The following is a 71,641-nucleotide window of genomic DNA, read 5'->3' as shown; positions in this document are numbered from 1 at the left end:
GTTTCTTTGTATGAAATTAAATTAGAATGTATGAGTTAATGTCAAATAAGAAATGTTCCGAGATACTTTGTTAAATTAAAACTTGTTAAGTGTTAAAACTGAAATCCTTCCTCGTTTCCCTAACTAGTACCACCCTAACGTTAGTTTAAGTTATCAATAAGTTTAGATTTTGTCAACGAAGTGAGCTGGATGCCTATGTTAGAATCAAGGTAAGAGGTAAGCCATGAAAATCGTTGCAATGGTCAAGTGAAATTGTTAATTATTGACGAAATATCAATGGTTGGTGCGGTTTTTAACCGAGTTAACTCGAGAATGCAAGAGTTAATGGGTTGCCCAGATTATTTTGGTGGTGTCTCTGTACTTTTAGTTGGAGATTTTAACCAACTTAGACCCGTCCGGGATCATTTCGCTTTTCAAAGTCAAAGTGATAGTGACAATCCATATGCGTCTTTAATTGGTAACCCAATATGGGAGGAATTCCAATTTAGTGAGCTTGAAGAAATTATGAGGCAAAAAGATGATAAGAGGTTTGCGGAAGCTTTGAATAGAATGTCTGTGGGAACTATGAATCAGGATGATATTGACTTATTTGTAAGTTTAGAAGTAAATAGAGAGCGTGTACCGCCAAAAGAAGCGATACATCTTTTCCCTACTAACGTTGAAGTCAACCAATTTAACCAAGAGACGCTTTTAAAAATGAGTACGGAAAAGAGTATTTCAATTTCAGTAGATGTTGTAAATGGTGATCTTAGTAGCGAAGTTAAAAGTAACATTCTTTCCCAAGTTCAAACGCTAGCAACGTCTGATACATATGGTCTTCCTAAAGAACTAACACTCGCTTGTGGCGCGAGATATATGATGACTAAAAATGTAGATACGTCTGATGGACTTACAAATGGTGCGACAGGTTGGTTAAGAAAGATAGAGTACGGTACTAAAAGGCTCGGGGAACAAATTCCGTTCAGGGTTTGGATTGAGTTTGCTGATGCTAATGTTGGGAAGTTGTTGAGACAAAAGTGTCTTGGATTGTACGAGCAGAATAACAATAACAGGACTTGGACTCCTGTCGAGAAGGTTATTAAGGCATTTAGTAGAAAATGGAGGCAAAATAATGTTTCAGTCTCTAGGAGACAGTTTCCTTTGGTCATTTCCGAGGCTATTACGATACACAAGAGTCAAAGCGATACATACTCGTCCGTAGTAGTGCATTGTAATCCTAGAAAGAAATTAGAAAGAACTCACTTATGTTGCTTGTAGTAGGGCAAGAAACGCCTCCGGTTTGTATATTGAGGGTTCCAAATGCTCCTAAAAACAATAAAGTAGAATTGGAACTTCAAAGATTGCGAGATACGAAGAGTATTGTATTACCGTTCTTGAACGAACAAGTTTACATTTATGTTCATAATGCGCAGTCCTTAAACGCACATTTGGAAGATATTTTAGCAGACAGTACCGTAATAAGTAATGCCCAGTTATTATGCTTTGTTGAAACGTGGAAGAAGGAAACCGATGAGTTTCGTGTGCCATCCTTTAAGGAAGTGGGCGGTATTTATCTGCCAAGAACGGCACGTAGAATTGCTTTTGGTTCTTCCATTTATTTTAAAGATACACCCGAAAATGTAGTTAACGATTTGGAAAATAGGGTTTTGCGAAGCGATAGACCTTTCATTAATTCGCATGTGGAACGCTGTTGGTTAGATGTTTCCATTGAAAATGAACCGATGAGTGTTGTGTTGTTATACAAATCGCTCGGAGCGAGTTTGAAATTAGTGTTTGAGGATTTTAATCCTTTATTCGATATTAGATATGATGCCTCTGTTCCAACAGTTGTTGTGGGAGATTTTAATATAAATTTTTTAAAAAGTAAAACGGCACTGAAGATGTTTTTTGATTCCTTTGACATAACTCTTCTCCCTGGTCTTGAAGAGAAGGTTTCAACTGACTATCATTGCCAGTTGGATTTAGCCTTCGGAAACAAACTTTTTCGAGACAGATTCGAAGCGTCTTACAGGGAATGTTATTATTCGTGCCACAAGGGTATATGTTTTACCAGAAAAACTATATTTTAAAGCTTGACTATTAGACCTCTATTTGAATTCATATTGCAAATTTCCTGTGTGAAATAACAAAATCTGTGTAAATTCAAATGGCGTTGTTCTTATATGGAATAAAGAAATCTGTGCAAATTCAAAATACATTATTCATGTGTGGAATAAAGAATTGTGTGCAAATTTAAACTGCATTATTCCTGTGTGAAAGAAAGAAATCTGTGCAAACTGCAAATTCAAATTGCAATATTCCTGTGTGGAATAAAGAATTCTGCGTGAATTCAAATTGCAGAATTCCTGTGCGGAATGAAGTATTATGTGTGAATTCAGATTGCAATATTGCTGTGTGGAATAAATAATTCTGCGTGAATTCAAATTGCAGTATTCCTGTGCGGAATGAAGTATTATGTGTGAATTCAGATTGCAATATTGCTGTGTGGAGTAAAGAATTCTGTGTGAATTCAAATTGCAATATTTCTGTGTGGAGTAAAGAATTCTGTGTGAATTCAAATTGCAATATTCCTGTGTGGAGTAAAGAATTCTGTGTGAATCCAAATTGCAATATTCCTGTGTGGAGTAAAGAATTCTGTGTGAATTCAAATTGCAATATTCCTGTGTGGAGTAAAGAATTCTGTGTGAATTCAAATTGCAATATTCCTGTGTGGAATAACAAAATCTTACTGGGGGATTCATGTGTGGAATAACAAAATCTTACTGTGGGTTTGGGGCCGTTCACAAATTATTTAACAATAACAGGGTTGGAGGGGGTTTGAATCAATGTTGCTAATTGTTACCTTGGGAGGTGGGAAGGTCATGGGAAATTTTACGTAACAAATTATATTTTGACACAAAAACCTAATAGCATAATTAAAGATAGTCAAAATTTATGATGAAAGACATTCCCATTGAGGATTACTAGTACAACTTCCACTATGTTCTTATGAATTAGAGGAAAAATGGACGAGTTTCAAAATGTTAGTATATATTCTAGCATACAAGAGGTCGAAACAGTTAGTTACGTAATTAAGGGAGAGTTCTCGATTGTTCCTCTTGTTCCGAGGGGGAGATGTAATGTAAGATTGATATTAAACATTAGGGTTCAGAAGTGATTGTTACGTTGTAGGCCATTCCTTTAATTGCTTGTAAGGAAACCAACGCGCAGGGGCGGGGGTTTCCTTCCGACTTGCCAAGTGGCAACGCCTGATGGAGCCCGAGTTAACTACACGCGGGAGGCTTGCTAACTCGCACTGCCTCTAGTGGTGCTTTTTGACGCACCCTTACGCCCTGTTAAGTTCTCTTTACCCATGTCAATAATGAAATGGTCTGTTACTGTATCAGTGAACGTTGTTGTCTATCAAGATCTGTTGTCTAGATATATGTAAATATCAGGATTTTGTAATAATTGGGGATTTTACTCTTAGTGGATTCAAAACTGATGTGCGGAATAAAGAAAACTGTGTGAATACAAATTTCAATATTCCTGTAACGCAATAGGTGTAAATTCAGATTAAAATATTCCTGTGTGGAATAAATAAATGTCATTGGGCCTGCTCGCAAATTACGTTAGAAGAACAGGGTTTCATCAAAAGTGTATATATATAAACAAAAAGTACACTTCATTAACAATTCCCTTCCATTGACTGTAGACTACATGTAAACTGAGAAGCAAACTGCAATTCGCTTAACCGATTACATGAACTAACCAATCAGGGAAATTATAGAAAGTAGTAGATGATGCTGGCTATCCTAACGTTCATTTTTGGTACTAGAGCTAGCATCTGTTACTTTATGAGCCTATTCACGGCTTGTTCCCTGTGCAGAGGGGGTCAACACTATTCTGAGATAAAGGAGGACTCCTCATATTACATGGCACGAGCAATTTTCAACGAAGTGTACTTTTTGTTTCTATTCCATGTACTTTGGGTTTTATCAATGAATACATTTCCAATGAGTTTTACTAATACAATTTCCACTATGTTCACATTATTTAGAGGGAAATAGACGAGATAGATTTAAAGTAGCGAAATTCTAGTATACAAAAGGGTCAATTCTGTTCGTTACGTAATTAAGGGGGAGAACTCTCCCGCTTGTTACTTTTTGATTCGGGGAGGGGGAGGGGGAGGGGAGAGTTAATGTAAATTTGCTATAAAAATGTTTCAGGTCCGTTTTTTGGTTTCCTGGCGATACCTACTTTGAGTCCTGTATCATTTAACGTTGTTGTTGTCTATCAAGTTCTGTTGTCTAGGTGTATGTATATGTCAAGATTTTGAAATAATTGAGAATTTCTGATCAAGGGTTAAAGGATTAAAAAAGGACAAATTGCGTTTAATTGTCACATTTCTTACTGCTTTAGTCAATGTGTTTACAATGTTGAAGCATTCGACTCGCGGGAGAGTTCGAATGACGCAAGTAACATAGTTTCTTGTTCTTCACATATATTCAAGAAGCTCGTTTGCGCAAACTGAAATGCAAAACTGCTCCAAAAAAACGTTCGCTGCCATTTCCCAAACGATCCTGTTTAGTAAGTCTTGGTGGAAAACTGAGCTTCGGGCAAAAACACTGGATGTGTGGCTTGAAGTGACGTTCGCTGCCATTTCACAAACGATCCCGTTTAGTAAGTCTTAGTGGAAAACTGAGCTTCGGGCAAAGTCACTGGATGTGTAGAGCAAAGTAACGTTAACTTCCATTTCCCAAACGATTTGCTTTCTTGAAGGAAAATTGTCAGATTTTCGAACACATAATTATCAAATAGAAGCAACATTGGTGTAATTGTAAAATCTGCTAGGTATTTTGTCTTCATGAATGTGTGTCAATTCTGAAATATTTCCATGATACATCGACTTTTGCAGTAAATTACTTGTGACTCCCTTATACGATATGACAGTGTCTTTAATCCGTTAACGCAGGGTCAGAAATTCGTAATTATTTCAAGCCCAAGACTCACACTAGAGAACAGTACTTATCAGACAGCAACAATAATCGGGCTTTATAATAAACAAACTTTATTATTGGTTTCTTTAAAATATGCGTTTTAGTTACGTAATTACAACTTAGTTATATAATTTTCGATGTTGGAAATTTGTCTTAGTTATATAATTTTCGATGTTGGAAATTTGTCTTAGTTATATAATTATTGATACTAAAAAATATAACTTTGTTACTAAATTGCTGATGTTGAGAATTTATGACTGTTACTTAATTATTGATGTTGAGAATTTATGACTCTGTTACTTAATTATTGATGTTGAGAATTTATGACTCTGTTACTTAATTATTGATGTTGAGAATTTATGACTCTGTTACTTAATTATTGATGTTGAGAATTTATGACTCTGTTACTTAATTATTGATGTTGAGAATTTATGACTCTGTTACTTAATTATTGATGTTGAGAATTTATGACTCTGTTACTTAATTATTGATGTTGAGAATTAATGACTCTGTTACTTAATTATTGATGTTGAGAATTTATGACTTTGTTACTTAATTATTGAGGTTGATAATTTGACTTTGTTACGTGGTTAAGCGTTGAACGCTATTTATGAGGATCAGTTTGCTAACCTAATACGAAAAAAATATGAATATTAATAAATATAAATTAAAATTCACGCAAATGCGCTGTTCTTTTCCATTGCTGCGATTCGAAAAGACTTTGTAGATGACTGTATAGACACGTAGGCCCATGTATGCTTAAAGCCAGGTAGAACACTGGCTTGCTCAATTCCTTGTTTTCATTTGGTTAATAAATATTAGTAACATGTTTAAAGTAGCATCCTTTACCTTAGCGGCGGTGCGCGTTCAGCACCAACGAGTAGAAAAGAGGGTTGCAAATAAATAAAGAAAGAGTTAAATAGCACTATGAGTTTATCTGTGTGTGTGCGTCCGTCCGTTGTTTAGTGCACCACGTTAGCAGTTCGCCTTCTGTAGATATGTAAAGAAATCCTATAAAACCTTTAAATTTACTTTTGTCCTAATATAAAATGATTATAGGGATTTTGTTTTTGTAATTTCTAAGAATTCACGTAGTTTTGTAACAATAAAGCTCTGTTTCATTTTGATATTCCAAAAACAATTTTTATATTTTTATTTGAAATGGCTGTTTATATATTACTTAAGATATACTACAACTGTAGATGGCATAAACCTTGCTTTAGAGATTAGAAAATAAAGCTAAGGCATATCCTGCTTGGATGAAAAATGTCGTCTGCTTTACTGTATATGCGCTTTGCCTTCAATACTGCTTTAATAATTCGTAAATTTTAACATAAAAAAGACAAATAATTTCCTAATTAATTCTCCTCTTGACTCGGAGAGGTAATATTTTGGTTTTCCCAACTTGTTACCTCTCCGAGTGACGTATGTCACGGAGAGGTTCTAATTTCGACGTGTCTGTCTGTCAGTCTGTTGTTATTGACTTACACCCCAGGGGACCGCGTTCGCAGTTTTCAAATCGGAGCAAACGTTTTCCCAAATTCCGGACCGCATTTACAGTTCCCGGAAATTTGGAAAATTGTATTCCACTTACAATGGCTATTATCTATTGCCTATCTAACACCACTATCCTCAGGCCATTTGTCCATCCCACTTGGTCACCAGTCTGTACACACTGGCTTCCACACACCACCAATTATGGTCTTTGTCCATCTCACATGGACAGCAGTCACACCACTATCTTCTGGTTTTGTCCATCCCACATGGACACCAGTCTGTACACCTGGCTTCTACTCCATCATCATCCTTGAGGTTAAGACATAAGCGGCGATCGGCCAGGGTTACGAGAAACGTCTGGCCTCCCTAAGGTGGGGCTTCCACCAAAGGTTCACGCAATTGCGCTGTTCTTATCCATAGCTGCGATTCGAATTCCTTATATACTACCTATTTGAGTAAGGCGAAAAAACAGTCGTATCCTTCAATTCAAACGTAAATATTAGTCAAGTCTCTCAAGAATGTTTAATTGTTCTTTTTTTAAAACGATGTAACGTTCAATAAGGCGAATAACTAACGAAGAAAATATTTTATATGAATTATATTTATTTTATTATTTAAGATAATCTTGTTTCTCAAATCAAATTTAATACGGAAAGAGTTCAAAAGCAGTCTATGTTTTTGTCTGTGTGTGTCCGTCCGATGTTACACTAGTGCGCTGCGTTTGCAGTTATTTTCGTTTTGATGTGTAAAGAAATCCTACAGAACCTTAATATTCACTTTTTCCATTATATAAAGTGAATATGAGGAAATATGTTTCGTAATTACGATGCATTTAGTACTTTTGTAGCTTTAAAGCTCTGTTTCATTTTGATATTCCAAGGATATTTTTTAGTATTATTACTTGAAATGGCTGTTTATATATTACTTAAGCTATACTATATCTGTATATAGAATAATCCTTGGTTTAGTGATTTCATAAAGAAAGCTAAGACCTGCAATGTGTCGGGTAAATCAAGTAGTATCCGCATTAGGCTTAGTGATCCAAAGAGTAAATAATTGAGACCAGAGGTGAGGTAAACTTTGGGTTTTGATTTTCGTGTCTGAAATGAAGGGACATTAACGGTTCAGAGTGAGCCGAAAGTTAATTACACGCTTAAATAATCAGGTTTAGATTTTATAATAGAAGAAACCATCATGGTTGCAATTATTTCAGTAAAAGGTCAAACCGTTATCGGGTTATAGCTTCGAAGTTTTCATTGTTGTGATGGTGAGCATTGACTTTCAATGCGTGTTACCACAAGTAAGTATTGGTGATTTTTATCGTTAGGACTCATGTTGGCAAACTAAGAATATCGTTGAGGTGAAACGAGACAGTAGTATTTATACAGCAAACCAGTTGTGAATGTAGCTATGAGAATATAGGGTAAACTGCTAAAGCGTAGACAATTCCGCCTTTACAAACACATAAAGGTTATATCTCTCGAAAAATTATATACTTCATTTCCTGTTCTTTTCCCCATTGACTGATTTCCGCGTGTCCAAGATTTTATTTATTGGATGTAAAATGTCGTCTGCTTTACTGTATATTCGCAATGCTTGGAATACAGCTTCAATAATTCATAAATTTTAACTTCAAATAGAGAAATAAATTTATGTCTAGGTAAATAACTTTGTAGTAGTAGACCTCTTGACTCGGAGAGGAAAATTTTGGTTTGCCCAACTTGTTAATTAATGAATTCTAATTTTTGTAATTTAACTAATTAAGATAGTACGTCAAAAAATTACTTTTGGGTCAGATGTCAGCCTAACCTTATAGCGCGCTTAAACCTATTTCCTCATTTCGTTCTCGTTGACAACTAAAAGGGCCTAGGTTTGTGGGTGCTAACAAGTTCCGTTGACAAATTTCAAATGTTGGGTTTCTTGCTGATTTTCCTAATTTCTTAGCAGTAGACGCTAACAAATTACTTTGGTATTTCATCCGAGCTTGAGCGCCTTTACATGTATTTTCTAATTAACTGTAGCACCCTTAATAAGAAATACGTCGTTATCAGGTCGAATTTTCGTCTAGAAAAGTAATTCAGGTAAATTATTACAGTTAATAGAGGTTTTTATATCATTTAAAGTAAGCTTTTCGACGTTCTTTACGGCCAATGCTTAAGTTTTAGTTTGTCTATGTAATATAGTGTTTATAGTGTCTTTCCTTTTAAAGATTATAACAAAGCTTATTTCCAGCACTGTTTTGGATTGGAATTACAAAAATACGCAGTCCAGTGTGGGAAATAAGGATTTTTTTTAAACTGGACCTGTGGCCAATAGAGCCTAGGTATTTTAATTAAAAAACTGGCCACGGTGCCACCTACCACTTTTAGCCTCAAAAATCAGGCTTTCGTAATTTAGGGCCAAATTATCTATTCTGGACGATATTTGCTAGGGCGTAGGCTTAGTAGGTTACTTTTTATAGTTATGGGTATTTAAAAATATTGGAGTCTTAAATTAAGAACTATAAGTCTTTATTGAGTAATGCTAAATTGAAAAATTCGGCCCGTAGGGAGGGAGTTGACACTCCATTGTTATCTTCCCATAGACCCAAATACAGTCAAAGGCAGCAGGCTGCCTTTCCCTAGAGACCAGACCCAAACAAGACTACAGAGAGATTATCTTCCCTTTAGCCATGCTTTAGCAGAGTCTAGCTAACTGCAAAAATCACTTCATCTACAGATTCTACACTGTGTAGAGCGTAGACAGACTATAAGCCTTTTCTTTATGCTCTTTAAGATTTTATGGGGTTGAGGTGGGGGTGTTCGATTCTTATTAGAGGAGTTAAAGTATAAGACAAACACCTATCTCTTTTTTCACTAATGATTCATCCTCGTAAACGCTAGACTAGATGTTAGAATGCAGTCAGTTGTGGGGAGTTAAGGCCTTTTTAGCGGAAACGAGGGGCTTATAAAATTTCTGAATCAAAAGTGACCGCGTTTGTTGGTATATGTCAAGTGTGAGTCAAAATAGATTCTAATCCAATTTTTAATATTCAACATAATATTCAATCTTGTTCATAAATTTTCGCACACTTTTATAGGGGTCAAAATAAAGAAATTAAACAAAAAAAATCAAACTTATATCTAAGGGAGGTTTGTACTTTATAACCTCTATGGAATGTCTCCTTTAAGTTTCAAATTTAAATTTTAGGGGTGTTTGGGTTAAAATCGTGCAGTTATGCACTAAACAAGTTGGGAAAACCAAAATATTACCTCTCCGAGTCAAGAGGTCTACTACTACAAACTTATTTACCTAGATATGGAATTATTTCTCTTTTTTGAAGTAAAAATTTACGAAATATTGAAAAAGTATTCCAAGCATAGCGAATATACAGAAAAGCAGACGACATTTTACATCCAATAAGGATAAATCAATGGGGAAAAGAACAGGAAATGAAGTCTACGCTTCAGCTGTTTACCGTATATTCTGATAGCTACATTCACAACTGGTTTGCAGTGTAAACACTATCGTCTCGTCTCACCTCAACAATATTCTTGGTTTGCCAACATGAATGTTAACATTAAATAACACCAGAGCTAAATTGTAGCTAGACGCACTAATAGTCAATGCCCACCATAATGAGAATAAAAAGTCTGTAGCTACTACCTATTTACCATTAGCCCTTTTACTAGTCTAATTGCCACCATGATCTTTTCTTCTATCATAAAATCTTAACCTGATTATTTAAGAGTGTAATTAACTTTCGGCTCACTCTGAACCGTTAATGTCTCTTCATTTCAGACACGAAAATCAAAGCCCAAAGTTTACTTCACCTCAGGTCTCAATTATTTACTCGTTGTTTCACTAAGCCTATTGCGGATAATACTGGACATACCCGCCGGAGTTTAGGTCTTAGTTTTCTTCGTGAAATCACTAAATCAAGGATTATTCTATATACAGATGTAGTATAGCTTAAGTAATATATAAACAGCCATTTCAAATAACAATATTAAAAAAAATCTTTGGAATATCAAAATGAAACAGAGCTTTAAAGCTACAAATGTACTAAATACTTCATAATTACGAAAAATACTTCCACATATTCACTTTATATTATAGAAAAAGGGAATATTAAGGTTCTGTATGATTTCTTAACATATCAACACAAGGCTAACTGCTAACGCGACGCACTAGTGTAACAATGGACGGACACACACAGACAAAAACATAGACTGCTTTTTTACTCTTTCCGTATTAATTTTGAGCTGAGAAACCAGATTATCTTAAATATTAAAATAAATATAATTAATATTAAATATTTTCTTCGTTAGTTGTTCGCCTTATTGAGCGTTACATCGTTTTGATAAAGAACAATTAAACATTCTTCAGAGACTTGACTAATATTGGCGTTTGAAATGAAGCATACGCCGGTTGCTTTGCCTTACTCAAATAGGTAGTATATAAGGGTGTCGAACTACAGTTAAAAGCAAGAACAACCGCAATTGCGAAAACCTTTGGTGGACAACCCACCATAGGGAGGCTAGACGTTTCTCGTAACCCTAGCTGATCGCCACGAATGCCTTAAACCAAACGATGACAATGGAGTTAGAAGCCAATGAGACAGATTGGTGTCTATGTGGAATAGACGGAAGACCAGTAGATGGTGGTGTTTAGAAGCCAGTATGTACAGACTGGTGTCCAAGTGGGATGGACAAAGACCAGAAGATGGTGGTGATTAGAAGCCAGTATGTACAGACTGGTGTCCAAGTGTAATGGACGAAGACCAGAAGGTGGTGGTGATTAGATGCCAGTATGTACAGACAGGTGTCCATGTGGAATGGACAAAGACTAAAAGATGGTGGTGATTAGAAGCCAGTAAGTACAGACTGGTGTCCGTGTGGAATGGACAAAGACCAGAAGATGGTGGTGTGAAAACTCAAGTAGAGGAGCCATTTCTATGACTGTGAAAGCAGTTCGGAAATGGCGAACACGTTTGCTCCGATTTGGAAACTGCGAACGCGGTCACGTGGGTGTAACAACAGACACACACACACACACCCACACACCCCTACGGGCACACGATTGACACTTGGGGACCGGTAAGGAGTGATTGACATCTGAGGACCCAATTAACTATAGTTCATTAACGAGTCGGGGAAAAGACTAGTATAGGACTCAATATCGAAATACTAGAACAACATTTTTTCGCTTTGTTTTGTCTAACGAGGCTTAAGTCATTGAATAGTTATCTCTACATTGTCAAAATATATAACCATCCGCTAATCCTAGGTTTCAAATCATTATTTACAAAGAATATATAAGTTCTATGTTAAAATTTATTCTCTGATGCATACCACTAACCCGATAACGATTATCCCTTTCACTGATCTAATTGCTACCATGATGCTTTCTTCTATTGTAAAATCTAAATCTGATTATTTAAACGTGTATTTAACTTTCGGCTTACTCTGAACCGTTAATGTCCCTTCATTACAGACAAAATAATCAAAACCCAAAGTTTACTGCACCTCAGGTCTCAATTATTTACTCTTTGTCTCACTAAGCCTATTGCGTATCAGACTTGATTTACCCGACAGAATCCAGGCCTTAGCTTTCGTCTTGAAATAACTAAACCAAGGATTATTCTATATACAGATGTAGTATAGCTTAAGTAATATAAAAACAGCCATTTCAAATAATAATATTAAAAAACATCCTTGGAATATCAAAATGAAACAGAGCTTTAAAGCTACAAAAGTACTAAATGCATCGTAATTACGAAAAAGATTTCCACATATTCACTTTATATTATGGAAAAAGTGAATATTAAGGTTCTGTAGGATTTCTTAACACATCAAAACAAAGCGAACTGCTAACGCGGCGCACTAGTGTGACAACGGACAGACACACACAGACAAAAAAATAGACTGCTTTTAAACTCTTTCCGTATTAATTTTGAATTGAGAAAAGAGATTATCTTAAATATTAAAATAAATATAATTAATATTTAATATTTTCTTCGCTAGTTGTTCGCCTTATTGAGCGTTACATCGTTTTAAAAGAGAATAATTAAGCAATCTTGAGAAATTTGACTAATATTGGCGTTTGAAATGAAGCATACGCCGGTTGCTTCACCTTACTCAAATAGGTAGTATATAAAGGATTCGAATCGCAGCTGTAGATAAGAACATCGCAATTGCGTGAACCTTGGAGGAAGACCCCTCCATTGGAAGGCTAGACGTTTCTCGTAACCCTAGCCGATCGCCGCGTATGTCTTAACCTTAAGGATGATGGTGGTGTTAGAAGCCAGGTGTACAGACTGGTGTCCATGTGGTATGGACAAAAACAAAGACCGGAAGATGGTGGTGTTAGAAGCCAGGTGTACAGACTGGTGTCCATGTGGAATGGACAAAGACGAGAAGGTGATGGTGTTTAGTAGCCAGTAAGTACAGACTAGTGTCCATGTGGGATGGACAAAAACAAAGACGAGAAGGTGGTGGTGTTTAGAAGCCAGTAAGTACAGACTGGTGTCTATGTGAAATGGGCGAAAGACTAGAAGATGGTGGTGTTTAGAAGCCAGTAAGTTCAGACTGGTGTCCATGTGGGGTGGACAAATGAACAGAGTTGTTTGACAGGCAATGGAGTAATAGCCTGTAAGTTGAATACAATTTCCGGGACTGTAAATGCGGTCTGGAAATTGAATACACGTTTGCTCCGATTTGCAAACTGCGAACGCGGTCACGTGGGTGTAACAACAGACAGACAGACAGACACACAGACACACAGACACGTCGAAATTAGAACCTCTCCGTGACATACGTCACTCGGAGAGGTAAAAAAAATAATGTTCAAAAAATAGAATGTTAAGATTTTTAAAATGAATCAATCCGTCAACCATAATCAGGGTTCTTTAACAATAGTTTCAAGCCAGTTAATCAATAGTTTCAAGTTTTTTAATTTCTTACGCCAAGTAGCTCCTCTTCCATATTCTTCATAGGGGTTCAGGATCTTTTTTTTTCTTCTTTCTCGATTTAAGGGTTTTTCTTCAGGATTTTTTTCTCTCGCGATTTAATAATTCGCGCGCTCTCTTCTTCTAGGGGTTAAAATATTCAACTTGATGAAAAATAAAGGTATCAAATGAATAAAAATAAAAACATCGAATAAAATTAAAGGTTTCGATTTAAAAAATAATCTCCGTCCGTTTAGAGATTTCTTGAGGGTGAGCCGACAGGGTCTCGTTTAGACAGTTCAGGTATCGACTGACTATGGGACAGGAGGGACTTCGTATATATAACTTCTAGTTTCTCGCAAGGATTTCTGGGACAATGACGTTTGTTGATTGACTTCGGTTTGGCGAATAGTGGACCATATTTATGACGTAGCCGGGCGTATTCTGTAACCATCTTAACTCAGAAATCAAATTAAATTTTTGATTAATCTTTAAATTAACAACGAAACACCTTAAATTAACACTATAAAGATAATACTAGCCCTTTAAACTTAAATCTATCCCTTTAAAAAACTGAAAAGAAATTCTTGAATACAAAAGAAAAGAAACTAGCCCCTCAATGTTGACACAGAACGTTCTAGAACTATCCTATACCCCTATTTCCATAGTGCAAAATGAAATACCTAGCAACTAAAACTCTTTCCAAGAACCCAGAGAAATGTCACGCTGATTTAGACCCCAAGCAACAAGACCTTGAGTCACTATCCTGGTACCTGGCCTGAGAAACTTCTAGAACTTTTTTTTAACCCTTAAACTGACCAATCCGTTTTGGGTCCCAGATTTAAAAGCTTTGCCTATTCGTTGATAACATGTATCCGCCCGGCTACGTCATAAATATGGTCCACTATTCGCCAAACCGAAGTCAATCAACAAACGTCATTGTCCCAGAAATCCTTGCGAGAAACTAGAAGTTATATATACGAAGTCCCTCCTGTCCCACCCTCAGTCGATTCCTGAACTGCTTAACGAAACCCTGTCGGCTCACCCTTAAGAAACCCTTAGAAGTCCGGAGTACTATTTTATATCGGAGATATTTTTTATTCATTTTGATACCTTTATTTTTCATCAATTTGAATCACTAAGTTTTGGAAGAGAATCGGAGATATTTTTTATTCATTTTGATACCTTTATTTTTCGTCAATTTGAATCCCTAATTTTTCGGAAAAGAAACTCGGAGATATTTTTTTTTAAACCCCTGAGTTGAAGAAGAGAAGGAGCGCGAGTGCGCGAAATATTAAAAGAAAAATAATAATTAACCCTTAAATCGTGTAACCTGAAAAAAGATCCTGAAGTAAAACCGTTAAATCGAGAAAGAAAAGAAAAAACATAATTAAACCCTTAAATCGCGTAACAAGAAAGAAGAAAAAAGAACCCTTAACCCTTAAGAAGAATATGGAAGAGGAGCAACTTGTCGTAAGAAATTAAAAACTTGAAACTATTTTGATAAACTGACTTGAAACTATGGTTAAAGAACTGAGATTATGGTTAACGGATTGATTCAATTTTTAAAATCTTAATTTTCTATTTTTGAACATTATTATTTTAGTGCATAACTGTACGATTTTAACCCAAACACCCCTAAAATTTAAATTTGAAACTTAAAGGAGACATTCCATAGAGGTTATAAATTGCAAACCTCCCTTTTTATTTTTGTTTAATTTTTTATTTTGACCCCTATAAAAGTGTGTGAAAATTTATGAATAAGATTGAATATTATGTTGAATATTAAAATTTGGATTAGAACCTATTTTGACTCTCAATTGACACATACCATCAAAAACGCGGTCACTTTTGATTCAGAAATTTTATGAGCCCCTCGTTCCCGTTAAAAGGCCTTAACTCTCCACAACTGACTGCATTCTAACATCTTGTCTAGCGTTAGCGAGGTTGAATCATAAGTGAAAAGAGGTAGGTGTTTGTCTTGCATCTTCTTAACCCCTCTCGTAAGACGTCGAACACCCAACCCCACCCCCATAAACAATAAATGAAGAAAGGCGAATTAAAAAGAAAAGGCTTATAATTCATGTTAACAGCGAATGGGCAAAACTTTTTGTTTTGGGACCAAATACGGATTGGTCAGTTAAAGGGTTAAAAAAAATGTTCTAGAAGTTTCTCGGGCCAGGTACCAGGATAGTGACTCAAGGTCTTGTTGCTTGGTGGTCTAAATAAGCGTAGTATTTCTCTGGTTCCTTGGAAAAAGTTTTCGTTGCTAGGTATTTCATTTTGCACTGTGGATACTGTGGTATAGGATAGTTCTAGAAAGTTCGTTGTCAATTTTGATGGGCTATTTCCTCTTTCATTGTAGTTATTTTTAGAAACCGTGAATTTCTTTTCAGTTTGTTTTAAAGGGATAGGTTTAAGTTTAAAGGGCTAATATTATCTTTATAGGGGTAATTTAAGGCACTTCGTTATTAATTTAAAGGTTTAATCGGAAATTTAATTTGATTTTCGTGTCAAGATGGTTATATATCCCCACCTCTTCTGAAAAGTTCGTCCCCGAACTTGGCATATTTATCTTACCATCACGTTAAATTTTTTTTTTTTTCGACGCATAGGGGTTTTAGTACTTGAAGACTTAATCAACTTATTTCCATTCAAAAACCGCTCAGTGGGATAAAAAGTAGGGGTGTTATGTTTCAATTCTTCTTTGTCTTGTTCATCCTCCGTAAGGGAATTTTCATTCATTCTCTTCTCTTCGATAAAGAAGTTTTGCAATTCTTGTTTTTTCTCTGTATCCAGATCTATATCTTCTGGCATGCTTATGTCATTGGTCAGGGTCATAGTAGTAGGGGTTGCTCTTGGGTTTTGAATAAATGGAAACACCCAGTATTGTCCATTTATTGTGCAAGTGATACTATTATCCTCGTAGTTCAGTTTTGCTCCTACATCTGTCATCCAATCAGATCCCAATATAATCGAAAAGTTTGCTTTCTCAATTATGTAAAATTCAATTTCCATAGGGGGACCCATTTCATCATTTAATTGTACAGGAAGTTTAATTGGGCCTTCAGCTTTAAGAGGACTGTTAGGGGAAGCTGAAAAGAATTCTCTTGTTTTCAGACGGGTAAAATCCATTTCTGGGTAGACTTGTTCAGCGACATTTTTGACCATAAATGATTTACATGCTCCAGTGTCTAGGATTGCAGCATAATTGCTATTGGGTAATTGTAGGGGTATACTTCCAGTTCTTGGGACGAAATTACGTATCACGTTAATTGAGTTTTCATGTTGTGGAACAGTTATCTCAACCGTTCTTTTAGGAGTGGTTTTTTGTTCTTCATTTCTTTCTCTTGATTGATAGTTTTGTTTTTGGGGACAATCTCGAGCCATATGATCCGTAGAATTACATACAAAGCATTTAGGCCTAGCTGATGGAAGATACGATTCAAGGGGTAAGGTTACTTCTTGCGGTCTACTTCTTTTATTTGGGCAGTTATAAACAAAATGTGCATATTCCTTGCAATAGTTGCAAAATTTGTTTATTAAGGGGTTTCGGGGTTCGTTTGTTCCTTGATTTCTAGGGTGTAAAACTCCCATCACTGGTTGAAGTTGCTTCACTAGCTCAAGAAGTTCATCAACTGTGGTACAAGTTTTCAAGTTCAATAGTGCTTCATATTCGGGCATTAATCCAAAAATTATATGATCTAATCGATCTTGCTCGGAGGGGATAGAGGGTAATTCATCATAAATATTTATCATATCCTGAACATAATCTTCAGGGCTCTCATTGGGTCTTTGCCTTCTTGTTTGAATTTTTCTCTTGACTATTTTGGAATAACCATCTCCCAAATATTTTTCTTTAAACTTATTCTCAAAGTCATTCCAAGTATGAAAATGATTCATATTCTTCCAATACCATTTCTTAGCTTGCCCTTCGAATGCTAGGGGTATATGAGTCAATAATTCTTGAAGTGTTACGCCTGTTATCATCCCATAATCGTACGCGCTATATAGGAATTCTATAGGGTTTGATTCTCCATTAAATCTTGCCGTAAATTGAGGAATTGGTAAAGTTCTATTTCTCTGGGTTGAATACTGTAATTTATCTCCTCTAGGAATTAAGGTAATATCAGGAATATTTGATATCTCTTGTTCTTTTTCGTATACCGGAAATATAGGACTTTTCAACTTGTCTTGGAAGGTATTCTGACTTAGTATAGGTTCGTTTCTTGGAAAAAGTTCCTCTCTCTCTGGTCTCAAGGTAACGTTTGTAGGGGGGTTGAAAAATTATTTACTCGTGTCGTATAGGGGTCTTCCGAACGTTTTTCTTCGTAAATATTGGAGGGGAGGGATACTTTCTTTCCTCTTTCTTTTTGGTTATAAGGGGTAGATGTAAATATGGGGTCTAACCTCTCTTCCTCTTTTTTAGTCTTTTCGATTCTTCTAAGGATTTCTTCTCTATCAATAACATTTTCTTCGGGTGATTTTGGTATATCATTTATATGGGTACGTTTCGTATTTATTTGATGGGTATCAGATTCCGAACTCGAACTCGAACTTGAGTTACATCTCAAAGATTGGGGAGGGGAACCTCCATGGGTTTCTAATGAATCTCTATAACTCTTATTGAGTGTCTCTAGCGTTTCTTTAAACAGTTGTTGTGATTCAGCATTTTGCTGTAATAGTTTTAATATAATTTCATCTTTAAGATTAGGGGTAACTAAATTTTTTCTTTGAATCCAACTAACCAAGACATACAATAATTTTATCAAGGGTAGAATTACTTTGTCATACGACAATATGATTATCAAGATAATCAAAACGTATATAATAAGATCCGATGTGTCAATTTTGACTCATGGTGATTGTTCGATTATTTTAGTACTTTCTTAATATAGGGGTTTTTAATAATTGAACCAATCTTGACTATCTTTAAGACATGTCAGAATCCATCATATCGATAAGATTCCGAAGTATCGTATCCTGCCGACTGCGCCAATTTATAAGCCGTTTCTTTATGCTCTTTAAGATTTTATGGGGTTGAAGTGGGGTGTTCGATTCTTATTAGAGGGGTTAAAGTATAAGACAAACACCTATCTCTTTTTTCACTAATGATTCATCCTCGCAAACGCTAGACTAGATGTTAGAATGCAGTCAGTTGTGGGGAGTTAAGGCCTTTTTAGCGGAAACGAGGGGCTTATAAAATTTCTAAATCAAAAGTGACCGCGTTTGTTGGTATATGTCAAGTGAGAGTCAAAATAGATTCTAATCCAATTTTTAATATTCAACATAATATTCAATCTTGTTCATAAATTTTCACACACTTTTATAGTGGTCAAAATAAAGAAATTAAACAAAAAAAAATCAAACTTATATCTAAGGGAGGTTTGTACTTTATAACCTCTATGGAATGTCTCCTTAAGTTTCAAATTTAAATTTTAGGGGTGTTTGGGTTAAAATCGTGCAGTTATGCACTAAAAAAATAATGTTCCAAAAATAGAATGTTAAGATTTTTAAAATGAATCAATCCGTCAACCATAATCCAAGTTCTTTAACAATAGTTTCAAGCCAGTTAATCAATAGTTTCAAGTTTTTTAATTTCTTACGCCAAGTAGCTCCTCTTCCATATTCTTCATAGGGGTTCAGGATCTTTTTTTTTTTTTCTTCTTCTTTCTCGATTTAAGGGTTTTTCTTCAGGATCTTTTTTTTCTCTTTCGCGTTTTAAGGGTTAATTATATTTTTTTTCTCTCGCGATTTAATAATTCGCGCGCTCTCTTCTTCTAGGGGTTAAAATATTCAACTTGATGAAAAATAAAGGTATCAAATGAATAAAAATAAAAACACCGAATAAAAATAAAGGTTTCGATTTAAAAAATAATCTCCGTCCGTTTAGAGATTTCTTGAGGGTGAGCCGACAGGGTCTCGTTTAGACAGTTCAGGTATCGACTGACTATGGGACAGGAGGGACTTCGTATATATAACTTCTAGTTTCTCGCAAGGATTTCTGGGACAATGACGTTTGTTGATTGACTTCGGTTTGGCGAATAGTGGACCATATTTATGACGTAGCCGGGCGTATTCATGTTAACAGCGAGTGGGCAAAACTTTTTGTTTTGGGACCAAATACGGATTGGTCAGTTAAAGGGTTAAAAAAAATGTTCTAGAAGTTTCTCGGGCCAGGTACCAGGATAGTGACTCAAGGTCTTGTTGCTTGGTGGTCTAAATAAGCGTAGTATTTCTCTGGTTTCTTGGAAAAAGGTTTCGTTGCTAGGTATTTCATTTTGCACTGTGGATACTGTGGTATAGGATAGTTCTAGAAAGTTCGTTGTCAATTTTGATGGGCTATTTCCTCTTTCATTGTAGTTATTTTTAGAAACCGTGAATTTCTTTTCAGTTTGTTTTAAAGGGATAGGTTTAAGATTAAAGGGCTATCTTTATAGGGGTAATTTAAGGCACTTCGTTATTAATTTAAAGGTTTAATCGGAAATTTAATTTGATTTTCGTGTCAAGATGGTTATAAGACATACGAAAACCATCCATAATCCCACTCCCACATACACATTTCAGGCCAAGCAAGCAAACACCATAGAAGCAAAGACGAGACAATTTTAGGGATTAACATAGTATTTATTTAATGATCCAAAATCTTGAGGGGGAAAACTTTGAATTAATTAAGTGGCCACCAGGGCCAGTAGACCCCTAAACGTTTAATTTTTAAACTGGCCCAGGTAATTTTTAAACTGGCTATTGGCCTGTGAAAGTGCCTTATTTCCCACTCTGACGCAGTCTGCTTCGATTCATGCTACAAATCCTAACCCTAGAGCCTAGGTTTTACGCTACGTATTCATCATGACTGTTTTTTTGCTGGCGCTCCAAGTTTAAGTAAAAAATGGCATATCTATCCAAATTATTATGGTTTAGAAGTCAACGGTTTTCACCCTGTGAAGAATTCAACTTCAAAATATTACAGGTAAGATGACAAAATGTTCAATGTGTTTTCCCTACGGCACTTAAAAGAGTCATGTTAACGTTAGCGCAGTTAATTCAACATTCTCATTTGAGGACAGGTATACACGGTTTCATTATTTGTTAATCTCACTAAAATGCTACTAATTGTGAAGGTGTGTGGTATAATTCCTGAAACTAAACCAATGTAGAGGACCAGATTATTCGTTAAAACAATTTTGATCCTATTGAATCAGTCATACTGTGATGTTACGTTATCATTTTATAAACTATTTGTTACCAACAGTGGATTGTTTAATTCATAAGTAACAGTGGCACTGGTTAATCCAGGAGGACAGTGTCGTTATATAATTTAATTAAGTGAAATAATTTTCAGGTTTACATCACAGATTCTCTCAACGTAACCACGTTAGAAACGGAGGGTTACGTTGTTTGCTATTTCCACAGTCCACATTGCCGTTTGTTTATTGGTTTAAATTGCTATGAATTGTATAGGTATTTGATTTAATTACTGGTATTCAAGCGAAACTATAGAATAGCATCGTTCATTAACATATTGTATAGATAATCTTTACCTTACCACAAACCTAGCACAGGATATGATAAAAATTGAACGCAATGTGTTGGAAATAACCAAAAACTCCTCTAAACATTAGAATTAAGGTGAATTAATTGTTAAAAGTCATTTTATAAGCTTAATGAGCACTGACGACAAGTTAATTTCAACGTAATTAAGTATAATTAACGTGAAATTAAACCCCAAATATGCATTTTTTGGATGAAAACTCAGATAACTCTTGATTAAGATTGTATCTACCCAAGCCGTTAGTAAAGCCCCATGTTTTCTCTTTCACACTTAAGTTAATTTAAACTATCTTTAAAGTACATTAATTGCCGCAAAATTCAAAAGTTTAGGGTACCATAATGATGAATATATGGCAAAAATATTAAACTGCACTAAACATTGCAATTTGGGTAAAAAATTCAAATAAATTTTAAGCTTAATCCACTCTCACGAACCACGCTCAAATTAAGATTAAAACCTCACAAGTTTTTCGTACAGCCACAGTAGTTTCCTATTTCACTTTCAAATTAAATTAAAATATATCAAAAGCGCATACATTAAAATTTTAGGGTAATTGCAATTAAAGTTAATATTTTATTGAAACTTGTATTATAAACTAAATCCACACTAGATAAACAAGATAAGCCGTTAAATTAAACTCAATCAAGTATAATTAATGTGAAAGATTCGTGTTTTGGGTAAATTCATGGATACCTTATAATTAAACTAACAAATTAAAATTAAAACTACACTTATCTTTCACCCAGCCTCCACTTTCCTGTTTAATTCTTACGATTAATTAAATTGTCATTTAAAAGCATTTTTCCCCATTTTGAAAAGAGAGCCATTGAAAAGGAGCGATATTTAAAAGTTTTGGGGCAAAATAGTGATTATTCCGCAAGAGTCAAACAGTCACGCCTCTAAAGTTTGCAGTTAGGGAGAATTTCTTGTTCAAACTCGTATAACAAACTGAAATAACACTAGTAAAAGAAGATAAGCCGTTAACTTCAACCAACTTAATAACCATATTTAACGTGAAATTAATCGAAAACAATAGGTTTTTTGGGTAACTATAGATAACCCTGAACTGAAATAATAAAATAAGATCAAACTACGCGAGTTGTTCTTTCAGCCTAAATGTTTTCCTATTTAACACTAAAATTATTTACATTATCACTATAATACATTAATAGGCTCCAAATACAAAATTTTAGGGTAAGGAATGTGTCAAAATGAAACTTTTCCATTTAAATTTTAATATATCATTAACACAGTTCGCAAAATCACCATCAACAATTTAATCTGGCAACATTCAATGTAATAATGTTGCCAATAAAACAAGGGCGTCCCCTGCCATAACTAAGCCACATCGCTAGCCATCTCTCGCTATCCCTAATTCAATAAATTTTCTTCTTCTGAAATATCACCTAGCATACCAGTCAAGTGGGGGGAGCAACAGAAAATTTTAAAGCACAGTCTTGCGATTATTCTTGGAATTTGGGCCTCAAATTACAACCTCTAATCTGTTTGGTACACATCAACGTCAACGTAAATGTTCAATGTGATTACCATTGTGGTGCAGGCACTCTTCATCTGCCCATGTCTTGCAATAACTTTTCAAGCAACGAACTCATGACGCAGGAAGTCCAATTAAATGCCTTCAGAGATTTTCTTATCAAGAAAAAGGGTCCGATAATTTGGTTTCCAAGAATGCCCTCCCAAAAATGGTCGTTATGAAGGTTTACCATCCCTAAATAGCCTCGTTAGAGAACAGTAGGCTCTCGAAGTTGGGGACGCAAGCTAGATGGGGTGTATCTTTTCCCCCCCTTGCTTTGGCTTCCCGCTCGCGTTTTTAACTTCACACACGCTAGCTTGGGTCCTCATCGATGCGGAGTATCACACCTCCTCGGTGGTGAGAGCTGGTTAACCACTACGTTGTGTGGGCTAAGCGGATACGCGCCCTTCCCAAGCCAAGGTGTTGAGGCATCGTGCCGAGGGCTGCATGGTACTGGGGAAGTAAAACTTCGGTATCGCTAACGATCCCCTCGGGGCACCGGGCGACACCCCGTTGTATCTAGCCTTCCACCCGGGTGGGGGACTACCGGGTGGTGACCTTTTACTTGCCCCCTTACTCGTGGGATTCCCATGGATAAATTAAATCAAAACAACTCTAACACTACCAAACCTACGGTGCAGGGGTCTGCTCAAGGCAGAACCCACACTGATACCACTTCACAAGGGCTTGTATCCAGCGATACTCGTGACGATTTATCGGTGCGTGTGTCTGGCAAGCCCTCGAAAAGTACCTTGCGTCGTCGTCTCAAACGACGGATTGCTCGGCAAAAGGTCAAATCGGGGTCTGAAACGGTCTCCACCGCCGCTGGGGGTGCGATGGCTCGTGACAACCCAATGAAGAGGCCCAGAGCGGAGGATTCGACTCCCTCACCAAGTACCTCGCAGGCGGCGTCGAAAAAGGCTAAGTCCTATAGTGACGCCGCCAGCTCAGAAAAGATGGCCATTGTCAAAAAAGGCTATCCGACGGCGGTCATCACGGAGGAAGACGTGGGCCCAATTCAGAAGGCGATTCTAAGGGCGCTGGATGGGATACCTTCGGGGAGCCCTCTACCGCGCCTTGCGAACTTTAGCCTGACGACCGGGGCCCTAGTATACTCCTGTGAGGATTCGTTCACTGGGCAATGGTTGAAGGACAACTTAGCCTACTCGGTGGTGGGGGATGCGGTGCTCTCAGTAATGAGAGCTAGCGAACTCCCTAAGCCGTTTAAGGTAATGTTCCGCACCAAGGACCAGATCACCAAGGAGCCGGCGGTGCAGTTTCGGCGCCTAAAGGTCCTTAATGCAGGTTTTGCCACTGAACGCTGGAAATGTATCCGGACGTACGTGGACAGGGCCGTACGGTACTGGGTACTGCTAATTGATGGCTCCTCATTGGAAGCCATTAAGAATGCTGGTTTCGTGGGCTATACTGGAGTGGACAAGGGTTCCTTCAAACTCCTTCAGAACACGGAAACCACTAAAACCACTGTAGCCGAGTCTGCGGCGGGGGGTGGGACTAGCGAGATGGGGGATCTCGCGGAGGAGCTCTCTGGTGTCGCTCTAGGCACAGAGGGGGAGGGGGGGGTGGCTCATTCGGAAGTCTGTTCTTCCATGGATGAGTCCACCCTACTGGAAGAATCGGATGGGACCCTTCGGGGTTCAGCCGATGAGCGTCCTAGTGGTCCTGGTGAGGGGGAGGATCTTGGGACTGGGAGCTCGCCTGTCGGGGGGGAGGTGCCATTAGCCCTCTCGGGACCGATGAGGTGTAGCTAGGTCCCTTCTGAACCCCTCTCTTAGGGACCATGGGGACGCTACGTGCAATTCAAATCAACTTGCACCACAGTAAGGCGGCCTCTGCGGTACTCTGCAGGAGGTTTGCTATAGAGGGTCTTGATCTGGCCCTCATACAAGAACCGTGGATTTGCCATGGCAAAATCCTCGGTCTTGACGCGGCGGGGTCACTATTCTATGACCAAACTGCTGCTAGACCTAGGGCGTGTATTTTGGTTCGGAGGGATCTTTGTTGTATCTCTCTACCGCTGTACACTTCCCAGGACACGGCGGCCGTGAATCTAGTCCTGGCCACTGGGCATGCCAAGTTGACTATCACGGCTGCCTCCGCATACTTTGCCCACGACGCGGACTCTCTCCCGACAATTGAGGTGATCAATTTGGTCAATCAATGTGAAAAGAGAGGGGACAAGCTAATCATTGGCTGCGATGCCAATGCTCATCACATCACGTGGGGCAGCTCTGACTGCAACAAGAGGGGTGATGATTTACTAGAATATTTAGTTGGTTGTAAACTCTATATTCTTAATCAAAACAATGAACCTACTTTTGTTACTTCTAATAGAAGGGAGGTCATTGACCTCACGCTAGCCACAGAAAACCTCGTGTCTTCCGTGTCTAACTGGCATGTGTCAAATGAACCGTCTCTGTCGGATCATAGGCACATCTGCTTTACTGTCGCGATTACTTCTGTCCCGGCGGGGACGGAGATACGCAACCCAAAACGGACTAATTGGGCCGGCTATAGGGAAGACCTAATCCTACGCTACGGAGGGGGTCACACTCTTAAACTTACTTCACCTAAGGATCTTGATCGGGCTGCTGGTGATTTACAGTGCTCCATCATGGAGTCGTTCCACCGGAACTGCCCACTTAAGACCGTCAACCGCTCGAGGCTTGTCCCTTGGTGGAACGCGGATCTCAGCCGGCTTCGTAAATACACGCGCAGGCTCTTTAACAAAGCCAAGCGCACGGGTGACTGGGCTGGATACAGGCAGTCCCTTAACGCCTACAACAGGGCCATTAGAGCTGCTAAGAAGGACTCCTGGCGGACCTTCTGTGAGCAAATCTCCAATGTCCCTGCCACGGCTAGGGTCATGAAGATTCTAGCGCACGACAGCACACATCGACTTAATGCTATTAAGCTACGGGAGGGTGTGTACACTAAATCTGGGGCTGAGACTCTCAAGCATATGCTGGAGGTCCATTTTCCTGATTCTACTTTTATTAATCCAACAAACCCTGACTCTCTCTACCCTGTCTTGTACAGGGCTAAGAGGGAAGACTGGCTTGTAGCCAGACAGGTTGTCACGATTCCCAAGCTTCGGTGGGCTGTCAACTGTTTTGAGCCCTACAAGTCTCCGGGACCCGATGGGGTCTTCCCTCTGCTTTTGCAGGAGGGCTTAGACCACATCGCCTCTCCGCTATGCAAGATCTACAGACTTTGCATTGCTCTCGGTCACATACCTCGTGACTGGAAACGCTCTAGGGTCATCTTTATTCCCAAGCCCGGGAAGGCTTCCTATCTCGAGGCGAAAGCATTTAGACCCATATGCCTGACCTCCTTCTTCCTCAAAATTCTGGAGAAGTTGGTGGACAGGTACATCAGAGACGAGGTACTTTCGGTAACTCCTCTCTCTTCTTCACAATTTGCCTACCAAAAAGGCAAATCCACTGAGACGGCCCTTCACGGCCTTACGAATTGCCTGGATAGGGCATTCGAGTTTCAGGAAATTTCACTGGCTGTCTTCCTCGATATCGAGGGGGCCTTTGACAAGGTCTCTAGCTCGGTTATTACTGAAGCTGTTGAGAGATTTGGCATCAGCGCCACTCTTGGCCGCTGGATCAAGTCCATGCTTACTGACCGCGAGGTGTCGGCGTCCCTCCTTGGGGACTCTCTAGGGGTGACTACCAGCAGGGGCTGCCCTCAGGGTGGAGTGCTATCCCCCCTGTTGTGGTGCCTGGTGGTGGACGAGCTCCTGGGGAGGCTCGGGGGTGCTGGGGGCTGTTGCTGCTTCGGGTATGCGGACGATGTAGCGATAGTCTTTACGGGGAAGTTCCCGGATACTGTTACCGCGCTTATGAGATCTGCTCTCTCTAGCGTGGAGCAATGGTGTCAGGCGGTTAACCTCACCGTTAATCCTGATAAAACTGTCCTTGTTCCTTTTACGAGGAAGAATACTAAGGATCTGTTCAATGATATCTCTTTCTTTGGCCAGGTCCTGACAAAGTCCTCCGAGGTGAAATACCTGGGGGTGACTTTTTATTGTAGACTCACATGGAAGCCGCATCTTGATCGGTGTATTAAGAAGGCCAAGATGCTCTTCTGGAGGACCAGGAGCTCTGTCGGCCAGACTTGGGGCCTCAACCCCAAGGCTGTACACTGGCTCTATACTGGGATCATCAGACCCATACTATCTTACGGGGCACTTGTCTGGTGGACAAGGGTCCGGCTTAAGACGGTGCAGGCTGCCCTGCGCAAGCTTCAAAGGCTTGCCTGCATTGGTGTTACGGGGGCCATGAGATCGACCCCAACTGCTTCCCTGGAGGTGCTCCTCGACATGCTTCCTCTTCATCTCTTCATTGAGGAGGAGGCTGTCATGGGAGCCTACAGGCTCAACATTATTGGCTGTTGGGTTCCAAGACTTTGGGATTACAGCCATACGAAGCTCTTTCGGGAGTACGCCGCACTTGAGCCGTCGCTTACGATGTGCTCTGACAAAACCGTCACCAGTTTTGATTTCACTAAGCCATTCAGTATCCACTTCCCCAGTCGGGCAGAGTGGACTAACCTGCTGCCTCTTGGCACTGGGGGTGAAACCATTTGGTTCACCGATGGCTCCAAGACTGATTCCGGCGCTGGCGCCGGCTATTACTGTCAAACCACAAGGGTCGGCTTTTCTGCTTGCCTGGGCACCTTCGCTAGTGTGTTCCAGGCTGAAATTGCCGCGATCTGTTATTGCGCAGATTACTGTATTAACAAAGGGTATACCGGACGGACTGTGAGAATTTATTCTGACAGTCAGGCTGCCCTGAACGCTCTGAACCAGTGTCAGATTTCTTCTCAACTGGTGCGTAGCTGCCTCGACCTGCTAGCGCGACTGGCATCCTGCAACAGGGTTCTGCTGTACTGGGTGCCAGGGCATAGCGGATATTATGGCAATGAGCAAGCCGATAGATTTGCGAAAAGGGGTGCGGAGGCCAAGCTCTTGGGGCCGGAGCCGGCCGTCCCCATCCCCTACAGGCACGTCAAACGGTGTCTGCATGACAGGTTGACTGTCATACAAAATCAGCTCTGGCACAGCATGGAGGGCCAGAGACAGACAAAGTTGTTTGTCGATGGTCCCTGCAGGTCTCGTGCTAGGGACCTAATTTCGCTCGGCAGATGGGATATTAGGCTGGCCACCGGTCTTTTGACCGGGCATTGCCGGCTTAATAGGCACCTCCATCTGATGGGTTTTGCCGACGACCCTCTCTGTAGGTCGTGTCAGGAGATGGAAGAAACATCCGCCCACGTACTTTGCGAGTGCGACTACTTCGCCTCGCTTAGATTAGAATATTTTGATTCACACACCCTGGAACCCTCGAGGGTCTCCTCTCTCACGGTGGAGCGAATTCTTAGCTACGCTGCAGCTACAGGCCTATTCAAGGCCTGATTACGAGGATGCACAATATGCCTTTGGCATCGGTGCTAGGGCGCGTACCCTCCTCATCAACAATAATAATAATAGAGAACAGTACCTTTCTAAAAATAATGGATCGGCTTCAACTAGTTCACGCAAAGGTTTTGCCGTCTTTGGTAATCCTCGTAAACATCATGCTCAATTTGCCCTGGTTTGAATATACTGGCATTTTGCTAAGAGACGAGACTAATTAAATTCGATCCTAACTGCTACGTAACGACGATTTCTTTTAACTACGGCCTTTTTTCTCGGTTCCACAGACAACTCGGACCTTCTTCAAAGTTATTCCCAAAGAAACCTTTATGTTTTCCTTATTTTGTCCAAAGTTTAAGGTTAGGGGTGTTTAAAAATTGGCCAACTATTATTACAATGGTTTTTTTACAGTATTTGTGCCTTTTTAACAGACGAATTGTTACAATTGTAACACCACAGACCTTGTATTTCTAATGGGACCAGCAATACCACAACACTGATCCGAAAAACCAAGATGGTAATTGTTTGGACCTATCGGGTCAGGACATTGGAGGACCAAACATACCGTGGTGTCACGTGTCGAACGTTAAAGCGACCTTCACCACTATACACACCACGACCTGCTCAAGCTGGCAATCTTTGAAAATTATAATTATAGTGTGACACGAACGGAAAACGTGAGTGAGTACCCCCAGGATGCGCAACCTTTAACAGTGGTAAAACTAAATACCCATTAAAAGAAGTACTGTACAGATAATCACAGTCTGTCATCGGCAAACCGAACCAGGTGGGAAGAAGAACTTCGAATTGCAGATCATATAGGTAAATGCTAAAAAGAAGAGGAGAGGCCCCCCTGTAGGATCCCACAATTGACTGAATGTGTCACTAAAGTTATCGATCCATTGCACTTGACGACATTGCGACGACTGTTCAAGTAATCACAAAGCCAATCAAGTAGTTTGCCGTGAATTCCTAATATAAATAAGAGTAAAAAACATTGGGGAACCCTGTCAAACGCTTTGGCCAGGTCTAAGAGGATCATGTCGACCTGACCTCGAGTCTCAACCACAGGGCTAATGGTAAACGGGTAGTAGATACGGAGTTTTCATTCATTTTATGTTGCGCGTCTATCAATGCGTCTAGGCACAAGTCAGCTTTGGTGTTATTTAACGTTAACAATCATGTTGGAAAACTAAGAATATTGTTGAGGTGAGACGAGACGATAGTATTTACACCGCAAACCAGTTGTGAATGTAGCTATGAGTATATAGGGTAAACAGCTGAAGCGTATACAATTGGGCTTTTACAAACACATAAAGGTTATATCTCTCCAAAATTTATACACTTCATTTCCTGTTCTTTTCCCCATTGACTGATTTCCATGTGTCAAAGATTTATCCTTATTGGATGTAAAATGTCGTCTGCTTTACTGTATATTCGCTATGCTTGGAATAGTGCTTCAATAATTCTTAACTTTTTCTTCAAAAAAGAGAAATAATTCCATATCAAGGTAAATAAGTTTGTAGTAGTAGTCCTCCTCTTGACTCGGAGAGGTTATATTTTGGTTTTTCCAACTTGTATTGACCAGTCCTTGCAGACTTCTACCTTTAATAATACACTTCTACTTGAAAATGGCTCAATAGAATTCTTCTATGGGAGGGTATTGGAATTGTCTATACAAGATGAGCAAGCTGATGTGTCTTACTCCAGATTTGTGACATTTTTCACGTTTTGGGGGCCCTTACCTCCGAAACTAAATGTTGTAGACTGCATGTTCTTTGAAACTTTACACTCAGTTTTACCACAAGAACATAGGTTTTAATTTATGACATGCATATCAGAAACACCCTGTATTTATATGAACGCTTTTTTCAAATTTAAAAATAAGGAAATTCGAGAATTAAGGTTTTTGTTGACGACATTTGAATTTGCTTCTGGACTATCGTGTAATAAACATGATTAACACGTGACTGTCATCAAGAACATCCCACGAGTAATGAGGCAAGTAAAAGGTCACCACCCGGTAGTCCTCATCCCGGGTGGAAGGATAATTACATCGGGGGGAGGGGATCGTCCGAGATACCGTAGATTAATTTCCCCGGTACCACACAGCCATCAGCACGATACCTGCACACCTTGGCTTGGGAAGGGCGCGTATCAACTCAGCCCACAAAACGCAGTGGTTAGCCAGCTCTCACCACCGAGGAGGTGTGATACAACGCACTGTTGAAGACCCAAGCTGGCGATCGTGCAAGCGAAAAGAAAGGCAGAGCAGCAAAGCAAGGGGGGAATGTAAGCGCGCCATCCAGCTTGCGTTCCCAACTTCAAGAGCCATGGTGGTGATTAGAAGCCAGTGTGTACAGACTGCTGTTCATGTGGGATGGACAATGACCAGAAGATGGTGGTGTTTGGAAGCCAGTGTGTACAGACTGGTGTCCATGTGGGATGGAGAAAGATTAGAGGCTGGTGGTGTTAGACAGGCAATGGAGTAATAGCCTGTAAGTGGAATACAATTTCCGGGAACTGTAAATGCGGTCCGGAAATTGAGAACACGTTTACTCCGATTTGTAAACTGCGAACTCGGTCACGTGGGGTGTAACAACAGACAGACAGACACACAGACAGATACGTCGAAATTAGAACCTCTCCGTGACATACGTCACTCGGAGAGGTAAAAAAAGCCACAACCAATCGAAAAACCTTCTTGTACATTAAAGTCAGTTTTTTTTTTTTTGAAATAAATTCACGCAGAGCCATTTTTAACTATAAATGTTCTTAATTTCTTGGAAACGTAACGTTTCTTGCCCCAAAAAACAAAAACGATCGTATATATACAGGGTGTTTCAGAAAAGCATGCCGTAGATTAAAGGGTGTGTTATTGGATGAAACTTATTAGAAAATGTCAAAGAATATGAATCTTGCCTACATCATGTAGTTGGGCTCGCGAACATGACTCGTAAAATAAAGAAGAATTGTGAGATAAAGGTTAAACAACGCTCTTACTATTGAATCTGTTTAATACTTCTAAAAGAGATGAGCAAGTCTTGATGTCTTACTCCACATGTGTGACTTTTTCCTTGTTTTACGGTTAAATGATTGGGTTCCCACATCTCCGTAGCTTAATGTTGTACACCCTAATTATAATTGGCATTTTACATTTAGTGTGACCTAAAGAAAACCCCTTTTGATTTATTGCAGACTTATCAGAAACACTCTGTATATTTCATTCGTTGATATCTGACTAATTCATATAGCTAGTATTTGAGCTACTTGAAAGCTACTACAAAATGCACATTGAAACCTTTCATTTCAGGTAGTTTCAATATATTTTTATAGCAGCTTACACTCTGTAAAAACGTTAGTGAACCGTTAAAGCTTCTAATTACAAACGAGAGTAATTAAAATATTGTTGCATGGACCCAATCAACAATTTAATCTCCTCTGGAAATAGGTCAGATGTATTATTTCATTCAATGATATCTAACTCGTTCATATAGATAGTATTTGAGCTACTTGAAGACCACCACAAAATTCACATTGAAACCTTACATTTTAGGTAGTTTCGATATCTTTTTATTGCAGCTCAAACTCTATGATAGCATATGTGAAACAGTCAACGTTTAATCTTCAGTCTTCTAATTACAAAGGAGAGTAATGAAAATTTCGTTGCATGGACCCAATCAACGATTTAATCACCTCTGGGAAAAGGGGAGACTCTCTAATTACAAAGGAGAGTAATGAAAATGTTGTTGCATGGACCCAATCAACGATTTAATCTCCTCTGGAAATAGGTGAGATGTATTATTTCATTCAATGATATCTAACTCGTTCATATAGATAGTATTTGAGCTACTTGAAGACCACCGCAAAATTCACATTGAAACCTTACATTTTAGGTAGTTTCGATATCTTTTTACTGCAGCTGAAACTCTATGAAAGCATAAGTGAAACAGTCAACGTTTAATCTTCAGGCTTCTAATTACAAGGACAGTAATGAAAATGTTGTTGCATGGACCCAATCAACGATTTAATCACCTCTGGATAAAGGGGAGATGTTTTTGTTTAACTTATAAAAGCAAAGAGAGGGACAATAAGGCAATAGAAATTCCTTTAGGCTGCAGCATATATCTTGAACCTTAAAATCACTCCGCGTCTAACTAAGCTCATTTTACCGTGTATAACTTGATTAATCTTCACTCGACCATTATTTTTGCAAGATTAGAAAAATGTTTCGAGTGTTGACTCATATCGGTACAATTTTAATCTTCGGATAAATTAGTCAGTGGAAATTTCCGTCAGAAGCGGTTTGCGCTCTTACTTTCCGAAGCATATTTGACCATCGTCACCAATAATTGGTAATATATTAGAGATAATTCTTGGGTGTTTACAAGGTATCTAAGATAGACGTTCTACGGTAGTGTCAAAATGCCCTTTTGCAAATATAATGTAATAATTGACATGGCAGAACAGTGGCGTAGCCAGAGGGGGGCGGAGGGGCGGCCCGCCCCGGGCATCATGGCGAGAGGGGCATCATTCTACCATTTTCTACGGTCCGTTTATTATTTCGGAAACTAGAGGGGTCACTGGTTCCAAAGACTAGTTTAAAAAATATCCTTATTTCCTAGACTGCCAGCGTGGGAAATAAGGCGGTGGCACAGGGCAAATGACCAGTTTAAAAATTGCCCGGACCAGTTTAAAAATTAAATCGGAGGGGGGTCAGTGGTCCACTGGACCACTAACAAAATTCAAGGGTAACCGGAGTTCGGACATTATATCAACTATTTTAATTATCCACTTCTTTAGTTTAGCAGACGACGCGCCCTGGTCAATGGTCATTCACCAGTTTATTTATCATCAAAATCCCTGGCTACGCCTCTGTGGCAGACTGGATCCTAGGTGATCATTAAAGCGATCGTAGTGGCCAATACCTGATACAATAGGTCTAGTTTTGTAGAGAGGATTATCACTACCCGCTTATTTAACTGAATATGCAACTATTCGCATTTATTGATAAGCAACTGCAGGGCAGTGCAGGCGTTTAAATTAAAATACTGAATTATTCCAGCGTCATCAAAAGTTTTATTAATTTCTAGGTTGCCGTGTAATCACTATTTCTCGTTATGCCATAGAGGATTATAAAAAAAGACTTGGTTTAGACCTAGGCAATAAATACAAACGACATGAGTGAAGTTTATCAATGGAATTATCTTTAATTATTTTTGTTAATTGAATTCTTAATCACTATATAAGTCAATCAACTTATTTTACGGTTAATCGATTTATTCAATCTAAATTAATGGAAAAAATTACATATTAAGGCTTTTTCAAGAACTATTACTTTTTCCGAAACAGTTTATCATGAAATTATTCTGTAGGGAGTATGTGTTGAGAAATCAATATTGAATATTTTAAACATTCTATACTGACTTTGTAAAAAGTGCAAGCTATTTATGACATAATTCGGAAGGAAAATGTAATTTGTTTTAATGGAAGATGCAAAACCTTCAACATCAGTCTTCTCAGCAAATTATAACCAACGTAAGCTTTTGGTAGTGCAAACTTTAAAATTTCACAAGCTAGAAACAATTAAAACTATGTCCGTCAAAATGCTTACAAGTTAGTGAGCATCGACACAAAATTCTTTCAAAATAATTAATTTCATGACGAAATAAAAAGATTAACAGTAAAATCAGTTGATTGGATTTAGTTCTCCTTAAGGATTCAACTAATAAAAATTATAAAGAAAATTGCAATTGATAAACCTCACTCACATCGTTTGTTTTTTCGGACTTTGTTCAAACCAAGACTTTTTATAATCTATGTCACTTCAGTGTTATTACCTCTCCGAGTGACGTATGTCACGGAGAGGTTCTAATTTCGACGTATCTGTGTGTCTGTGTGTCTGTCTGTCTGTCTGTCTGTCCGTTGTTACACCCACGTGACCGCGTTCGCAGTTTGCAAATCGGAGCAAACGTGTATTCCAGACCGCATTTACAGTCCCGGAAATTGTATTCCACTTACAGGCTATTACTCCATTGCCTGTCTAACAACTCTGTTCATTTGTCCACCCCACATGGACACCAGTCTGAACTTACTGGCTTCTAAACACCACCACCTTCTCGTCTTTGTCCATTCCACATGGATACCAGTCTGCACACCTGGCTTCTAACACCACTATCTCCTTGGCCATTGTTTTTGTCTATCCCACATGGACACCAGTCTGTACACCTGGCTTCTAACACCACCATCTTCTTGGCCTTTGTTTTTGTCCATCCCACATGGACACCAGTCTGTACACCTGGCTTCTAACACCACCATCTTCTTGGCCTTTGTTTTTGTCCATCCCACATGGACACCAGTCTGTACACCTGGCTTCTAACACCACCATCTTCTGGTCTTTGTTTTTGTCCATCCCACATGGACACCAGTCTGTACACCTGGCTTCTAACACCACCATCTTCTGGTCTTTGTTTATGTCCATCCCACATGGACCCCAGTCTGTACACCTGGCTTCTAACACCACCATCTTCTGGTCTTTGTTTTTGTCCATCCCACATGAACACCAGTCTGTACACCTGGCTTCTAACACCACCATCATCCTTAAGGTTAAGACATACGCGGCGATCGGCAAGGGTTACGAGAAACGTCTAGCCTTCCAATGGAGGGGTCTTCCTCCAAGGTTCACGCAATTGCGATGTTCTTATCTACAGCTGTGATTCGAATCCTTTATATACTACCTATTTGTGTAAGGCGAAGCAACAGGAGGATGCTTCATTTCAAAAATCAATAATAGTTAAGTCTCTCAAGTTTGTTTAATTATTCTTTTTTAAAACGATGTAACGCTCAATAAGGCGAACAACTAAGGAAGAAAATATTAAATATTAATTATATTTATTTTAATATTTAAGATAATCTCTTTTTTCAATTCAAAATCAATTCAGAAAGAGTTAAAAAGCAGTCTAATTTTTTTGTCTGTGTGTGTCTGTCCGTTGTCACACTAGTGCGCCGAGTTAGCAGTTCGCTTTGTTTTGATGTGTTAAGAAATCCTACAGAACCTTAATATTCACTTTTTCCATAATATAAAGTGAATATGTGGAAATCTTTTTCGTAATTACGATGCATTTAGTACTTTTGTAGCTTTAAAGCTCTGTTTCGTTTAGATATTCCAAGGATGTTTTTTAATATTATTATTTGAAATGGATGTTTATATATTACTTAAGCTATACTACATCTGTTTATAGGATAATCCTTTCTAAAGTGATTACAAGAAGAACGCTACTTTATTGGTCAAATGAACTTTTATTTGTAAATAGGTTTAGTGAACCAAAAAGTAAACGCTTGGGTTTGGTTTTCGTTTCTGTAATGCAGAGACATTAACGGTTCAGAGTGAGCCGAAAGTTAAATACACTTTTAAATAGTTTGGCTTAGATTTTGTAATCATAGTGGAAATTTGGGCCGCGTTCATCAGAGCTCAGCGCTGTTAGCAGTGTCCTACAGAACGGGATTTTGTTTTTGAATTGTGACATCACGGTGCTCAGCACTGAGCCAGCGCGGTCTTCAAAGAAAATAGTCGGGTTTTTGGATAACGTGACGTAAAACGCGTAGTTCTCAGCTAGGCGAAAAAAACATTTAATTGGCGTGAAACCAATTATTATTCGTTTTTTCGTGTTTTCATGCTTTTTATGGTGCGCATTTACTTCCAGTGTGTGTAGCCACAAATTAATTTTGGTGTTATGTAAAGTTAACAGTCATGTTGACACACTAAGAAAATCGTTGAGGTGAAACGAGAGGATAGTGTTTACATGGCAACCCTGTTGTGAATATGGCTTTGAACATAGAGGGCATACAGTTGAGGAGTAGAAAATTGGGCCTTTACAAACACATAAAGGTAATATCCCTCCAAAGTTTTATCTCTTCATTTCCCGTTTTTCCCCATCGGATGATCTTAATGTGTACAAGTATATCCTTATTGGATGTTAAATGTCGTCTGATTTACAGTATATTTGCTATGCTTTGTATACTGCTTTAATATTTCATAAATTTTAACTTCAGTATTTGTTCATAAAAAAAAAGAAACATTTCCATATCTGGGTAAATGAGTTTGTAAGTAGTCCTCTTGACTCGGAGAGGTAATATTTTGGTTTTCCCAACTTGTTTTAATTTTGTTGAGAAAGTGATGTGTGTTATAACCCTTTCCAAAATGGAATGTGCTATAATCTATTTAGACGATAAAATCATACCTCCAATCAGCTTATGTAAATTCCCTCTTAGAAGATCATGATGTGCATTGATTATAGCTAAAAGAAAGACAACCTCATCCTAGCCTTGCGTAACATAAAATTAATCCCTACCGAATCCAAACCTAACCTAACCTTATCTATCACAACGTAAATCAAATGGGTGTTAGGTTGCCGTTTTATACCTTGCATTATCTATACATATTCTTGATTATTGTACACAATTTGCCCGAAAATATTGAACTTACAGTTTTGGAGTTCATAGGAGTCTACAATAAATCCGAGATTATGTTCTGATAGTAGGGTATAAATTGTACGATGAGAATGGCCATATGTAAATTTGGTGTAGCTAACTTTTCACAGCTACTATTTGAAATATATTACCGATTAGACGGTAATTTTACTTTGCCTAAAAAATGAATCGCTAATTTCACATGTCTTTAGAGCGACACAATTTTTTTCTCGTCGTTTTTGCAAAACATATAATTAACAAGATAATTTCTTCCTAGCAATTTTAACGGAACTGAAATGGATAACATGTTTCTTTATTCAACCCGATCGGTAAGTGGTCTACCAATCCAGGATCGCTTATTGTGCTTTAATACTAAAAAGAATGTTCAAAATAGTTAAGTCATAGAAAGGGGTGTGCAGGGGACTGCAGGAAGTGATTCTAAGGATGTTAAAACTAAATCTTAAACAATGATATATTTTAATCTATGTAATAGAACTTTAACCTAAAAACTGTAAAAAAGTATATCTCAAAGCTTGTTTTAAAAACTAGATAATTAACCATATGTATTGAACCTTTGCCCTCTCTCTCCTGCCCAAAATTGTTTAAATAGGGAAGACAGAAAGGGCAGAGGCGTGATTAGTTTTGAATTCGTAGACGTGTAGAGACAAAGCTCCTTTTGTTTAAACGATACGCTATACAGCGCGATGTCTATTTACCATTTTATCATTAAATAAAATTAGTTATTGTTATAACTCGAGTTTTCAATCAACCGTCGGTCTATTTCGCACATAAAGATTTAAGTTAATTATACGAACCACGTAGCGGTATATTTTTCAGTCTAAATCGTAAGCTCTCCCCTCAAAAACCCGTAGCCCATTCTACATTTTGGTGCCGAAACCCGGGAACAATAACCTTTAAATCAAATTCGGAATAAATCAGTCGGTATACTCGCGAATAGTAACTAGCATAATGGCAACAGAAAATGGTTTAAATCAGTCCGGTACAACCGCTCGCATACTTATTCGGAAAAGAGGAAAAGTTCGCGGCAATACAACTCGCGTTTTGAATTCCACCGAGAACGAACTACAGCGGGAAGAACCAGACATCGAAATACTTGAAGTCAACCTTGACCAACTCACAAGGTTCGAGAAAGCGTTGAACACGTTAAACAACCAAATTGGAGCGTTTATCACCGAAGAGGATGACCTTGAATCCGAATGTGAAATCGCCGAAAACTACAATTCAGAGATCACCGCGGCAAAAGGAAGAATTCAACGCAAACTAGAATCTTCAAGAACAGCAGCTCTAAGGGAGGTCAACGGGAACCGCACGGATATCCCACCATTAATGAACCCTCATTACACGGCGTTACAAGCGAGGAACGTACCTAACGTTCGTCTCCCCAAACTGGAGATCCGAAAATTCGACGGAACCATCGCCGCCTGGCAGACCTTCTGGACCCAGTACGAGACAGCTATTCATAACAACGAGAATCTCCACGATTCAGATAAGTTCAACTATCTTATATCCTACCTTGAGGGAAACGCTGCTACAGCGATAAGAGGCCTAAACTCGAACAATTATGAATACGCCATAACTACCTTAAAGAATAGATTTGGGGAAAGAGGAGCAATTGTTAGTACACACTTAAAAAACTTCTTCGACCTACCACCTATTAAAAATTCTAACGACGTATCGGGACTACGAAAATTTTATGACTTCTGCGAAACCCAAATAAGAAGCCTAAAATCCATGAATGTCGACATTAACCAAGACAGTATAATTCTGAGTTGCCTTATTTACAAGCGTCTCCCAAGCGACATAGCTCTTGGATTTTCACGTCTTTTCGAATCAGAGGCTGATTGGAAAGTTCACCTTCTCCTCGAATACCTATTAAAGGAGATCACCAGTAGATAACGTGCACACGCCATCCTACACGCTGATGAAAAGACTCCGACTAAACCACTTTACAAAGCCTTCGAAAGGAACAGTTTCCCCCGGAATGACCACCGGCCAAAATCGTTTCCTTCCAGCACCGCTAGTCTCACAACGGGTACAGTGGAACGTCTCGTTTGCCTCTTTTGCGACTCGCATGCACACTCCACGACGAACTGCCCCAAATCCACGGAAGAGAGGAAAGAAATTTTGGCAAACTTGATACGTTGTTTCATATGTCTAAAGGAAGGTCACCAAGCTTGAGACTGTAGATCCAAGTATCAGAAATGCAGAAACTGTTCCAGGAAACATCACAAGGTTTTATGCGACAGAAAGGAGTTGAGGGAAGCCCAGAATGTCAACACGGAACCTAAAACCCGTTCCGAGACGACAGCAGACATGACTTCCGGAATGCAAGGAATCAATGGCAACCTAGTCCTACTTCAAACTGCTAAAGCACTCATTTCCAGCCCCTCTGGAGACACAACAATGAAGATCAGATGTCTTTTGGACAACGGTGCTCAACGCACCTACATTCAAGAAGATATATAAAAAACCTCCAACTTCCGGTCATTGGATTCGAAGAATTAGACAGGTACCACTTTTCAAGCGATAAACCCACGCGAGTAAAAAGGAACAAGGTACGACTTACACTAATGAACGTCCAATTTCCAGCGAAAACTATTACTCTCGAAGCGCTTGAAATTCCTCACATTAGCGGAAATGTCTTTCCGGCTCCTGACGAGAATACCGTTCAACTAATGACCGAAAAGGGACTCATGATTGCCAACGCTCCAATGGGAAATCCACGTGCCAAAAACAGTACCGCCATTGAACTCCTAATTGGATCTGACTATTACTGGGAAATTGTCACCACGAAGATTTTCCGTCTCTCTGATACGCTTGTGGCCATGGAGACCGTCTTTGGATGGACAGTGAACGGACCGACCAAGGTCAAATCCAGCGCCGTTGGTATCAATACTGTTGCTGTCATGTTCTCTTCTTCGCTGGATGCCAATGAAGAAAGCACACTGTCCGAGAAAATCCAAGCCTTTTGGAACCTTGATTCCATTGGGATCAGAGAGGACGGAACCAAACCTAATTTGGAAGACGATCAAGTTTTAAAAGACTTCGAGAAAACCATTGTAATCAAAGAAGGGAGATACCAAGTCTCCTTCCCATGGAATGAAAACAAACCACAACTAAAGGACAATCTCGGAGTAGCCTCGAAGAGAACTGAAAATCTAATCAACCGTCTCAAAGCCAATCCCATAAGATTCCAAGAATATCACAATGTAATCCTCAATCAAATTGAAGCCAAGGTGGTAGAAGAAGTTGATCCCATTCAAGATAAACCAAGCGACGTCATTTACTACCTGCCGCATCGAGAGATTATCCGAGAAGACCATGAATCAACTCGTATCAGAGTCGTTCAAGACGCATCTTCGCGAGCAAAAGGAGCCCTCTCACTGAACAACTGCCTCGAATCGGGACCCAACTTAAACCCCGAGCTCTTTGATGTATTAATCCGGTTTCGTGAATATCGAATAGTATTCACCAGCGACATTGAAAAAGCATTCTTGCAAATTTCCATTCAAGAAGACGATCGTAACGCTATCCGTTTCCTGTGGGTTCAAGGCGACACCGAGCCCCAGCCTGCCAAATCTCAACACTACCGTATCACCCGCGTCCCGTTTGGCGTTACCTGCAGTCCATTTCTTCTGGCCGCCACCGTACGTCACCACTTAAGGAAATTCGAAGAAACACACCCTAAAGCTTGTCACACCATAAACCAGCAACTATACGTTGACGACTTGCTATCAGGGGGACAAGAAGTACTTGATGCTTTCCAGCTTTCACGTGATACTAAGGAAATACTCAGCCAAGCCTCGATGAATCTAAGGAAATGGAAAACAAACTCCGCCGAGCTTCAAAAATTATGGATCGAATCCGGAATTACCACCGAAGACGAGCAAAACCAGGCTACCCCAAACTCCAAAGTTCTTGAACTCATATGGAACTACAAACAAGACTGCATTATTTATTATCTAACTTCACTCTTGCAGTTTCTAGTATCACGAGACAACACTAAACGCTGGGTTTTGAAAACCGTCACAAGAATATTCGACCCTTGTAATGTTCTGTTGTCGGTTTAATAATGAGTCATGATTAAACAGGAACATATTTAATAATACTTGAATGATAGTTAGTAAGAAAGATACATGGTAATTAATATACAGTCTGATCGCAAGCCTCGCCTGGAGAGGTCTGTCGATAAAGTCCCTAGTCCCCAATCTCGTCCCCTTAGCGCCCCCTAACGGCTACAGCTCACAATGTTTATATGCTTCACTACCTTCTCCCCCTTTTTTTTTGGTGTTGGCGCAAGCGTGGCGCAACGAAGGTGTGTGAGTAGAAACTAGCGTGGAGCAGAATCGTAGTCCAAAAGCTTGGGTGGTGGACGTGTGTTACGCTTCGGACGGTCCGGTAGGATGGGGGTTGGTATGGTGCTATCTCGCTGAGATGGCACACGCGGTGGTGAATGGGTGAGGTGGCTTCCTGCTGTAGGAACTGGTCTGGCAATAGGTGTTGCCAAAATTGGTCTCGCAGGCGTACCGGCTTGACTGCGAACGGCTAAAGGAGTTGGTCCAGGTATGGAGATCGGCTCGAGAGAAAATTCCTCGGAGGTTTCATCGGCGGGTGGCGCTGCATGAGTGTCATGCCCTCTGGGACGCAGTTGGTTGGAATAGTGCTTCAATAATTCTTAACTTTTTCTTCAAAAAAGAGAAATAATTCCATATCAAGGTAAATAAGTTTGTAGTAGTAGTCCTCCTCTTGACTCGGAGAGGTTATATTTTGGTTTTTCCAACTTGTATTGACCAGTCCTTGCAGACTTCTACCTTTAATAATACACTTCTACTTGAAAATGGCTCAATAGAATTCTTCTATGGGAGGGTATTGGAATTGTCTATACAAGATGAGCAAGCTGATGTGTCTTACTCCAGATTTGTGACATTTTTCACGTTTTGGGGGCCCTTACCTCCGAAACTAAATGTTGTAGACTGCATGTTCTTTGAAACTTTACACTCAGTTTTACCACAAGAACATAGGTTTTAATTTATGACATGCATATCAGAAACACCCTGTATTTATATGAACGCTTTTTTCAAATTTAAAAATAAGGAAATTCGAGAATTAAGGTTTTTGTTGACGACATTTGAATTTGCTTCTGGACTATCGTGTAATAAACATGATTAACACGTGACTGTCATCAAGAACATCCCACGAGTAATGAGGCAAGTAAAAGGTCACCACCCGGTAGTCCTCATCCCGGGTGGAAGGATAATTACATCGGGGGGAGGGGATCGTCCGAGATACCGTAGATTAATTTCCCCGGTACCACACAGCCATCAGCACGATACCTGCACACCTTGGCTTGGGAAGGGCGCGTATCAACTCAGCCCACAAAACGCAGTGGTTAGCCAGCTCTCACCACCGAGGAGGTGTGATACAACGCACTGTTGAAGACCCAAGCTGGCGATCGTGCAAGCGAAAAGAAAGGCAGAGCAGCAAAGCAAGGGGGGAATGTAAGCGCGCCATCCAGCTTGCGTTCCCAACTTCAAGAGCCATGGTGGTGATTAGAAGCCAGTGTGTACAGACTGCTGTTCATGTGGGATGGACAATGACCAGAAGATGGTGGTGTTTGGAAGCCAGTGTGTACAGACTGGTGTCCATGTGGGATGGAGAAAGATTAGAGGCTGGTGGTGTTAGACAGGCAATGGAGTAATAGCCTGTAAGTGGAATACAATTTCCGGGAACTGTAAATGCGGTCCGGAAATTGAGAACACGTTTACTCCGATTTGTAAACTGCGAACTCGGTCACGTGGGGTGTAACAACAGACAGACAGATACGTCGAAATTAGAACCTCTCCGTGACATACGTCACTCGGAGAGGTAAAAAAAGCCACAACCAATCGAAAAACCTTCTTGTACATTAAAGTCAGTTTTTTTTTTTTTTTTGAAATAAATTCACGCAGAGCCATTTTTAACTATAAATGTTCTTAATTTCTTGGAAACGTAACGTTTCTTGCCCCAAAAAACAAAAACGATCGTATATATACAGGGTGTTTCAGAAAAGCATGCCGTAGATTAAAGGGTGTGTTATTGGATGAAACTTATTAGAAAATGTCAAAGAATATGAATCTTGCCTACATCATGTAGTTGGGCTCGCGAACATGACTCGTAAAATAAAGAAGAATTGTGAGATAAAGGTTAAACAACGCTCTTACTATTGAATCTGTTTAATACTTCTAAAAGAGATGAGCAAGTCTTGATGTCTTACTCCACATGTGTGACTTTTTCCTTGTTTTACGGTTAAATGATTGGGTTCCCACATCTCCGTAGCTTAATGTTGTACACCCTAATTATAATTGGCATTTTACATTTAGTGTGACCTAAAGAAAACCCCTTTTGATTTATTGCAGACTTATCAGAAACACTCTGTATATTTCATTCGTTGATATCTGACTAATTCATATAGCTAGTATTTGAGCTACTTGAAAGCTACTACAAAATGCACATTGAAACCTTTCATTTCAGGTAGTTTCAATATATTTTTATAGCAGCTTACACTCTGTAAAAACGTTAGTGAACCGTTAAAGCTTCTAATTACAAAGGAGAGTAATTAAAATATTGTTGCATGGACCCAATCAACAATTTAATCTCCTCTGGAAATAGGTCAGATGTATTATTTCATTCAATGATATCTAACTCGTTCATATAGATAGTATTTGAGCTACTTGAAGACCACCACAAAATTCACATTGAAACCTTACATTTTAGGTAGTTTCGATATCTTTTTATTGCAGCTCAAACTCTATGATAGCATATGTGAAACAGTCAACGTTTAATCTTCAGTCTTCTAAGTACAAAGGAGAGTAATGAAAATTTCGTTGCATGGACCCAATCAACGATTTAATCACCTCTGGGAAAAGGGGAGACTCTCTAATTACAAAGGAGAGTAATGAAAATGTTGTTGCATGGACCCAATCAACGATTTAATCTCCTCTGGAAATAGGTGAGATGTATTATTTCATTCAATGATATCTAACTCGTTCATATAGATAGTATTTGAGCTACTTGAAGACCACCGCAAAATTCACATTGAAACCTTACATTTTAGGTAGTTTCGATATCTTTTTACTGCAGCTGAAACTCTATGAAAGCATAAGTGAAACAGTCAACGTTTAATCTTCAGGCTTCTAATTACAAGGACAGTAATGAAAATGTTGTTGCATGGACCCAATCAACGATTTAATCACCTCTGGATAAAGGGGAGATGTTTTTGTTTAACTTATAAAAGCAAAGAGAGGGACAATAAGGCAATAGAAATTCCTTTAGGCTGCAGCATATATCTTGAACCTTAAAATCACTCCGCGTCTAACTAAGCTCATTTTACCGTGTATAACTTGATTAATCTTCACTCGACCATTATTTTTGCAAGATTAGAAAAATGTTTCGAGTGTTGACTCATATCGGTACAATTTTAATCTTCGGATAAATTAGTCAGTGGAAATTTCCGTCAGAAGCGGTTTGCGCTCTTACTTTCCGAAGCATATTTGACCATCGTCACCAATAATTGGTAATATATTAGAGATAATTCTTGGGTGTTTACAAGGTATCTAAGATAGACGTTCTACGGTAGTGTCAAAATGCCCTTTTGCAAATATAATGTAATAATTGACATGGCAGAACAGTGGCGTAGCCAGAGGGGGGCGGAGGGGCGGCCCGCCCCGGGCATCATGGCGAGAGGGGCATCATTCTACCATTTTCTACGGTCCGTTTATTATTTCGGAAACTAGAGGGGTCACTGGTTCCAAAGACTAGTTTAAAAAATATCCTTATTTCCTAGACTGCCAGCGTGGGAAATAAGGCGGTGGCACAGGGCAAATGACCAGTTTAAAAATTGCCCGGACCAGTTTAAAAATTAAATCGGAGGGGGGTCAGTGGTCCACTGGACCACTAACAAAATTCAAGGGTAACCGGAGTTCGGACATTATATCAACTATTTTAATTATCCACTTCTTTAGTTTAGCAGACGACGCGCCCTGGTCAATGGTCATTCACCAGTTTATTTATCATCAAAATCCCTGGCTACGCCTCTGTGGCAGACTGGATCCTAGGTGATCATTAAAGCGATCGTAGTGGCCAATACCTGATACAATAGGTCTAGTTTTGTAGAGAGGATTATCACTACCCGCTTATTTAACTGAATATGCAACTATTCGCATTTATTGATAAGCAACTGCAGGGCAGTGCAGGCGTTTAAATTAAAATACTGAATTATTCCAGCGTCATCAAAAGTTTTATTAATTTCTAGGTTGCCGTGTAATCACTATTTCTCGTTATGCCATAGAGGATTATAAAAAAAGACTTGGTTTAGACCTAGGCAATAAATACAAACGACATGAGTGAAGTTTATCAATGGAATTATCTTTAATTATTTTTGTTAATTGAATTCTTAATCACTATTTAAGTCAATCAACTTATTTTACGGTTAATCGATTTATTCAATCTAAATTAATGGAAAAAATTACATATTAAGGCTTTTTCAAGAACTATTACTTTTTCCGAAACAGTTTATCATGAAATTATTCTGTAGGGAGTATGTGTTGAGAAATCAATATTGAATATTTTAAACATTCTATACTGACTTTGTAAAAAGTGCAAGCTATTTATGACATAATTCGGAAGGAAAATGTAATTTGTTTTAATGGAAGATGCAAAACCTTCAACATCAGTCTTCTCAGCAAATTATAACCAACGTAAGCTTTTGGTAGTGCAAACTTTAAAATTTCACAAGCCAGAAACAATTAAAACTATGTCCGTCAAAATGCTTACAAGTTAGTGAGCATCGACACAAAATTCTTTCAAAATAATTAATTTCATGACGAAATAAAAAGATTAACAGTAAAATCAGTTGATTGGATTTAGTTCTCCTTAAGGATTCAACTAATAAAAATTATAAAGAAAATTGCAATTGATAAACCTCACTCACATCGTTTGTTTTTTCGGACTTTGTTCAAACCAAGACTTTTTATAATCTATGTCACTTCAGTGTTATTACCTCTCCGAGTGACGTATGTCACGGAGAGGTTCTAATTTCGACGTTTCTGTGTGTCTGTGTGTCTGTCTGTCTGTCTGTCTGTCCGTTGTTACACCCACGTGACCGCGTTCGCAGTTTGCAAATCGGAGCAAACGTGTATTCCAGACCGCATTTACAGTCCCGGAAATTGTATTCCACTTACAGGCTATTACTCCATTGCCTGTCTAACAACTCTGTTCATTTGTCCACCCCACATGGACACCAGTCTGAACTTACTGGCTTCTAAACACCACCACCTTCTCGTCTTTGTCCATTCCACATGGATACCAGTCTGCACACCTGGCTTCTAACACCACCATCTCCTTGGCCATTGTTTTTGTCTATCCCACATGGACACCAGTCTGTACACCTGGCTTCTAACACCACCATCTTCTTGGCCTTTGTTTTTGTCCATCCCACATGGACACCAGTCTGTACACCTGGCTTCTAACACCACCATCTTCTTGGCCTTTGTTTTTGTCCATCCCACATGGACACCAGTCTGTACACCTGGCTTCTAACACCACCATCTTCTGGTCTTTGTTTTTGTCCATCCCACATGGACCCCAGTCTGTACACCTGGCTTCTAACACCACCATCTTCTGGTCTTTGTTTTTGTCCATCCCACATGAACACCAGTCTGTACACCTGGCTTCTAACACCACCATCATCCTTAAGGTTAAGACATACGCGGCGATCGGCAAGGGTTACGAGAAACGTCTAGCCTTCCAATGGAGGGGTCTTCCTCCAAGGTTCACGCAATTGCGATGTTCTTATCTACAGCTGTGATTCGAATCCTTTATATACTACCTATTTGTGTAAGGCGAAGCAACAGGAGGATGCTTCATTTCAAAAATCAATAATAGTTAAGTCTCTCAAGTTTGTTTAATTATTCTTTTTTAAAACGATGTAACGCTCAATAAGGCGAACAACTAAGGAAGAAAATATTAAATATTAATTATATTTATTTTAATATTTAAGATAATCTCTTTTCTCAATTCAAAATCAATTCAGAAAGAGTTAAAAAGCAGTCTAATTTTTTTGTCTGTGTGTGTCTGTCCGTTGTCACACTAGTGCGCCGAGTTAGCAGTTCGCTTTGTTTTGATGTGTTAAGAAATCCTACAGAACCTTAATATTCACTTTTTCCATAATATAAAGTGAATATGTGGAAATCTTTTTCGTAATTACGATGCATTTAGTACTTTTGTAGCTTTAAAGCTCTGTTTCGTTTAGATATTCCAAGGATGTTTTTTAATATTATTATTTGAAATGGATGTTTATATATTACTTAAGCTATACTACATCTGTTTATAGGATAATCCTTTCTAAAGTGATTACAAGAAGAACGCTACTTTATTGGTCAAATGAACTTTTATTTGTAAATAGGTTTAGTGAACCAAAAAGTAAACGCTTGGGTTTGGTTTTCGTTTCTGTAATGCAGAGACATTAACGGTTCAGAGTGAGCCGAAAGTTAAATACACTTTTAAATAGTTTGGCTTAGATTTTGTAATCATAGTGGAAATTTGGGCCGCGTTCATCAGAGCTCAGCGCTGTTAGCAGTGTCCTACAGAACGGGATTTTGTTTTTGAATTGTGACATCACGGTGCTCAGCACTGAGCCAGCGCGGTCTTCAAAGAAAATAGTCGGGTTTTTGGATAACGTGACGTAAAACGCGTAGTTCTCAGCTAGGCGAAAAAAACATTTAATTGGCGTGAAACCAATTATTATTCGTTTTTTCGTGTTTTCATGCTTTTTATGGTGCGCATTTACTTCCAGTGTGTGTAGCCACAAATTAATTTTGGTGTTATGTAAAGTTAACAGTCATGTTGACACACTAAGAAAATCGTTGAGGTGAAACGAGAGGATAGTGTTTACATGGCAACCCTGTTGTGAATATGGCTTTGAACATAGAGGGCATACAGTTGAGGAGTAGAAAATTGGGCCTTTACAAACACATAAAGGTAATATCCCTCCAAAGTTTTATCTCTTCATTTCCCGTTTTTCCCCCATCGGATGATCTTAATGTGTACAAGTATATCCTTATTGGATGTTAAATGTCGTCTGATTTACAGTATATTTGCTATGCTTTGTATACTGCTTTAATATTTCATAAATTTTAACTTCAGTATTTGTTCATAAAAAAAAAAGAAACATTTCCATATCTGGGTAAATGAGTTTGTAAGTAGTCCTCTTGACTCGGAGAGGTAATATTTTGGTTTTCCCAACTTGTTTTAATTTTGTTGAGAAAGTGATGTGTGTTATAACCCTTTCCAAAATGGAATGTGCTATAATCTATTTAGACGATAAAATCATACCTCCAATCAGCTTATGTAAATTCCCTCTTAGAAGATCATGATGTGCATTGATTATAGCTAAAAGAAAGACAACCTCATCCTAGCCTTGCGTAACATAAAATTAATCCCTACCGAATCCAAACCTAACCTAACCTTATCTATCACAACGTAAATCAAATGGGTGTTAGGTTGCCGTTTTATACCTTGCATTATCTATACATATTCTTGATTATTGTACACAATTTGCCCGAAAATATTGAACTTACAGTTTTGGAGTTCATAGGAGTCTACAATAAATCCGAGATTATGTTCTGATAGTAGGGTATAAATTGTACGATGAGAATGGCCATATGTAAATTTGGTGTAGCTAACTTTTCACAGCTACTATTTGAAATATATTACCGATTAGACGGTAATTTTACTTTGCCTAAAAAATGAATCGGTAATTTCACATGTCTTTAGAGCGACACAATTTTTTTCTCGTCGTTTTTGCAAAACATATAATTAACAAGATAATTTCTTCCTAGCAATTTTAACGGAACTGAAATGGATAACATGTTTCTTTATTCAACCCGATCGGTAAGTGGTCTACCAATCCAGGATCGCTTATTGTGCTTTAATACTAAAAAAATGTTCAAAATAGTTAAGTCATAGAAAGGGGTGTGCAGGGGACTGCAGGAAGTGATTCTAAGGATGTTAAAACTAAATCTTAAACAATGATATATTTTAATCTATGTAATAGAACTTTAACCTAAAAACTGTAAAAAAGTATATCTCAAAGCTTGTTTTAAAAACTAGATAATTAACCATATGTATTGAACCTTTGCCCTCTCTCTCCTGCCCAAAATTGTTTAAATAGGGAAGACAGAAAGGGCAGAGGCGTGATTAGTTTTGAATTCGTAGACGTGTAGAGACAAAGCTCCTTTTGTTTAAACGATACGCTATACAGCGCGATGTCTATTTACCATTTTATCATTAAATAAAATTAGTTATTGTTATAACTCGAGTTTTCAATCAACCGTCGGTCTATTTCGCACATAAAGATTTAAGTTAATTATACGAACCACGTAGCGGTATATTTTTCAGTCTAAATCGTAAGCTCTCCCCTCAAAAACCCGTAGCCCATTCTACATTTTGGTGCCGAAACCCGGGAACAATAACCTTTAAATCAAATTCGGAATAAATCAGTCGGTATACTCGCGAATAGTAACTAGCATAATGGCAACAGAAAATGGTTTAAATCAGTCCGGTACAACCGCTCGCATACTTATTCGGAAAAGAGGAAAAGTTCGCGGCAATACAACTCGCGTTTTGAATTCCACCGAGAACGAACTACAGCGGGAAGAACCAGACATCGAAATACTTGAAGTCAACCTTGACCAACTCACAAGGTTCGAGAAAGCGTTGAACACGTTAAACAACCAAATTGGAGCGTTTATCACCGAAGAGGATGACCTTGAATCCGAATGTGAAATCGCCGAAAACTACAATTCAGAGATCACCGCGGCAAAAGGAAGAATTCAACGCAAACTAGAATCTTCAAGAACAGCAGCTCTAAGGGAGGTCAACGGGAACCGCACGGATATCCCACCATTAATGAACCCTCATTACACGGCGTTACAAGCGAGGAACGTACCTAACGTTCGTCTCCCCAAACTGGAGATCCGAAAATTCGACGGAACCATCGCCGCCTGGCAGACCTTCTGGACCCAGTACGAGACAGCTATTCATAACAACGAGAATCTCCACGATTCAGATAAGTTCAACTATCTTATATCCTACCTTGAGGGAAACGCTGCTACAGCGATAAGAGGCCTAAACTCGAACAATTATGAATACGCCATAACTACCTTAAAGAATAGATTTGGGGAAAGAGGAGCAATTGTTAGTACACACTTAAAAAACTTCTTCGACCTACCACCTATTAAAAATTCTAACGACGTATCGGGACTACGAAAATTTTATGACTTCTGCGAAACCCAAATAAGAAGCCTAAAATCCATGAATGTCGACATTAACCAAGACAGTATAATTCTGAGTTGCCTTATTTACAAGCGTCTCCCAAGCGACATAGCTCTTGGATTTTCACGTCTTTTCGAATCAGAGGCTGATTGGAAAGTTCACCTTCTCCTCGAATACCTATTAAAGGAGATCACCAGTAGATAACGTGCACACGCCATCCTACACGCTGATGAAAAGACTCCGACTAAACCACTTTACAAAGCCTTCGAAAGGAACAGTTTCCCCCGGAATGACCACCGGCCAAAATCGTTTCCTTCCAGCACCGCTAGTCTCACAACGGGTACAGTGGAACGTCTCGTTTGCCTCTTTTGCGACTCGCATGCACACTCCACGACGAACTGCCCCAAATCCACGGAAGAGAGGAAAGAAATTTTGGCAAACTTGATACGTTGTTTCATATGTCTAAAGGAAGGTCACCAAGCTTGAGACTGTAGATCCAAGTATCAGAAATGCAGAAACTGTTCCAGGAAACATCACAAGGTTTTATGCGACAGAAAGGAGTTGAGGGAAGCCCAGAATGTCAACACGGAACCTAAAACCCGTTCCGAGACGACAGCAGACATGACTTCCGGAATGCAAGGAATCAATGGCAACCTAGTCCTACTTCAAACTGCTAAAGCACTCATTTCCAGCCCCTCTGGAGACACAACAATGAAGATCAGATGTCTTTTGGACAACGGTGCTCAACGCACCTACATTCAAGAAGATATATAAAAAACCTCCAACTTCCGGTCATTGGATTCGAAGAATTAGACAGCTACCACTTTTCAAGCGATAAACCCACGCGAGTAAAAAGGAACAAGGTACGACTTACACTAATGAACGTCCAATTTCCAGCGAAAACTATTACTCTCGAAGCGCTTGAAATTCCTCACATTAGCGGAAATGTCTTTCCGGCTCCTGACGAGAATACCGTTCAACTAATGACCGAAAAGGGACTCATGATTGCCAACGCTCCAATGGGAAATCCACGTGCCAAAAACAGTACCGCCATTGAACTCCTAATTGGATCTGACTATTACTGGGAAATTGTCACCACGAAGATTTTCCGTCTCTCTGATACGCTTGTGGCCATGGAGACCGTCTTTGGATGGACAGTGAACGGACCGACCAAGGTCAAATCCAGCGCCGTTGGTATCAATACTGTTGCTGTCATGTTCTCTTCTTCGCTGGATGCCAATGAAGAAAGCACACTGTCCGAGAAAATCCAAGCCTTTTGGAACCTTGATTCCATTGGGATCAGAGAGGACGGAACCAAACCTAATTTGGAAGACGATCAAGTTTTAAAAGACTTCGAGAAAACCATTGTAATCAAAGAAGGGAGATACCAAGTCTCCTTCCCATGGAATGAAAACAAACCACAACTAAAGGACAATCTCGGAGTAGCCTCGAAGAGAACTGAAAATCTAATCAACCGTCTCAAAGCCAATCCCATAAGATTCCAAGAATATCACAATGTAATCCTCAATCAAATTGAAGCCAAGGTGGTAGAAGAAGTTGATCCCATTCAAGATAAACCAAGCGACGTCATTTACTACCTGCCGCATCGAGAGATTATCCGAGAAGACCATGAATCAACTCGTATCAGAGTCGTTCAAGACGCATCTTCGCGAGCAAAAGGAGCCCTCTCACTGAACAACTGCCTCGAATCGGGACCCAACTTAAACCCCGAGCTCTTTGATGTATTAATCCGGTTTCGTGAATATCGAATAGTATTCACCAGCGACATTGAAAAAGCATTCTTGCAAATTTCCATTCAAGAAGACGATCGTAACGCTATCCGTTTCCTGTGGGTTCAAGGCGACACCGAGCCCCAGCCTGCCAAATCTCAACACTACCGTATCACCCGCGTCCCGTTTGGCGTTACCTGCAGTCCATTTCTTCTGGCCGCCACCGTACGTCACCACTTAAGGAAATTCGAAGAAACACACCCTAAAGCTTGTCACACCATAAACCAGCAACTATACGTTGACGACTTGCTATCAGGGGGACAAGAAGTACTTGATGCTTTCCAGCTTTCACGTGATACTAAGGAAATACTCAGCCAAGCCTCGATGAATCTAAGGAAATGGAAAACAAACTCCGCCGAGCTTCAAAAATTATGGATCGAATCCGGAATTACCACCGAAGACGAGCAAAACCAGGCTACCCCAAACTCCAAAGTTCTTGAACTCATATGGAACTACAAACAAGACTGCATTATTTATTATCTAACTTCACTCTTGCAGTTTCTAGTATCACGAGACAACACTAAACGCTGGGTTTTGAAAACCGTCACAAGAATATTCGACCCTTGTAATGTTCTGTTGTCGGTTTAATAATGAGTCATGATTAAACAGGAACATATTTAATAATACTTGAATGATAGTTAGTAAGAAAGATACATGGTAATTAATATACAGTCTGATCGCAAGCCTCGCCTGGAGAGGTCTGTCGATAAAGTCCCTAGTCCCCAATCTCGTCCCCTTAGCGCCCCCTAACGGCTACAGCTCACAATGTTTATATGCTTCACTACCTTCTCCCCCTTTTTTTGGTGTTGGCGCAAGCGTGGCGCAACGAAGGTGTGTGAGTAGAAACTAGCGTGGAGCAGAATCGTAGTCCAAAAGCTTGGCTGGTGGACGTGTGTTACGCTTCGGACGGTCCGGTAGGATGGGGGTTGGTATGGTGCTATCTCGCTGAGATGGCACACGCGGTGGTGAATGGGTGAGGTGGCTTCCTGCTGTAGGAACTGGTCTGGCAATAGGTGTTGCCAAAATTGGTCTCGCAGGCGTACCGGCTTGACTGCGAACGGCTAAAGGAGTTGGTCCAGGTATGGAGATCGGCTCGAGAGAAAATTCCTCGGAGGTTTCATCGGCGGGTGGCGCTGCATGAGTGTCATGCCCTCTGGGACGCAGTTGGTTGGCATGTTTGCGTTCGTAACCTTTGGGCGTCTGTACCTTGAACATTATTCGTCCTAACGGTTCGAGAATAGTACCTGGAAGCCATTTATGCCCCATGCCATGATTGCGGGAATAAATCAAATCTCCCGACTTGTACGTTTTCTTCTGGTTGTCTTCAACCTTTTGTACTTTAGGGTTGTGCTGGGGATGACATAGGTCAATCCTAGTTAAGAGGTTTCGGCCCAAAATGAGCTCGGCGGGCGACTTGCCCGATGCGGTAGGAGTCCGTCGATAGTTGATGAGGAAGCGTGATGTCTAGCTCCATCCATTTCGAATAAGCATCAACAGTGAGCAATATATACTGACTGTCTATTGGGCCCGCGAAATCGACGTGGACCCGCGACCATGGTTTGGATTCACGAGGTCATGGTGTGTGTGTTGCTCGTGGCATGGCGGCGTGCGTCTGACAACTATGACATGACTGAACCTGTCGGGTTATGTCATTATCTATGTACGGCCACCATATACGAGACCTTGCCACGGCTTTCATCTTAACGATCCCGTCGTGAGATCCATGCAATTCTTCTAGCATTGCTTGTCGATATTTTTCCGGGATGATGACGCGATTGCCCATTAGCAGTATATGCTCTATGTTTGATAGCTCTTCTCGACGGCGATGATACACGTGGAGTGCTTCAGGTAATTTTTGCGCTGGCGGCCATCCTTTGGTTAAGTAGTGGCTAATCTTCTGAAGATTCTGATCCTCGACCGTGGCTTTACTTAAGTCGGCTAAACTGACTGGCATGTCTGCGATGGACGTGAGCGCGAAAACGTATTCCGCGGGTAGAGGTGTATGTACGGTTTCCTTTGTAGGAAGCGGCAACCTACTCATCGCATCGGCATTAGCGTTTAATGTTCCCTTTTTGTATTTTATCTCGTACGTATACGCCGATAAAATTATGGCCCACCTCTGAATTTTTTCAGCGGCCATCGCTGGGATTGCTTTGTTCGAAGCGAGGAGCGATACTAGAGGCTGGTGATCCGTAATCAGAGAAAATTTTCTGCCATAAAGATAATCTTTATACTTCGTAACACCAAATACCAAGGCCAACGCCTCCTTCTCCAATTGCGAGTAATTTTCTTCAGCCTTAGTGAGGCTTCGAGACGCAAACGAGATCGGGCGCTCTATGCCATGCTCAACGTGTGAAATGACAGCTCCTATTCCATGAGGAGACGCGTCACATGCCATGTGGATCGGTTTGTCAACATCGTAAAGAACCAATAGGTTAGAGTCCTTTAGGGCTTGCTTTGCTCCCTGGGAGGCATCTTGGTGTTTTGCTTCCCAGACCCAAATTGCATTATTCTGGTACAATTCAAATAGCGGTGCTAGTTTGGTGGATGCGTTGTTTATGAATTTACCGTAGTACATCAGCATACCCACAAACGAGCGTAATTGTTCCAGGTTCGTAGGGGCAGGTGCGTTCATGATTGCGATCAATTTGGCCTCTTGTGAATGAATGCCCTGTGCATCCAATCTATTACCCAAGAATTCTATGGACGTTTCCAGAAAGACGCATTTTTCGCGACGCAGTTCCAAGCCATTGACTTCCAACGTTTCCAGTACTTGGTCTAATAGCTTTAAGAGGGATTGTTTGGTCGCACCCACTAATACTATGTCATCCTGGAAGGGTGACACGCCTTTTTGATTGCGGAACAATGTTTCTATGACCCGTTGAAATATGGCCGAGGCTGAGGCACTCCCGAAAGGTAGACGATTATACCTGAATAGTCCTCGTGAGGTGTTTATAACGGTGATTGCTTTAGAGTCTTCATGTAATTCCAACTGGTTATAGGCGTCTCTTAGATCAATACACGCAAAATACTTGCATCCAGCCAGAGTCGCGAATAAAAATTCAGCCTTTGGCAGAGGGTATTTCTCTATATCCAAGTTGGGATTAATCGTCGTTTTGAAGTCTGCACAGATACGAATAGCATCTTGATTGACTTTCCGGATAGGAACGATTGGCGAAGCGTACTCAGAGTATGGTACGCTTTCTATAATGTGCAATGACTCCAATCTTTGAAGCTCTTCCTCTACCTTGTCCTTCATAGCGTACGGAATTGACCGTGCTTTACAGAATGTGGGGCGCGAATCCGGCTTAAGGTATAATTTTACCTTGACATCCTTCAGTTTGCCCAAACCAGGTGTGAAAAGTGCTGCGTGTCGATCCAAAATAGTTTGCAAGGGCGTAGAGTCCGACGATTCCATAGCGTTTACTCCAAAAGCGACGTCGGAGTGCGGTTGCACCGAGTATTCTGCTACACGTGGTAGCACGTTCAGCTTTGAAAACAGCCAGTTGCGACCACATAGATTTGGGCGGTCTCCACAAAAGACGAGAACTGGTAGTTCGGCTTGATTATCACGGTACGAGACAGTGAGTAACGTGGAACCCAAAATCTGAAGTGTTCCGCCCGTGAACGACGTTGAGCGTTTGCGGAAGTCTTGTTATGGTTGCACGTGAGGAAGTTGACCGTAGACAACCTCTGAAATCATTGCATAACCTGGGCCAGTATCCAGTTCAAAACATACCTTCTTGCCGTTTAATGCGCAGATAATGGTCTCAGGGGGTGGTGGTTCCAGACTCATAGGAGAGGAATGTTCTTCTTCCATGACATCATCATCAACATGATACATGGCGTATTCCCTGACTGGGACCCGATATAGTTCTGCTTCATCGGCAGTATTTGCCATAACCGTAGCCGTTGGCGTATTATCGTCCTCATCTGCTATATGATTTGCTGTGGTTCGCGAATGTCGGCGTTTTGGGCGTTGGTTGTTTGAACTTCTCTTGGCGGGAAGTCGTTGTTTCAATTCCGTGGGCGGTCGGTTACATGCTTTTCCCAGATGACCTACTTTCTTGCAGTTGTTGCATATAAATTCTTTATATGGACAATTCGGCGGAGTGTGGTCAATGCTAGTGCAACGTATGCAACTAGGTGGTCTTGCCCCAGACGGTTGAGTAGCTCGTGAGGCTTGAGGTTGCCTATTGTCTTGTTGAAATCTCGAATGGCTCTTGGACGGAATGATGGCGTTCACTTGCTGATGTTCATCAACGGGGTTCAGGACACGCAATTCCTTAGTGTTGCGTTCCGTCATTTCATACGTCGTTAATAATGATAGCATAGCAGGCAAATAGTTCAATTCCGTAATTTGATAATTCCCGTTCATTTATACTCCGTAGACGTTTAATCACGTTTAATTATATACCCGTAGATGTTTAGTTACGTTTCAGTTCTAGTCCGTAGACGTTTAATCACGTTTAATAAATACCCGTAGATGTTTATTTACGTTTAATTCAATTCAGTTCTAGTCCGTAGATGTTTAATCACGTTTAATAAATACCCGTAGATGTTTATTTACGTTTAATTCAGTCCGTAGACGTTTAATAAATACCCGTAGATGTTTATTTACGTTTAATTCAGTCCGTAGACTTTTAAAAACGATCAGTTCAAATCCGTAGATGTGCAATTTTCCTTTATTTCAATCCGTAGATGTTATGATTATGTTCATGTACCTTTTTCTTCCTCGTGGTGATGTAAGCCTTGGCCACATCGATATCACCTCCAGGTTGTAAAGTCCGTAGGCTCTCCTTGCCCCGCACGTTCGATTCGTTGGTAAGCCTTGGCTCGCGTTACCCGTAGGTTATACGTAAATCAACTAACCTCACGCTAAAATGGTGTATCTCGCCTCCGTCGCCATTGTAATGTTCTGTTGTCGGTTTAATAATGAGTCATGATTAAACAGGAACATATTTAATAATACTTGAATGATAGTTAGTAAGAAAGATACATGGTAATTAATATACAGTCTGATCGCGAGCCTCGCCTGGAGAGGTCTGTCGGTAAAGTCCCTAGTCCCCAATCTCGTCCCCTTAGCGCCCCCTAACGGCTACAGTTCACAATGTTTATATGCTTCAACCCTTTAGGGTTTCTGGCTCCTTATACGATAAGAGCCAAGTTCCTTTTTCAATTGCTCTGGGAACGAGGGGTATCCTGGGACGAGCCTTTGCCAGATGACATTTCTATCCTATACGACGATTGGTGTAACGAGCTCACCGAACTTCGAAATTTAACCATCCCAAGATTCTATTTCTCAGGCATTGAGAATTCACCGGTTACCTCTGCAGAGCTCCACATATTGGTCGATGCAAGCCAGAAAGCCTACGCTGCCACGGCGTACCTTCGCTACCAGACCACAGACCATAAAATCGGAACGACCTTGGTAGCTTCCAAGACACGGGTAGCACCACTACAAAAGCTTACTCTACCCCGCCTGGAGCTCATGGGAGCAGTACTTGGAGCTCGACTGTCTAAACATCTTTTGGAAGCCCTATCCTCTAAACCAACAAAACTCCGGATGTGGACAGATTCTACCATATCGCTACAATGGATACGAGGGGCAGCTGCAACTTATAAACCATTTGTCTCAAACAGGGTTAGAGAAATACAGACTCTTACGTCACCCGAAATCTGGAGCCATTGCAAAGGAAAAGACAACCCTGCCGATTTGCCTACACGAGGTCTCAAGGCCAGTAACCTTCTCACCAATGCCATGTGGTGGAGGGGCCCTGTTTGGCTAAGCGAACCAGGAGAGTTTCCTATCTCCAACCCAAAACCAGATGACGCCCTGAACTCTGAGATCAAACGAGAATTTCGAGCCACCATCTTCCAAGGTGTTTCCGCAGCCGTAGCCAATCCAGAGCAGCCTTTCCAGCTAAAAGACTGGATCCCTTCTTAGACGCAGACGGAATTCTCAGTGTAGGAGGGAGGCTCATTGGCACAACTCTCACTTATCGCGAACGCCACCCATGGATCATGCCGTACGATCATACCCTATCACGCCTTCTCGTACAATTTCACCACCATCGCCTTATGCACGCTGGGGTAAATGATACTTTGGTAGAGATCCGTGAGAAATTTTGGATCGTACGTGGACGACAACTCATCAAGAACCAAATATCCAAATTTGTCATATGTTTCAAGTACCGAGCCAGACCGTCTGCAGTACCTATGGCTCCTCTACCACCACTACGAAACACTCCAGCTCCCGCTTTCGAAATCACCGGGCTTGATTTCGCAGGACCTCTCTACACGAAGAAAGGAGACAAGACGTACATAGTGTCGCGTCAGTATTTGTACGGATAAGTCGGAATAGGCTTATTCTTAAGTGAGACGACAGCAGAGCTGTGCTAATTAGCTGACAACTAATTGAATTAGAATTAGCAATTAGGGAAATATTTTTGAACTAATTAATTAGCCAATTAGCAATTAGGGAAATATTTTTGAACTAATTAATTAGCCAATTAGCAATTAGGGAAATATTTATGAACTAATTAAATAGCCAATTAGCAATTAGACATAGAAACTAATTCAATTCAATTAGAAATTAGACATTTATTTATCAAACTAATTAATTAGAATTACTATTTTCTAATTAAGGTAAAAAAGAAACCATAAGTAAACATAAAAGTTTAAAAGTGCCCATGGATTTAGTACTTTGGTAATGCAAAGTTTAATCTTTCAATGCCATTGATAAACGGGTACGGAAGCCAAGAATTATTCTCGAAAAATGAGACAAGCCTCGAGCCTTCCGTCATGTTAAAATTTGTCTCATTTTTTCATTTTCTTGCCATAGTTCCTATAATGGACTCCTGAGTAGTAAATACATGCGCACTGCTTTTAATTCGAGTAGGTAAAACAGTCGAAATTTCGAAATGGGGCAGTTGCGAACTACGAAATATTCTACTAGTACTAGTATTCTCTCATATTTGAGGAGCTGAAAAATTTAGAGTAGCACTAAGGCTTCCTCATTGATATAATAAGGCTTTTTCTTATTCAAATAGATGAATCATGAGTTAATTCCTCGATTTTTTTACAACAAATTGGCGTAAAAGATTAATTGAAAATCCAATTGGCTAATTAGTTAATCCTAAATCTAATTAAATTTTAATTAGATAATTACCTTTCCGATTCATACTAATTAATTAGAATTACTTCTCAATTAGCACTAAGGTAATTAAAATTCAATTACCATTTTCAATTAGTAAATGTTGCTAATTAATTAGAAATTCAATTAGCTAACTAATTAATTAGCACAGCTCTGGGTCACGACAGTTGTATGGTACGTTTAAATATTATTTATTCGGAATATGAACAAGGGGTCGCCGGAACCTAAGTCAGGGTTGCGGGGACGTTCTCTCGGATAGGGGCTGGACAACAAGGGTCTTATCCCTCTATCTGAGAGCGGAGAACTTAGACGAACTAGTAGGGGCTGGACACCAATGGTCTTATCCCTCTACTGTCGCCGAAGCGAATCTCTCGAATGCCCGTGCGAGGGGTCCTTTTATACCCGAGTGGCATGGGTGGCCCATAAACCAGGCGAGCTGGCCGGTTCGCACGGGCTTTCATGATCTTATCTTGGCTCCGTGGCCAATCTATACCTGACAGTTCCCCGCAAAGAAAAACGCCGTCCCGGCGGTTACAAAAAGGGACCAAGACAAAATAATTGGCAAAAAATACAAGCAATGTACACAAGAAGGTAGTAAAACAAAAAATATATGCAAAACAAACTCAAAAATAGGGTTATGATTAAAGTTACGATTATAAAACAGGGATAAATTTACAAACCAAACTGAGAGGATATTAGTATTAGCATTTTTTTTTTTTTTTGGTGACGTTGGAGTTCAGTCCGGATTCTCCGCCGGAGAGCGGGAACGTCCGCCGCGTTAAAATTGTACTCACCACGAATTCACAACAAAAAATACCACTGTCAACACCATGCATTTGCCGCGGTAGTGGGGGCACAGTCCGATCGAAATTCTCAAAACACATATCAATAATACCCCGCAGTGATGTTTCGCGCTGGAAGAAGGCGAGAAGTTCTGCTAGAAGATTAAGATTCGGTGGAAACGAGTCCAAGTGTTGAAAGCGGTGGTGGTCAAGGTCGATGGCGACCAAGCTCCAATGGTTGAAACGGTTAATTGGGATAAGTAGTAATGAATAGCCGAAGAGGTCTTCCTCTTGGTCGACGAATGTTGAGGCTTTCGCGGCCCCTACCTTTTGCAAAGTGGCGTAGAAAAGGCAAGGGAAGATGAAGGTGGAACGGGATGCGGTGCGGTTGATGAGTGCAAGATATGCGCCGATGATGTCCGGGGTGAGGCAGTGATCACGAATATTGCGACAGGTGGTTGGACATATCGGTTCCAATACCGAGAGGTGAAGGTCCAAGCGAGACGTGGCCAATGATGTCATAGGGGAGAGTTGAGTAATCCGGGTATTACGTGCAACAACCCGACGTTGCTGTTTGCGAATTAATTTGCTATAACGCATTAAAATGGTGAAGGTTTTCCAATGCTGGGTACCATTATGGGTACAATGGGATTGGTTCTGGTAATGGATGAAGGAGCGATCTGGTCCTGATGGAACGTAGTGGGCGCCTCTTCGGTGTTAAAAATATGGGTCACTGGGGTGTCGTGAAAGTGAACTTTCTTCTGAAAGGGTAGTCGGGGATGGTATGGTTTCAAACGTTCCGCCGAGACAATATCTTTCTTCTTGCCAGTAGAATCCACTACTTCAAAATTGTTGGGCGCTGTTTGACGAATAATATGGAAGGGTCCGCTAAATTGGTGTAACAGCTTTTCTGAACGCCCGGGGACACGTCGGGGAGTGCGAAGAAAAACGAGGTCGCCTTCGCAGAAAGTCACTTCGCGGCGGCCTTTATCAAAGCGTTTTTTGTCTCTGTCTTGCGCTAGCGTTTGACGTTCGGCTGCCATGTTTCGAGCTCGTTGAGCATATACGATATTGTGTAGTCCGAAAGGGGTGTTAAGAGCCCTGGCCGGAAGGTCAAGGGCGGCGTCTAGGTTTAAATCGGCTTCGTATCCGTGTAAAAGATAGAATGGGGAATAGCCGGTAACACTGTGTATTGAAGTATTATATGCAAAAACAAGTTGGGGAAGGAATTGGTCCCAATCAGAGTGTTCTTCGGAGACATACTGAGACATCATATCGGCTAAGGTTTTATTGAATCGTTCGGTTTGACCGTTGGTACGTGGGTGGTAAGCGGTGGTGGTATTATGGTGTACTTTAAAAAGTCGTGTTAGTTCTTGGAGAAGGGCATTGACAAATTCTCGGCCCCTGTCAGTGATGAGCTCGCGGGGGGAGCCATACTTTAATAGTACGCCATTCAAAAGAAAGGATGCTGCTTCCTCAGCGGTCCCACGAGGCGCCGCGGCGGCAACGACCATCTTTGTACAATAGTCGGTACATACGAAAATGTGTTTATTGCCAGAAGTCGAGTCGGGGAATGGGCCCAATTTATCTAATCCAATTCGTTCGAATGGCTTTGTAGTGGGGGGTATTGGTTGTAAAAACCCAGCCGGTCGGAATGGGTAGGTTTTCTGTTTGTTGCATGGAATGCATGAACTGACATAGTTAACAACGTGTTTTAACATTTTCGGCCAAAAGAAGCGCTGTTTTACTCGCTCCCAGGTACGGCGAAAGCCTAAGTGGCCCGAGGCGGCGTCGTCGTGTAGTGCCTTAAAAATCAGGGAACGGATTTCTTTGGGAGCGACCATTACTAGCTTGAACCCTTCGTCAGTTTTTACTTGGCGATGGAGGAGATCTCCCATCAACTTGTAGGGCTTAGCTGCTTTCGCGACGATCTTCGTATTGTGTCCCCCAGGATTTTCTAAGTATCGGATAATAGGTCCGAAGAAAGGTTCTTCTCTTTGAAGTTTAGCGATATCGAAGGCTCGGAGTTGGTTCATTGTGTTGGCTTGATTGACGGCAGCTATTAGGAGGGGTATCTCTTCTTGGGGGCCCCACTAAAAGGGGCTCGCGATAGAGCATCGGCGTCCTTGTGTATCCTTCCATTTTTATGGGTTATAACGGAGTCAAATTCTTGTAATTGAAGCGCCCACCTGGCCAATCTTCCATTAGGGTTACGAACGGATTTCAACCAGCATAAGGCGTGGTGATCCGTCACAACTTTGAAGGGTCGTCCATAAAGGTACGGCCGGAATTTTTGCGTCCCATATACTATTGCCAAACATTCCCGTTCGGTGGGACTGTAATTTTGCTCTGCTTTATTTAAAAGACGACTAGGGTAGCCGATGACATGCTCCTTCCCCAGACGTCGTTGTTTAAGGATTGCTCCAATCCCATAGGCGGAAGCGTCGGTGTGGAGTTCGAACTGATCTTCAAAAATCGGATGAGCCAGGATAGGTGATGATGTTAGTTTTTCCCGAAGTGTGTTGAATGCTGTTTCCACCTCGGAGGTCCATTCAAATGGCGCATTTTTAATGGTGAGGTCCGACAGGGGCTTGGCTATGGACGAAAAGCCTTTTATAAACCTTCGGTAATAGCCGGCGACGCCCAAAAAGCGTTGGACTGCCTTGACGTTTTCTGGACGTGGGAAATGAGCCACGGCATCTATCAAATGAGGGTCGGGGTAGACCCCGTCGCCGTCAATAACGTGGCCAAGGTATTTAATACGAGTTTGGGCAAAAGAGCACTTTTCCGGCTTTATTTTCAAGCCAGTTTCTTCGAGGCGCTTCAAGACTGCTTCTAGATGTATGAGGTGTTCGTCGAAGGAGCGGGAGAAAATTATAATGTCGTCGAGATATGCAAGCGCGACTTGCCACATCAGGGACCCAAGAACCTTGTGCATTAGGCGCTGGAAGGTGCCAGGGGAATTACATAGGCCCATGCCTAGGACATTAAACTCGTACTGGCCGTCGGGTGTAACAAAGGCTGTTTTTTCCTTATCTTCCTCATGGAGTTCGACTTGGAAATATCCTTGTGCTAAGTCTAGGGTAGTAAAAAGTGATGAGCCCGATAGGCGGTCCAAGGTGTCGTCTATTCTGGGAATCGGATGCACGTCCTTTTTTGTGACGGCGTTTAGTTTGCACCAGTCTACGCAGAAACGTAGGGTTCCGTCTTTTTTCTTGACCATGATTACCGGCGCGGCCCAAGGCAAGCAGGATTCTCGGATGATATTGCCCTCGAGCATTTTGTCGACTTCTTTCTTAATGGTCTCCCTTTCGGCGTATGATTTGCGATAAGGTTGACACCTAACCGGTGCTGCTGTTCCTATGTTAATGCGATGCGGTACGAGTGATGTGCGACCAAGGTCAGTGCTGTGTCTTGAAAATATCTTTGGATATTTACGTAGCATAGTTCTTAATGTGTTTGTCTCTTGATGGGTTAGTTGGGTTCCGATATGGAGGTCGTCGGGTAGGGTTTCGCTTGATGAGATATCATTTTCCAGATAGTTGAGGTCTGTGACACGGTATCCATTTCCCACCAGGGTATCGGCTTTTAGACTTATCGTCTGCTTGGTGGGGTTTGCTACCCGTAAGAATCCTTGGCCTTTGTGAAATTCCGTAAGAGTTTTGCAAGGAAGCAGACCGTGTTGTTGGGATACTCTATCGGCCCCCTCGATGAGAAGGGTGGCCTCGTTTTCGGAACACGTGACTCTCAAGATGGCCTCTGATGTAGGTGGAATGGAGAGATCATTTAGGATACGAATTTTAATTGGTTCGTCAGAGTCCGATGGGTGATCAAAGGTGAGGGTCTCGTTTTCAATGGATACTAGTGATGACCCAAAGTCAATCACGACCCGGTTCGTGGAACAGAAGTCCAATCCAAGTAGTAAGTCGTACGTGAAATCATTAATAACAAAAGCATCGATGTTGTGCTTCTTTTTCCCGAGTTGAATGCAGGTATTGACTTTTCCGACAGGTTTTATGCCGTCACCGTTAGCAACTCTGAAGACTATGTTTTCGGCTGGCGTTATTCTTAAGTCTAGCCCCCGGGCGGTTTGTTGACTGATAATGTTTTTGATGCTCCCGGTATCTAGAACAACGTTTAGTTGGTTATCGGATCCATCTATACAGCCTTTGATCTGTACTAGTTTTTGTTCGGACTGGAGAAGAAGGGGTTGCTCTAAAGGTGTGGCCGGAGGGGTCCGGTTTTGTTTGCGTTGGAAGAGAAGGGGGTGCTCTATAGGCGATGACGGTGGGGTATCCCCTATCTCCACCGTCGGTTGTCGTTTCCCGAATTTCGTGAATTGCTGTTAAATTGGTCTCGATTGTTATTGAATCTTTGCTCGGCCGGTCTATGTGGAGAATCTGAACGTCGCGTATTCGGGTAGGGGGAGGTAGGTCGTCCCTGGGGGAAGTAAGGAGAAGGACTGCAACCTCTAGATGGTGTTGAATCCCTCCTTGAGGGCTCTCTGTTATTGTTCAGGTAGGGTGATGGACTTCGTCCTCTAAAGTTTGGGGGACCGTCCCTAAAACCACGTTGTGAGTTGCTAGAGGCATCAGGAGTGTTTTGTTCATGTACTGGGCGAGAAGGAAGATGGGTACGGCAGTAGGAGGTTAGATTGTCGGTACGAGTGCATAGGGAACATCGATTGCTATGATGTATGTGACCTAAGTCGGACCGGAGGTGGCGATTTTCTTCCCTCATTCGGCGGTTATCCTCTCGTATTTCGCTGTTTTCCTCTTTGAGGAGACGATTTTCTTCTTTTAAGCTCCGTAGTTCCTTTTTTAGTTTGGAGAGTTCCTCGTCCTCGGGGGCTTGATAGAGGCAGGGTGTAGTAGCTGCGGGTGTAGCTGGGACGGAGTTACCGGCCAAAGCCGTTGCCAAAACATCCATGATGCGGCTTTCGGAGAAAGTGAAGGTTGACTCCGTGGTAGAAAGGAGTTGGATGTTCGATAGGAAATCTTTTGTAGTGCTAGGGTTCATAAGGACGATTTTTTCCCGTAGCTGCGGTAGTAGGCCCCTGAATAAATGATGAACTTTTTCTACTTCAGGCATTGAGGGGTTGACGCGGGAGCATAAGTCCGTGACGTTTCGGAAATAAGTTACCGGTGATTCACCCGGTTGTTGCTTGCGGGATAGTAATTCATTGAAAGTGGCTATTGAATTTCGGCCAAATTCTGATATCAGTTCAGCTTCCCATTCTACCCAAGTAGGGGTAACTTGAGCGGCGTCGTTTTGTCGGATTTTCGACGAAAACCAATTGATCGCCTTGCCTTCAAGGACCGTGGGCAGGCTGGATATGCGGCTATGGTCGGCCTGTATCACTTTCTTAAAAACCGTTAGCCAGTCGCACACGTCCTGGGAGTCTGGGTTGAATTGAGGAGCGTCTCGCGCTATATTAACGGCTTGAATCGCAGCGGCTACGGCAGCGGCGATTTGGTCGGGAGTAGCGGCCATATTTGTTTGGAAGCAAGTGGTTCTCGGTGCAGAAATACCTCGTCGGGTGACGGGAAGAAGACTCGAAAACTCGGGTTCGAGATTTTTATGTCGGCGGGAAAATCTTTTTTCCGACGTCTCGGCAGTTCTGGCGGAGCTTGGCCCGTATGGTTCGTCGACGGGATCGGCTAAATCAGCTGCGTTATAGTCGAACGGAAATCGAGGGGGAGAAATACTTTCTTCGGGTGAGCCGTAGATTTCGGTATCGGAAGACTCTGGATCGCTCATACGCAGTAGATCTATTGGATGTACGGACAAATCGTGCCCCGTGCCTCCACCACTTTGTCGCGTCAGTATTTGTACGGATAAGTCGGAATAGGCTTATTTTTAAGTGAGACGACAGTTGTATGGTACGTTTAAATATTATTTATTCGGAATATGAACAAGGGGTCGCCGGAACCTAAGTCAGGGTTGCGGGGACGTTCTCTCGGATAGGGGCTGGACAACAAGGGTCTTATCCCTCTATCTGAGAGCGGAGAACTTAGACGAACTAGTAGGGGCTGGACACCAATGGTCTTATCCCTCTACTGTCGCCGAAGCGAATCTCTCGAATGCCCGTGCGAGGGGTCCTTTTATACCCGAGTGGCATGGGTGGCCCATAAACCAGGCGAGCTGGCCGGTTCGCACGGGCTTTCATGATCTTATCTTGGCTCCGTGGCCAATCTATACCTGACAATAGCTCTCTTTACGTGCGCCGTTACACGTGCGGTACATTTCGAGCTCGTGACAGATCTCACAACGGAGAAGTTTCTGATGGCATTCAGCCGATTTATCGCAAGACGAGGCATTGTCAAAACCGTTTTCTCTGACAATGCAAAAACATTCAAACGCGCTGATTTGGACTTAAAAGCTATCTTTCAGAACTTGAGAAGCTCAGAAGTCACTAGCTACCTAGGAGAACACCGAATAACCTGGAAGTTCATTGCTGATCGCGGCGCCTGGTGGGGCGGGTTTTACGAACGCCTTGTTCACAGTTGTAAAACCGCTCTAAAGAAAACCATTGGGAAAGCCAAACTAACAGCGGAAGAACTCCAAACAATTCTAACCGAAGCGGAAGCCACGATTAACTCCAGACCTCTGACGTTTCTTTATGAAGACCCCGGCGAACCCATAGTTCTCACGCCTGCTCATTTCCTGGTGGGTCGCCGTATCACCACTTTGCCATCTCGATCGTTCCCTCAAGCTGAAGTCGCTCCTGTGACCAGAGACGCACTCGTCAAACATTACAAATACCGCCAAACGCTGAACGACCGATTCTGGACAAGATGGAAAGATGACTACCTTTTGGAGCTACGCTCCGCTCATCATCGCACAAGGTGCAATCCAACCAAGGAATTGAAACCAAACGACCTTGTCCTTATCAAGGAGGAAAAAATCCCGCGCCAATGTTGGAAGACAGCCATAGTAACAGAAGCCTTTCGTGGAAGAGATGGTGTAATCAGATCCTGCCTCCTCCGTACTGCAAATGGAACCATCTGCAAACGTCCTGTACAACTTTTGTACCTGCTTGAGTTCCAACCATGACTTGAGCCTGATCGAGGCTCAAGGGGGGGAGCGTGTTAAAACTAAATCTTAAACAATGATATATTTTAATCTATGTAATAAAACTTTAACCTAAAAACTGTAAAAAAGTATATCTCAAAGCGTGTTTTAAAAAACTAGATAATTAACCATATGTATTGAACCTTTGCCCTCTCTCTCCTGCCCAAAATTGTTTAAATAGAGAAGACAGAAAGGGCAGAGGCGTGATTAGTTTTGAATTCGTAGACGTGTAGAGACAAAGCTCCTTTTGTTTAAACGATACGCTATACAGCGCGATGTCTATTTACCATTTTATCATTAAATAAAATTAGTTATTGTTATAACTCGAGTTTTCAATCAACCGTCGCTCTATTTCGCACATAAAGATTTAAGTTAATTATACGAACCACGTAGCGGTATGCTTCTCAGTCTAAACCGTAAGCTCTCCCCTCAAAAACCCGTAGCCCATTCTACAAAGGATATCGAATCTGATACAAGTTTAAAATGGTTGTCGGGTACCAGTCGGATATTTTAAGTTACAGGGAATACTAATGGGGTATAATGATTATAATTGTCATCTGTCTAGAAAAGAAAAAACATCTTTAAGAACCGAAATATTCAACAAATCTACTGAATATTTTAAACTTGGAGTAGGTTTACTCCCAGTTTTTAGCTTCCTTTATGTTTTGGTTTAGCTAGGGTTTGTTTTAAAAATATTTGACATCAAACAGAAAAACAATAGGGGCAGATACTATCGTCTAATCTCATTGACTTAAAAATCCTTATCTCAACATAGCGTTTTAGTACTGTGACTCAATGGGTGCACAAATGGTACCCGCGGTCCCTGGTTAAGGTTTAAAAATTCAATAGTCTGTCCTATGATTAAACAACAACCGTATGCTTAGATTAAGTCCAATGAATTTAAACTAAACACATAGCTTCACACACTGAATATTTATGGAAAAAATAACTTAGGAGGAGTACGGACCCTAGCCATGTTAGTCCTCCCTCCCTTAAATAGCAAGCAGTTTGAACTTGACACGGGTAGAAGAACAAAACCATTTTCCGCCCGGGTAGTTGCGAGTAATTAAAAATGTGAATTACAGGTATTGGGGGGGGTGTTCGACCTGCTCCCAAAGTACCCTCATAGTTTCCCGTACCTGCACACCCCTACCATTTTCTATGAAGTAAAAGCGTTGCTGTTTCAAATCAAGGATTTTTTCTTTTACAACTTTAGTATCACGATAATATTAGGAAAACCACATCATTTTGGAATGACAGGCAAAACTTTTACATTGAGGATTACATAATGGATAAACTTTCCAACAGCCATAACATCAGGTACAGTATATCTCTTCTATAAAATCACAGTCTTTGGGAGTTGACCCCAGTAGCGTAATCGACCTTGGAACGACGTAGTTGTTTCGAAGTACAACCGACACTGATGAAATATCGTCTTAGGGCTTTACTTTAGACCGTTGAAATGTCATAATCATAAAAACTTCGACCCAACTGTCGCGAAAATAATGTTTGTAAACAGTGATACCGAAAAGTAACTGAGGAAACGCTCTTTTTAATCTTCATCTTAAGCCGAAGACCGCTCGATCTGTACATAAAAAAGTTGTTTTGCTAAAGATCTCTTATAATAGCAGAAGTCCATTAAATTAGCCTAGGAAGTATACAATTACAATAGCTGGCATAGCGTACTTCTCTGATGGGGAAAGAACTCCTTTTAACTTCATGGATAGGGGGATAAATGTTCCCCCCGTTCCTAACGCTGTTAGAATTCTCGAGCTCCTCTCTTATCTAGGAATTCTTTCTTGCCGTGAGCGGGGCGTGACTTCTTCAGCCCATGAACGCTGGATCTCTAAAGGGTAGATTGTTTGCTTTTTAAAAAAATAAAAAAGGAACGGCCATGGTCGTTAAATAGTTTTTTTCAATAGGTTTATGAAGAGTCATAAAAAACTGAATGAGCTTGACTGTTAAAAAATTCAGTGTTCATTATCAGCCAATAGTTTTTTCTCTCTCACTAGGGCAAATTTTGGCGTACGAGTCGCACCTAAATCGGAGATCTGAGAAAGGTTATCACGAGGTAGCGAATGTGTCGCCCTTCTTCAGTATTGCTACACAATAGAGGGGAGTTGCAAACCCCGCTTTTTTTAATTTAATGGACTTCTGATAATAGGAAAAATTCTGCTTTTTACCTCTCAGAGTGACGTATGTCACGGAGAAGTTCTAATTTCGACGTGTCTGTCTGGCTGTTTTTACACCCCGGGGAACCGCGTTCGCAGTTGGAAAATCAGGGCAAATGTGTTCTCTATTTCCCGGAAATTTGGAAAATTGTATTCCTCTTACACTGGCTATTCCCTTTGTAACAAACAATTAGTTTACACCAATATTCGTATGGCTGGTTTTCCCCTTTCCCCTATGGCTGGTTGAAACCCTCGCGCGCAAACCGCGATACTCGGGGATTTTATAAAAACCACGAGTGAACTCGGACACACGTGACCCCTAAAAAGTGAAAGTGCGAAAAGAGGAGAGAATAATTTTGAAGAGAGCATAGGAGTAGAGTTGGAGTTCGAGCCGAGAAAGGAGGTTAACGTTTCTGGCAGGGAGCGGAGGAGAGATAGGACGGAATGACCGAGAGAGGCCGAACGAGTGAGCCGCACCTCGCGAAAGACTTACGTGACAAGCGGAAAATAGTTCGCGATGGTAGCGGCTCCTGGGGATAGTGGGGAATACTATTGAGAAATCGGCTGCTTAACTAGGCTTAACGGTTGTTCTTTAGCGCTCTTTCGGTTCAATCGTCGTGGAATTTTCAAGTTTCGTTAAGTTGAATTTTGATATTGTTTCCGAAACTTTGTTATTGCTTTTAATATTGAAATGCCTCGAAAGAAAACACCAGAACAGTTAGCGCTTCCAGCGCAAAAGCCGAAAAACCAAAGTACCCAATATAATTTCTACGCCAAACTTGGCCACAATGTTGGTTTGCAAACAACAATGGATTTAGAATTTTCCAATGCTAAAACAAAGTCTAATGATGTGTCAGTCCAGTTTGACACATTTGTAATGAAAACTGACATTAGCGTCGGAACTGAAAAGTGCGTTTATTGCGATGTCAGGGTTCAAACTGAATCACACAGTTCTGTAAATAGTGTTGCAACTCAAACAGAAATGTATGTGAAAACTTCGGAAACTCAATCTGAGATATTTGGAAATTTTGTATCACCTGAGAAATGGGATGAGCTAAACAAGTTTGTAATTAATCAGTCACGAGTGCAGACACGGAAAAGAAAGCTCGTTAACAAACAAACAGCTACTGATGATGATTTTCGAAAAATAATGGTTATATCAGAAGGGGTAGCCTCAAGTTTTTCGTGTATTTCGGAGACCCAAAATTCTACCCGCCCTGACGAATTTTCACCGAGAATATTAGCAACTTTTCAACATCAAGACTCGGCTTCGGCATTATCAGCTCTAGAGTTTTGCATCCATACGCTCAAACTAAGTAAATATTTTGAAACATTTTCCAATGAAAAAGACCAAACATAACTAATAATATCGCGGTTTTAATTTTAATTTCTCAATTAATTTGTTAAATTAACTTTAAACATTTTTCTTTTCTTTCGTTTTTCATATAAAGCTAATATATGCTTAAAAAGAAGAAGTAGTTACAACGGGGAATCAGAAGATATTGAAGCAACAAGAATGAATGCTCTGCTCATGTTAGGCAAAGACTATGCTTTTTGCATTGTCTTTGTTGATTATGGGTGTACAAAGACATCCCAGAATGCCGAGGCATCGTATCGTAAAGTAGGATTAGATATTTGCGATAAATAAATTTAGGGTATAAATAAAATCAATAAAAGTTACCAATTGAAACAAAAAAATTTAATATTGACCATTTACAATTTCAAATAATCACAGTTTTGACAGATTTGTTTTCAGATAAGAACTTAATTAAACTTTTAACAAATGAAATCTAATATTGACGAATTTAAATTTGAAATAATCACAGTTTTGTTTGGAGATATCACATATAGGAACTTCGTAACTTGTTATCACAAAACAGGAAATATCATTAACCAATTGCTTCATGTTTGAATTAGTTGTAAACTTGTGATCGTCAAAATCATATTGTCCTCTAATCGTATTGAAAATCGTCGCAAATTCTTTTTCGGATTTGTCTGCCTCGTTTTGAAACTTGAATAGGTGACGTTGCCAATTGTGGAAGTTGGTTATGAGCTGATGTTGATGGATCCTGTTCACGAATTTCAGATTGTGGAACTGCGACATTAGCGTGCTGCAATTGCCTCTTCTGGGTTTCGTTCAAGGATTTTAGAAATTTATCCGTTTTAGCTTTGGTTTTAGCTGCTTTTATTTTTCCCGATTTCATTCCATACTGCATACAACGTAATGTTTGTCCTCCAACTCCTCGTCTCCCTTTTAATTCATTTCTTCTTCTTGCTGCGGCTCTAATTAAATCCGCAACTTTGGCATGAGTTATTTTTCTTTGGAAAATAACCCTGTATTTTTCCAAATCGGCATTTTGAAATTCATGCTCAATAATTTCTGGTATATTTAAGACAGCAGAATGAAATTGTTGATTTAACGATTGGTTATTTTTGACAATTGCTGTTATTTCATCCGTAAAAATTATAGGATTAAGTCAAAAAGGAGGAAAATAAAACGCTATGGTTAAGAGAAAATTACTTATAACTCTAGATGGATAAGCGCTGAGCCTCCACTTTCGGTATTCGTCAACAACGATTTTGCATATCTTGTTGACGTAAGGAATTAGACTCACATCAGCGACAAAAAAACCACCATTGTTTATCGCATCTATGGCTGGTGGGATGTCTTCTTTAAAGAGATCACGGTTGCGCAGGGAAAGGCTGATTTGATATAAAGTGTGGGCCTCATCCCTTTGCTTAGCAGTTAAAACTTTTTTCCCTTTTTTAAGCCTCCTAGTAATTTTCATGCCAGCTTTATTTATAGACCATATTTCACCCATGGCACCCCCAACCAGTCTATTCATTGAGTATAGCCTATCAGTTTGAAGGTGTCTGATTTTACATTGATTATAGCGTTTTTCTTCTCTGAGTGAGAAGACAACGTAATCA

The 71,641-nt window shown here is 40.4% G+C and overlaps 7 protein-coding genes and 2 long non-coding RNA genes across 10 annotated transcripts; 8 read left to right on the top strand and 1 right to left on the bottom strand.

Moving 5' to 3' along the window:
• The first annotated feature begins 20,411 nt into the window (after positions 1 to 20,411).
• Positions 20,412 to 22,673, top strand: LOC149587239 (uncharacterized). Of its 2 annotated transcripts, XR_016380264.1 has the most exons (4): positions 20,412 to 20,675; positions 20,747 to 20,865; positions 20,935 to 21,033; positions 22,367 to 22,673. It is a non-coding gene; the product is annotated as an uncharacterized LOC149587239 (long non-coding RNA). The 2 variants fall into 2 exon arrangements; XR_016380263.1 differs by having other exon boundaries at positions 20,417 to 20,675; positions 20,935 to 22,673.
• Positions 22,674 to 28,169: 5,496 nt separating this feature from the next.
• On the top strand, positions 28,170 to 29,992 carry LOC149587238 (uncharacterized). The gene is made up of 3 exons (XR_016380345.1): positions 28,170 to 28,295; positions 28,368 to 28,613; positions 28,690 to 29,992. It is a non-coding gene; the product is annotated as an uncharacterized LOC149587238 (long non-coding RNA).
• A 7,382-nt stretch (positions 29,993 to 37,374) lies between these two features.
• Positions 37,375 to 38,322, top strand: LOC149587237 (uncharacterized). Its single transcript, XM_089863539.1, has one exon. The coding sequence runs from the start codon at positions 37,375 to 37,377 to the stop codon at positions 38,320 to 38,322; it is 948 nt and encodes a 315-aa protein (XP_089719665.1).
• Positions 38,323 to 38,996: 674 nt separating this feature from the next.
• LOC149587236 (uncharacterized) lies at positions 38,997 to 40,496 on the top strand. The gene has a single exon (XM_089863538.1). It carries the CDS (start codon positions 38,997 to 38,999, stop codon positions 40,494 to 40,496), a length of 1,500 nt encoding a protein of 499 aa, XP_089719664.1.
• Positions 40,497 to 48,993: 8,497 nt separating this feature from the next.
• On the top strand, positions 48,994 to 49,941 carry LOC149587235 (uncharacterized). Its single transcript, XM_089863537.1, has one exon. It carries the CDS (start codon positions 48,994 to 48,996, stop codon positions 49,939 to 49,941), a length of 948 nt encoding a protein of 315 aa, XP_089719663.1.
• A 674-nt stretch (positions 49,942 to 50,615) lies between these two features.
• Positions 50,616 to 52,115, top strand: LOC149587234 (uncharacterized). Its single transcript, XM_089863536.1, has one exon. It carries the CDS (start codon positions 50,616 to 50,618, stop codon positions 52,113 to 52,115), a length of 1,500 nt encoding a protein of 499 aa, XP_089719662.1.
• Positions 52,116 to 56,637: 4,522 nt separating this feature from the next.
• Positions 56,638 to 57,474, top strand: LOC149587233 (uncharacterized). Its single transcript, XM_089863535.1, has one exon. It carries the CDS (start codon positions 56,638 to 56,640, stop codon positions 57,472 to 57,474), a length of 837 nt encoding a protein of 278 aa, XP_089719661.1.
• A 6,115-nt stretch (positions 57,475 to 63,589) lies between these two features.
• Positions 63,590 to 64,969, bottom strand: LOC149587232 (uncharacterized). Its single transcript, XM_089863445.1, has one exon. It carries the CDS (start codon positions 64,956 to 64,958, stop codon positions 63,765 to 63,767), a length of 1,194 nt encoding a protein of 397 aa, XP_089719571.1. The 5' UTR covers positions 64,959 to 64,969; the 3' UTR covers positions 63,590 to 63,764.
• Positions 64,970 to 65,750: 781 nt separating this feature from the next.
• On the top strand, positions 65,751 to 66,521 carry LOC149587231 (uncharacterized). Its single transcript, XM_089863533.1, has one exon. The coding sequence runs from the start codon at positions 65,751 to 65,753 to the stop codon at positions 66,519 to 66,521; it is 771 nt and encodes a 256-aa protein (XP_089719659.1).
• The last annotated feature ends 5,120 nt before the right edge of the window (positions 66,522 to 71,641 follow it).

Source organism: Phalangium opilio, unplaced genomic scaffold, assembly GCF_054372755.1.
Source record: "Phalangium opilio isolate 3A_F unplaced genomic scaffold, DU_Popi_V2 ptg001170l_1, whole genome shotgun sequence".
Classification (NCBI taxonomy): Eukaryota; Metazoa; Arthropoda; class Arachnida; order Opiliones; family Phalangiidae; genus Phalangium; species Phalangium opilio.
The sequence above is the reverse complement of the archived record's forward strand: the minus strand, read 5'-3'. Positions and strand labels throughout refer to the sequence as shown.

Excerpts from the sequence above, each read along its gene's own strand:
- LOC149587237 (XM_089863539.1), top strand. The coding sequence starts at position 37,375 with ATGGCAACAGAAAATGGTTTAAATCAGTCCGGTACAACCGCTCGCATA.
- LOC149587232 (XM_089863445.1), bottom strand. The coding sequence starts at position 64,958 with ATGGCCGCTACTCCCGACCAAATCGCCGCTGCCGTAGCCGCTGCGATT.
- LOC149587234 (XM_089863536.1), top strand. The coding sequence starts at position 50,616 with ATGAACGTCCAATTTCCAGCGAAAACTATTACTCTCGAAGCGCTTGAA.
- LOC149587236 (XM_089863538.1), top strand. The coding sequence starts at position 38,997 with ATGAACGTCCAATTTCCAGCGAAAACTATTACTCTCGAAGCGCTTGAA.
- LOC149587233 (XM_089863535.1), top strand. The coding sequence starts at position 56,638 with ATGTTTATATGCTTCAACCCTTTAGGGTTTCTGGCTCCTTATACGATA.
- LOC149587231 (XM_089863533.1), top strand. The coding sequence starts at position 65,751 with ATGGCATTCAGCCGATTTATCGCAAGACGAGGCATTGTCAAAACCGTT.
- LOC149587235 (XM_089863537.1), top strand. The coding sequence starts at position 48,994 with ATGGCAACAGAAAATGGTTTAAATCAGTCCGGTACAACCGCTCGCATA.